Below are 72,089 nucleotides of genomic sequence, written 5' to 3'. Positions count from 1 at the left end.
TGCGAAGGCAAAACAATCTTACTTTTCAATTAGAATACGGAGCGCAGTCCAGTCCTCTGAATCGCGATTTTCGGCTCTTATTGGAGCCTCATCGGAAAGAACGTAGGCACTGTTCTCCATACCCTAACTGACTGGCGTCGAGAGTTTTTCCCACCCATTGCAACCGAAGTGAAGGTATTAGGTGACTAGCGTCATCTGGCAATTGAAAGATGAAGTTAGTTTTCAATCCTAATAGCAAAATTAATAATATTGAAAATATTAAAAATATTACTAAAAGATTTTTAAATTGAAAACTTATTGGTACATTTCCCTGGTGACACCTCCACGGCTTCTACAATTTGCAAGCCAAATGGATGCTGCAGCGAAGACAAAGGGAAGGAATTCTACACTATGCAATTCACATCTCCCGTCTGCAGCTCGGTAAAGTTCCAACGGAAAATGCACCTGGTTATTCTACGGAGTAATACGACTATAAAATAAAATAAAAATGTATACCATTTTTGTTCAGTTGCAATGCGAAGGTAAAACAATCTTACTTTTCAATTAGAATACGGAGCGCAGTCCAGTCCTCTGAATCGCGATTTTCGGCTCTTATTGGAGCCTCATCGGAAAGAACGTAGGCACTGTTCTCCATACCCTAACTGACTGGCGTCGAGAGTTTTTCCCACCCATTGCAACCGAAGTGAAGGTATTAGGTGACTAGCGTCATCTGGCAATTGAAAGATGAAGTTAGTTTTCAATCCTAATAGCAAAATTAATAATATTGAAAATATTAAAAATATTACTAAAAGATTTTTAAATTGAAAACTTATTGGTACATTTCCCTGGTGACACCTCCACGGCTTCTACAATTTGCAAGCCAAATAGATGCTGCAGCGAAGACAAAGGGAAGGAATTCTACACTATGCAATTCACATCTCCCGTCTGCAGCTCGGTAAAGTTCCAACGGAAAATGCACCTGGTTATTCTACGGAGTAATACGACTACAAAATAAAATAAAAATGTATACCATTTTTGTTCAGTTGCAATGCGAAGGTAAAACAATCTTACTTTTCAATTAGAATACGGAGCGCAGTCCAGTCCTCTGAATCGCGATTTTCGGCTCTTATTGGAGCCTCATCGGAAAGAACGTAGGCACTGTTCTCCATACTCTAACTGACTGGCGTCGAGAGTTTTTCCCACCCATTGCAACCGAAGTGAAGGTATTAGGTGACTAGCGTCATCTGGCAATTGAAAGATGAAGTTAGTTTTCAATCCTAATAGCAAAATTAATAATATTGAAAATATTAAAAATATTACTAAAAGATTTTTAAATTGAAAACTTATTGGTGCATTTCCCTGGTGACACCTCCAAGGCGTCTACAATTTGCAAGCCAAATGGATGCTGCAGTGAAGACAAAGGGAAGGAATTCTACACTATGCAATTCACATCCCCCGTCTGCAGCTCGGTAAAGTTCCAACGGAAAATGCAACTGGTTACTCTACGGAGTAATACGACTAAAAAATAAAAATGTATACCGTTTTAATTCAGTCAGTAAGGGTGTGGAGAACAGTGCCTACGTTCTTTCCGATGAGGCTCCAATAATAGCCGAAAATCGCGATTCAGAGGACTGGACTGCGCTCCGTATTCTAATTGAAAAGTAAGATTATTTTGCCTTCGCATTGAAACTGAATAAAAATGGTATACATTTTTATTTTAAATTTTGATCAATTTAAAATAGTGTACCGGTTTTTTTATTTCCCACTTAATAATATAAATACAGGACGTAACTGTTTAGATGTAACAATTTTGTTATTCAACAGTAAAACACTGAAAACTTTTGTTTTCAATACATACTTCCACAAAATTTATTATAAATTAGTGTCACTAGAGCTGTTTCGGCAGAGTGCCTTTCTTAAATGATGTATTTTTACTATGGGTCTGCATTTTAAAGTCTCTAACTGCATAGGTTGAAGAGTGGGGAGCTGTTTGTCTCAAGTTGGTCATTCAGAATTATACCTGTATTTTTTATTTCATTAATTTATATTCTTCCCAGATTTCTGGTCTCAAGCAATAATCATTCCTATTATTAAGCCTAACAAACCAAAAGACAACCCTACCTCTTACCGACCTATCTCTCTTACATGTTGCATGTGCAAGATCCTTGAAAAAATATTAAACCTCCGCCTCATTTGGTACTTAGAAAAGAAGAATAATTCAGTTGTTCTTTTGTTTGATATTATGAAACGTACATATTTAATAATACTTAATAAATTGCTGTTCCGGTATTCTCACCATAAAGCCATCTTCGTCTTATAGTCCAGGACGCATCTGTTTTGAGATTGACGTTGAGAGGCGACATATTTTTTTGCAGAAATTGCTTAAAAATAACTCAAATAATAATATTTAAGTTATTCTCCCACTCAAAATGGTCCGGAACATTGTTTAAACAATCAAAATGTCAAAATATGAAGGAGAAATTCGATTTTTTTTTGGTTTTTTGATTATAACCTTAAAAGTATTAATTTCTGAGAAAAGTTGTGCTAACATAAAAGTTGCGTAATTAAATTTCCTATAATATAGAATTGGTTAAAAATTTAAAAAATAGTCACCCTTGTTGCAAAAACAATAATTACGAAAAAAAACCGTAGAAAAACAAGTATTCGCATTTTACGTTGTTGAACCATTTATGCTACATTTTCTACCTTCATATTTTACCCAGAAAAACTTTACGATATACTAAAACAACACCCTCAATTTCATTAAGATCGGTTTAATAGATTTTGCAAAATAAATTTTGCAATCCAGCTTTCTCAAAAAAATTCATTTTTTTAAATGTTGCAGGGTTGAAAATAAAGCAGATAGCAAGTTTAATTTTTTTTGCTTATAAAAGTGTTAGTTCTGTCGCCAGGGGGGGGGTACAACGGCCTCTTTAATTCAGATGGACTTACCCAAGTTTTTTTATGTATTTTGACCCGTAGAACACGAATTTTTTGGGTAACAGTTGATCCGGATGTCGATAATATTGTTATAAACAAAGAACTTGAGGAATTACATAACAGCGATTTCTCGCAAAACAAAGCATTTTTTTGTATTTTTTGGGTGATTCTCAGCAAAAAATGATCTTACAAGTTTTTTCGTAGGATGCATAGTTTTAGAGATAAACGCGGTTAAACTTTCAAAACATCGAAGAAGTGCGATTTTTGAACCCGAATAACTTTTGATTAAAAAATAAAATAGCAATTATGTTACTGCATATAAAAGTTCAAGTCAAATTCTATCGGCTTTGATTATTTGCATTGCTAAAGATTAAGTTTTTATTTGTTAAACAAAGCCATAAACACATATTGTTTCCCGTGCCCAATGCATGCGTTTTAATGTACGTAATATATGTAGAAATTGTGTGTATGCGTGCCTACTCGTTCGATTTCAAATGGAAAATGCATTGAAAACATCATTCAATCACTATGTGTTTATAGTATGGTATAACTAGATCCAAACCCAGACATCCAAAGTGAAAGTTATCCTCCAACACCAAATTGTTCTACATGGTCCACATAATTTTCAGAAAAAAGTCACACCATTTTGAGCGTCGGGTTTGGGGGGAGAGGGGGGAGAAATCGGTAAATTCGTAGTTGTTTAAGTTTTTGTCAATATTTCTAAAACTATGCGGTTTAGCATGAACAATCTTTTGTACAAAAATGTTCTACATTAAATTTGAAACAAAAAAGGCCCTATGCATAATCCTTCTAAAATGAACGGTTCCAAAGTTACGGAGAAAGTATAGTATATTTGGTCCAAAAAAGGCCTAACCTAGAAATTAAAAGCAAAATTTTCCTTCAACACCAAATTGTTCTATATGGTCCACATACTGTTCAGTAAAAAGTTACACCACTTTGAGCGTCCGGTTTGGGGGGGGGGAGATGGATGAGAAATCGGTAAATTAGTAGTTTTTTTATGTTTTTCGTCAATATTTCTAAAAATATGCTTTAGCGTAGACAATGTTCTATACAAAAATGTTCTACATCACATTTAAAACAAAAAAAGTCCTATACATAATTGTTATAAAATCAATGATTCCAGAGTTACAGAGGGTGAAAATTGGAGGTTTTCGATACTTTTTATATTTTTTGGGCATTTTATAATATTTTTACTGATTGAAAGAAATTTTCTTTAACAGGAATTGCTATTTCAGTGGCTGGTGGTATGTTAGTGATAAGCCCTTGAAGAACCCAAAATTAACCTCATGGTGAGTTAACCTCACCACCCAAAATCATCATCAATTGCTCAAAAAATATAAAAGTACCGAAAACCTCTACATTTCACCCTCCGTAACTCTGGAACCGTTGATTTTATAACAATTATGAATAGGACCATTTTTGTTTTAAATTTTTATGTAGAACGTTTTTGTATAGAACATTATTTACGCTTAAACATAGTTTTAGAAATATTGACGAAAAACGTAAAGAAACTACTAATTTACCGACTTCTCCCACATCTCCCCCCAAACCGGACGCTCAAAATGGTGTAACTTTTTACTGAACAATATGTGGACCATATAGAACAATTTGGTGTTGAAGGAAAATTTTTACTTTGTATGTCTGGGTTAGGCCTTTTTTTGGACCAATTATACTATACTACCTCCGTCACTTTGGAACCGTTCATTTTAGAAGGGTTATGTATAGAACCTTTTTTATTTCAAATTTAATGTAGAACATTTTTGTATAGAAGGTTGTTCATGCTAAACCTCATAGTTTTAGAAATATTGACGTAAAACCTAAAAAACTACGAATTTACCGACTTCTCCCCCCTCCCCCCACAAACCCGACGCTCAAAAAGCTGTGACTTTTTTCTGAACATTATATGGACTATATAGAACAATTTGGCGTTGGAGGATAACTTTCACTTTGGATGTCTGGGTTATGTCATTTTTTAAATCAATTCTATCTACTATTATAGCTTTGTATAACAATAAAAAAAATTAATTTTTAGCAATGAAAGTAATCAAAACCGATAGAATTTGACTTGAACTTTCAAATGCGGTAAGCAGAATTGTTATTTTATTTTTCAATCAAAAGTTATTCGGGTTCAAAAATTGCAATTTTTCGATTTTTTGTAAGTTCAACCGCGTTTATGTCGAAAACTATGCATCCTACGAAAAAACTTGTAAAAACTTTTTTTGCTTAGAATGACCCAAAAATACAAAACAATGTTTTGTTTTGCGAAAAATCGGTGTGATGTGATTCCTCAAGTTGTTGGTTTATAACAATCTTATCGACATCCGGATCGACTGCTACCCAAAAAATTCGTGTTCTACGGGTCAAAATACATAAAAAACACTTGGGTAAGTTCATCTGAATTACGGAGGCCGTTGTACCCCCTCTGGCGACAGGACTATGTAATGTACCTTTCATTTGCAATTTGCAAAATTAAAATAGAATAATTACCACGGCGTTAGGAAATTTTTTAATAAACATTAATTTTTGGTGCTACTCGCAGGACAGCGGTGTTCACACAAGTTGATTTCCACCAAACTTTCTTCCAATCTTTATCTAATATTCTTACTGTATATTTTGTTGTATTTTAATATTTTAATTCCACAAAAATCAATCTAATTTTATTGTTGTTTGTGAAATATTGTTTAAACAATTGCATATGTTTAAAAATAATAAACTTTTATTCTCTAAGTTAAAATATATGAACAAAGAAAATTTTTGCTAAAAAAGTGTTATCTCAAAAGATAAAGTATGTGTTTTATTTTGCAATAAACAAATTTATTTATATCGAAATGTAATAAAAGTTATAATGTATCAATCATTATCAAAGGTCATTGGAATGCCCAATCAGAGCAAACTATCCGCTCTCCTGCGCGTAGCACCAATAATTAGTGTTTATTTAAAAAAATTCCTGACGCCGTGGTAGTTAATCAATTTTAGTCTTGCAAATTGTAAATGAAAGGTACAGCATACGTCTATAAGAAAAAAAAATTTTAACTTGCTATCTGCTTTATTTTCAGTCCTGTAACATTTTGTAAAAATGAATTTTTTGCGAAAGCTACATTGCAAAATTTATTTTGCAAAATCTATTGAACCGATCTTAATGGAATTTACAGTATTGTTTTACTGTATCATATAGTTTTCTGGGTGAAATATGAAGGTCCTAAGTGTAGCATAAATGGTTGAAAAACGTAAAATGCGAATACTTTTTTTTGTATGTTTTTTTCGCAATTATTGCTATTTTGCAACAAGAGTGACTATTTTTTAAATTTTTAACCAATTCTATATTGTAGGAAATTTAATTACGCAACTTTTATGTCTGTACAGCTTTTCTAGGAAATACTTTTAAAGTTATAATCAAAAAACGAAGAAAAATTTCGAATTTTTTTATTTTTTGACATTTTGATTATTTAAACAATGTTCCGCAGTAGAAAATACAGTTATGTGACGTTACAAGTGCAAATCGTCAAATAAAATACAAAACGTCAGACCGCGTATTTTAAATTTAAGAAATATTTTCCAAAAATTTAATATTTCTAAACTAGACATTACGCTTGCGAGGTGTGAACAGTTTCTGTTTTGCAACAGTTAAAGTTTGCCACTAGTTTAGGGTCTTAACCTAGCTAACAACCGCCGGTGTTGTTGCTTAAGTGTTTGCATATAGGTAAGTTGAGCATTTTTGCTTATATTTTTTTTTTCAAGCGGCTTTCTTTTATGCTATTTTGCTTGCTCTTTTTATTTCTTTTTGCTTTCTAGTTATTAATACTTCATTGACTGGTTTTTTCTTACAATGAGTGAGGAAAAGGGGGGCTCAGTCCCCCCTTATCCTGATACTTCTTCTCCGGCTAAAATTGCAATGACTAATAATTCCGAAAAAAATCAAAATCAGACTTCCGACAATAATTCTCAGGAAGAAAAAAAGGTTAATACATACTCCGAAAAAGATCATGGACCTTTTGTAGTATATCTTGAATCTACAAATATACCGAATATAAAAATTGGCACATTCAATACAATTAAAATAGCTCGAGATATATTCAACCTCAAACTTAATGACGTTAAAAAAATAGATAGTAAAGGGCTCAATAGAGTTTCAGTTGAATTTGCCAATTTTCACTCGGCTAACATGCTACTTAAGAACACTCAACTTCTAAATCAGGGATACAAGATATATATACCTTTTAACTTCGTAACCTGCAAAGGTATCGTCAGACAGATTGATACAGATATTGATGAAAAAGAACTTCTTCGGTGTTGCGATACAGGAAATGACATTGAAATTTTACATATAAAAAGATTAAATAGAAGAGTAATTAAAGATGGAGTAACTTCTTATGAACCCACAGGTACGACACTATTTACATTTCGAGGCGTTCTTATGCCCAAAACTGTGTTTTTTTATGGCATACCAAGACTAGTGGACACATATATTGCCCCAGTGACACAGTGCTATAACTGTCTTAGATTTGGCCACACAAAAACAAACTGTAAAGGGAAAGAAAGATGTTTTAATTGCGGGGAAAACAAACATGAAGACGTATGCATGACAAAATGTTTTTACTGCAAGGACTCTCACAAATCTATTGACAAGAGCTGCCCAGAATATACAAGACAAAAGAATATTAAAGAACTGATGGCGTATGAAAATTTGACATTTTTTGAGGCAAGTGAAGCTATTCCAAAATCATACATCTCAAATAATAAATTTATTTATAACCCGAGAGATTTTCCAAATTTTAAAAATAACAGCAGGCCATTAGAAAATACTCCAAGTACCAGTACAAATAATTCTAACACCATAGAACCATCGCAACGAAGAACAAACAATTTTAGATCATCTACAGTAAAACGTTCCTTTCAACAGGTGGTTCTGAATTCCGACAACAAACGGAGAGTCGTGCAAAAACGTCAAGATAAGCAACCAAATGAAAAGAGTATATATACACAGCAATTAAGACCAGAAAAGCCAACCTCTTCCCCCACTAGCTCATTTTCTCGTTCAGAACCTTTCAAATCAAGAACCTCAGCTAATTTATCACAAAACTCCAATCAAGCCTGGCAATCCAGTGCATCGCAAAACTTTCAAAATGTTGATACCTTTTCTTCAAATGACTTTTTAAACTCATGCCTAAATTTTATTAGTAATACATCATCAGAAAACTTAAATTTACTTAAAAACCATTTATTTTCCCGATTAAACGTAGAGTCCTATATGGACCAAGAGGATAAATCTGATTCTGATTTTAATTAATTAAACATATATCAAATCACATAATCATGAATTCAAAAAAGAAATTAAAAATTATTCAGTGGAATATTAGAAGTATTAAATCAAACAGGGAAAACATAACGAACTTAATTTTCAAAGAAGACCCTGACATAATTGCTATTAATGAAACTTGGCTTAAACAAGATTTTAATTTTTCTTTGAAGTATTATAATGTTGTCAGACAGGACAGAGATGACGGATATGGTGGAGTAGCTACTTGTATCAAGAAATCTATTATTTTTTCTACAATTCAGAAATACAACTCAGACCAAATCCAATACATAACAACAAAAATTGGTAACTTATACATAATAAACATTTACTCCAATACAAATAATGCCATAACTCTTCCTTTCTTGAGCTCAACAATAGAAAACATACCTACAGAAAACTTAATTATACTAGGTGATCTAAACTCTCACCATCCCCTATGGGATAAATGTCCTACCAATAAGGGAGGAAAAAATATTTATGATTTTATTTTTGATAAAGAATTAATTATCCTAAATGATGGGTCAGCAACATTGTTTCAACCTCCTAATAATAATCGTAGCGCTGTAGATCTAGCCATAGCAAGTAATAATATGGCTCTATGTTCTACTTGGGGTGTCATACAAGATTGTGGAAATAGCAACCATTTCCCCACCTTTGTCATAATAAACAACTGTGAGTTTAACAAAAATGATAGCATCTATACACAAACATACAAAATGAGAAATATTAAAAGAGCAGACTGGTATACATTCCACACTGGGATGATAACAGGAATGCTTGATTTACCGGTAAACTCTAATTACAATGAGTTTTTGGAGGTAGTTAATCAAGTAGCAGATAACTCAATTCCCTATAAAAACTGTAGAACACAGGGTAAACCTTCAAATCCGTGGTGGGATGAAGAATGTTCACTTTGGATTAAAAGCCGCAAACAGGCAATTCAAAACTTTAAACAATCTGTTTCCTTAGAGAACTATATAAACGCTAAACGTATAATCGCCCAAACTAAACGAAACCTCAGAATTAAAAAAAGAAATAAATTCATAAACTTCTGTGAATCATTAAATAAGGAATCTAACACTACCTATGTCTGGAATAAAGTTAAAAAATTCTCAAATAACAAAAATTACGGCCAGACATTTCATAACCCAGCAGATAACATTAAAACAGAAATTCTACAGAACATGTCTACAGTTTTTATTGATCCAAATTTTGAGCTTGACGATATAAACGAGCAAGTTTCCCCTTTTACAATCTGGGAACTTAACAATGCTGTAAATAATAAAAAAAATTCGGCACCAGGTATGGACGACATTCCTTACCTTATGATAAAACATCTACCACTACAAGCTAAACATTTTCTGTTGAATATCTACAATAATTGTCTAAATGGTGACAACCTTCCTGAAGATTGGAAAAACCATAATGTTATAAATATCTTAAAGCCACACAAAAATCCACTCTTGGCCAGTAGTTTCAGACCAATAGTTTTATCCTCTTGTGTGCTTAAAACATTAGAAATATTAATCAAGAATCGCCTAGATTGGTCCTTAGAACATAACTGTTCATTCACCAACCATCAGACAGGTTTTAGAAAAGGAAGAGGCACTGCTGACAACTTGACCCTCCTTCATTCCACAATTGTGGAAGCCTTTGAATCCTCCCAATCGGTTTTGGCCATCTTTCTTGATATCAAAGCAGCATATGATAATGTCAATATATACAAACTTTATAGTAAACTAAAACTTCGAAATATTCCATCTGCAATAAATAATATTGTGTTCAAAATTTTACAGAACAGACTTTTATATTCAAGATCTAATGATGGTGACTTTTTGGGACCTTTCATGGCAACTAAGGGGCTACCTCAAGGTTCTCCCTTAAGTACCATTTTGTTTAATATTTATATAGCAGAATTGTTTTGTATTAGCAATAATGAAGTTAAAATATGTGGATATGCAGACGACTTGGTTTTGTATATTAAGGGATATGATATCCAAAGCATGGTAAGTAAAATAAACAAAGAATTGGAAAACACATTACACTGGCTTGCAGAACATGACTTGTCCTTATCCAAAGACAAATGTGAAGCTGTATGGTTCACAAAGGGTAGGCGAAGAGATAATCTAACAGAAATCAAAATCAACAACACAGCCATTCCTCTAAAAAATGAAGTGAAATTTTTAGGCATAATTTTTCATAAGCATCTATCATGGGACTTACATGTTGACAATATTATACTCAAGGCAAAGAAAAATATTAACATCCTACGTGCAATATGTAGAGTCTGGTGGGGAGCTGACCCACGAACACTCCTAATGGTTTTTAATGCCTTGATCAGATCTCATCTCGATTATGGTTCCTTCCTATTCAACCCAATATCACAAAAATGCAACAACAAACTCAATGCAGTATTTTTTGAGGGACTTAAGATATGTTTGGGGTGCATGAAGTCTACACCAAATTTGGCAATATTGGCAGAGTCTGCCCAAATGGACCTAGAACATAGAAGATTATTGTTAGCCTCTAAATTTTTAAGTAAAATCATCATTATTGAGAATCATCCCATAATATTACTCCTAATTGAAATACGTAAAAGACTTATAAACAAACCTAATTTTTATACAAGGCATAATGTACCATACTTGGTTTCGGCATTAGAATATTTTTTTCCATATTTTAAAAAAATATACAAAAGCCCAAATTTTCCATGCTATGAATTAGACTATGATACACTAATGAATCCACTTCCAATTCTAAATTGTAATATCAAAAAATATGACCCGATGATTAAAGAAAAATTCTTTATGACTACTGAACAATATGGAAAAGACCATACCTTTATATATACTGATGCCTCAAAAAACAAAGAAAGGGTAGGTTTTGGGATATGCATCCCGAGTATTGAATATAATTTCTCCTCAAGACTTCCTGGAGCTCTAAGCATAAGCAAAGCAGAGAGTATAGCAATACATCAAGCGGTGGAAGTCGCAACTACAAAACATCTAAAGAAAGCTATAATATTTTCTGATTCGCTCAATGCAATAACCAATATTAAAACATGTAATATATCTACTTCAGCAGATATAAGGGCCCTAAAAACAAAGAAACTTATATCTTCAGCCAATGAGAATGGTACCAAAATTCTCCTTTCCTGGATACCTGGACACTCTAATATATTTGGTAACACCCAGGCTGATATACTGGCAAAAATAGGAAGAGACCTGAATGTACCCATGGAAGTACAACTGAATTCCCAGGATGCCCTATCAGTCATCAGAGGAAAAATTACAAAAGAGTACCAAGAAAAATGGAAATCTTTAGTCCAGAAGAAGACTTCGCAATACAAAACAATTCAAGACTTCTTTCCTACAAAACCTTGGTATTCAAATTTTCCATATAGAAATAGAAGACACACTACCACCATCATTAGAATGCGCACAGGCCATTGTTTAACAAAACAACATCTGTATAAAATGAATATAAAAGATAATCCTTTTTGTGAATGTGGTCGTCTCGAGGATCTAAACCACATCTTTTTTGAATGCCCGATTAATGTGATTCCTAATTTTGATATATACACAAAATTTATTTCCATGAACTTCAAAACACCGCTCTCTATATACAATATTCTAAGTTCCTTAACGGAAGAATCAGTCAATGTAATTATGCGTTTTCTTGCAATTAACCAAATAAGCTTATAAACTGCAATGCGTTTTCTAGCAATTAACAAAATAAGCTTACAAATTGCAAGGCTCAACTGTTTATATGTATCCGTGTTATATTATGTTGCTATTTGTCATTTAATTTATGTTTTAATTTTTAATCATACTTAACATGACCCAATTAATCTCATTTAATTATAATCATCACACCTCATCAAAAGCTTCCTTACAAGAACATAGTCAGCGATTTTGGTATGGCTTAGAACCAGACTACGTCAAGATCGCTAATAAATCGTGCTGGTAATCGCCTTGCAGCGAAACCAAAAACAAAAAAGAAGAAGAAGAAGAAGAACAATGTTCCGGACCTTTTTGAGGGGGAGGATAACTTAAATATTATTATTTGAGTTATTTTCAAGCAATTTCTGTAAAACAGTTTGAGTCACCTCTCAACGTCCAAATGTACTACTATTTTTACAAATGCGCCCTGGTATATTATATAATCACTATTAGGACGTAAGCAAAAATTATAAAAGTATAAAAACAAAAAAAAAAAGAAGAACATTTAACACCATGACAAGAACTAACCTGACTTTTGGGTGTGAAAATTGGATAATAGATAAGAAAACCAAAGATAACATAATTAAGAGCAAGATAGGTGGAATTCCTAAGTAGAAACTACTGGGCAGCAAGAAGATATTATACAACTTTTTTTAAGCATATTTTATTTAAAAATCAGAATATTATACATTCTATAAGTTAAAGTGTTCATTTGGGAGCTGGGCTTCTCATTGTCGTGAAGGAGTCCTAGGTTGTCTTCATGTAAGGTGGCCATAGCCTCTTTAACCTTTGGGCAATTTCGTGGTGTAACCTTCGGTGTTTCCACTTTATCATGGTATTGTCTTTAATGACATCTGTGATGAATGGAACCTTCAGATCTTCATGTAATGTTAAATTCGACACGAACCAAGGTGAATTTGTGATAATGCGTGCGTAGTAACATAAACAAAAAAGAAAACTTTCTATTAGTTTTTCCGGATCAGATCCTCAGAGTTCTGGTCTAAAACTTGTAATATATGGCAAGTTCACTGTTGCGACTGTAACAATATATTTTACAATACAGAACAAAACAAACACAACAGGCATACAACCACTACAAACAAATCAGAAACGAAACGAATACTTTAGTGAGGCAAATAAAACGGGAGCACTGGCAGAGTTTCTCAAAACAGATGGAACACGACTTCTACGGAATACAAAAAGAAGTATGGAGAATGATCAGAGGGCAAAGAAAGGAGATGAACGAATTAATAAAAGCGAAACACATTCAGAAGGACACATGGGCAGACTACTTCCGATCTCTATTTGCTACAGGCAACGATAATGAGCCACCAACACCTGAAGTTACGACAAACGAAGAAATAAACATCGAGGAGGGAGAGGTAAAGGAAGCATTAAGAAAATTAAAAAATAGAAAATCTCCAGGAGAGGACAGAATATCGAACGAACTCCTAAAGTACGGAGGACAAGATCTAACTAAACAACTATTAAAACTAATAAAAAAATAATAGAACAAAACCGAATACTAAAAGAATGGAGATCAAGCATCCTAATACCTCTCTTCAAAAAAGGAGACAAGTCAGACCCGGAGAAATACAAAGGGATTAACTTATTAAACACAACATTAAAATTAACAACAAAAGTGATAACAAACAAATTGAATGAAATTATAACATTAGCAGAAGAACAACAAGGTTTTAGGTCGGGAAGGTCATGCACTCACGCTATATTTATAATGAGGCAAGTTCAAGAGAAATCCTTGGAATACAACAAACCGGCATATTTATGTTTCGTGGACCTTAAGAAAGCATTTGACAGGGTCACATTAAAGGACGTTATCCACTTGTTATATTCGAGAGAGGTACCTCTGGGAATAATTAAAACGATAGAAAACATCTACCAGAACAACACAATAAAAGTAAAAGTGGAAGATGAACAGTGGCGGCTCGTGAGTAAAAATATCGGTGGGGCACTTTTATTTTGAGCGGCAAATACGAAATTATGAACACCGAAAAAATGTTGCTAGTTACAAACTTACCCATGTATTTAAGGATTCTAGTGAATAGTCTTTTTTTTTTCATCACTAGGTGAGGAATCTGCAAACAGACATCGCGTCGGAGGTAAACATTTCCGACAGTGCTGGGTTCCTGAGCTAAAACCTCATCAGTGTCACGTCGACCAGTTTGGCCCTAAGTCGGACCTCCCTGCCCTCCGTAACTTCGATGTAGCAGGGACCAGCTGAACCCCACCACTCTCATACTAGGGCATCAGGGTGGAATCGCTCGTTAGAGCATAACTTCTCCCCGATATCCTTCTTTTGCCCGATTCTCAGTCGCTCGCCATCACGCATCAGCTTCCATCTCTCGCACTCATCTGACTACCACGTCCTTTACCCCTATGCTGTCAACCACTCCTTCTTCCTACCTCTGCCTTCTCTTTTATCGACAGCACCTTTATCACATACCTAGTTGTGGATGTTATCCCACCATCGCTCATCCATCACAACATACCTGTTTTTGGTCACTATATCGTTATGTTCCTTAATTTATCTTCTAAAAGCCGAATCTAACTTTGATTGTATATTTATTGACCCTAATAATTGGTATTCAACACAATACTGGATGTGTTTGGAGTTTGGAGCTAACATTATGTTTTTTAATTTTCTCTGAGAGATGTTTAATATCATTTACACCACGGATTGTCCAAGACTCGTCCACTTGTGGTTAAAACAACAAACACTTAAAACAATAGAAGCGATTTGTCTCCTCACAATCGAATAACCAGTCTGCTAACAAATAATGTTTCTCATTGAATTTACGATTAAAAGTTCTATTACCACTTTGTCCTGCCTGAATTATCTCCAATTTTGGTCTAGGAGGTCCTATTGTTTTGTATTTAAAAAATTTTCGAACTCTAAAGTATTTTTGTCTTAATAAAGCATACACTATTAATATTTTTTGTTGCCATATCGAATTATTGGATATCGACATCGACAATAATGAAGTCAGTATTGAGAATCAGACCGAAAACTACGCTCGGGCTGTGTCCTAGGTGAAGTATATTGATGCGATACCGACTGCCAAGCCAAATCCCGTAACGTTGCCAGTTACTACCTGCATCTGAGGATATTTCTTATTTCGCACACGGCAAGTCATCATCTAGCGCCCGATATTTTTCTAACTTAACAGTGAGTCCGGTCGCTTGGAAAAGAGCCCTTCCTCGGGTGCGGGCATAATTAAAAACTACACTGTGTAGTAGTTTTTAATCAATGGTGCGGGTGAACGCTGTTAATTTATATTTCTAAACTTTTTGGAGCGTCGCGTCGCATCGACTTAATATTTTTACTAGATTTTTAAATAAAGAAAAATTCATTCAATATAAATTGTATGAGATATTTACTACATTAAATGAGCTAGTGGGAGGGCAGTGCCCCAAGCGCCTCCCTGCCACAGCCGCCCCTGAAGATGAACTAACTGACCCAATTGAAGCCGGCAATGGGATAAAACAGGGGGATTCCTTGAGTCCTTTATTGTTCAACCTGATCATGGACGAAATAATAAAAAAGTAAAAACTAAAAAAGGATACCAAATGGGAGAAAAACAACTTAAAATAATCTGCTATGCGGACGATGCAATACTAATCTCTCAAAGTGAAGATGATTTACAATGTATGCTGCACAAATTCAACATAATCGCCAGAAAATTTAACATGTTAATTTCCTCAAAAAAGACAAAATGCATGGTTATAACAGCAGATCCAATAAGATGTAAATTGGAGCTAGAAGGTCAGATAATAGAACAAGTGATGGAGTTTAAATATCTAGGCATCACACTATCTAGCTACGGAAGGCTCGAAACAGAAGTGGAAGATCAAGTGAATAGAGCAAACAGATCCGCAGGTTGCCTCAATGACACAATATGGAGAAATAAAAATATCGGAAAAGAAATGAAAAGCAGAATTTACAAAACAGTCATCAGACCAATGATGACATACGCGGCAGAAACCCGACCCGACACAGAGAGGACAAAAAGATTGCTCGAAACAGTGGAGATGAAAACCCTTCGAAAAATCGATGGTAAGACTCTATGCGACAGAGCTAGAAGTACCGATATACGACGGAGATGCAAAGTGGATAAAATTAATAACTGGGTAAGACACAGAAGAACAGAATGGAATGACCACATAAGCCGAATGACAACAAATAGGGTAGTCAGGACAGCGAGAGACGGTTCCCCAATAGGAAGACGGTCAGTGGGAAGATCACGAAAACGATGGAACGACAACTTACTAGAGGCACATTGAAAAAACAGACAGAGTCATGTCTATACAAAAAGAAGAAGATGAGAAGAAGACTGTTGCGATTAAGATTTACCGCTTACGATAATTGGCCTTTATTGCTGTTGTACTCTGACTGCATGAATTTTTTAGTTGACTTCTCAAGTATTAGCTCCAGCCCAGATCGAAAGGAAACTTCATTGAAACCATTTGTTTTGCTATGAAAGTAATGTAATCTGCAGATTAATAAAATAACGAATAGAGTTTGTAATTGCTACGTCGGAGTAGTTTTGGATTTTTAGGATGTAAAGGAGAAAATCGGAGAGGATTAGGTAGGTTTCATAACGGGAAAAGCATGATTAGATCAGATTTACACGGTCGAACAAATAACAAAAAAAAAATGGCCAAAACTCGATCCGTCCATCTGGCTTCTGTAGATCTTAAGAAGGCCGCATATGAAATGCCTCCCGAAATAGGATTTCTTACCTGTCGCTAAAATGGTCACATACGAATTGCCTCCCAAGGTTTAAATAAATTACATGGTTCTAATCTTTATGTGAAGGTGGGACGTTGCCGCATCTTCGTCCCTTTGTAAATTTTTGGCAAAATTGTTATTTTGTTATTTAATTTATTTTATTTTTAACCTTTATGTATTAAACATTATTGAAACTAGGCGGTATTTATAAATTTTAACTAACTTATACCTGTATAACTAGTTTTATAACCATTATAATATATATTTTATTATAACCATTATTTTTTATAATTAATAATTTTACAAAAAATACAAAAAAATATTAAGTATTTTATAGATTTATTAAAAATAACATAACAAAAAAACTTATTTGGAAAATAATAAAAAATGTGTATGGAAATATAAAATTACAAAATATTTTTCCGCAAATCGCCAGGAAATTTTGACATTTCTGTCAAAATTTCTTGAAGAAAAAGTCAGGACTTCCTTACTGTAAGGAAATGTCATTTCCTTACTGTAAGGAAATGATATTTCCGTACAGTTGTTAGTGTTCTACATAAATGATAGAAAACACATTGCTATTAAAACCTTGTAAATTACCTTAATCATTAAATTTTCTTTATCTGGAGCTTCCTGGATAAATTTTTCAATTTCTTCCTTCGTTAAAATCTTAGATTTCTTTGCCCTATAACCTTGAGCTTGCCGTTTCAATAAAGAACGAAGTTTTGAGTATGTAGATATATCTACATTGTGTTTAAGTGCAAGGGTTGACTTCAGCATTGAATAATTGGCCCATAATGTTGAAGATTTCATCTTTAAACAAAGGTCTAGGAAGTATGCCATTACAACATTTTCTGAGAAAGAACTCGTATTTTTACTCATGCGATAATCCATAAAACGGCTGTATGCATTTTCGTAATTTTCTCTTGATTTCTTTGGCAATAATTCTAATGAAGCAGTATTCACTGCCTCAACCAGCTCTGGAGGAGTCCCAGGAATGGAAATTTCATCATCACTTATCATTTTACTTTCGAGAACACCAGCAATTAAATTTATAAGCGTCAAGTTTGACAATTCAACCTCAATACGTTTCCATAGTAACCCAAGTAATTTTATTAGGAATTTCAAAGCACCATTTATTTGGGAATAAAATTATCGCGTTTTTTTTAAATCAATCAATATCTGTCGAATTTTAAACGATTTGCGGAAAAATAGTATGTTTACCTCGTAGGAAAAGCCACATTCCTGGACTCTGTGTTGCTAAGTCTCGGCTTGCGCCTCGACTTAGCAATCTTCACAGTCGTCCAGGAATGTTAAGCTTTTCCTACCCGGTAAACAATGTACTATTTCCTAAATTTATATGATTATTTCATTCATAGGAGATTCTGACCAATAGAAAGCTACAGAAATCTAAATTAAATCGATAATTTTTGATAACTTCCCGTCGTCAAGTATATTACGTCTACGTCAGATGCCCTTCGTTGCTACGAAAAAAATACATTCAGTGATATTAATGACAATTAATGTTTGAAAAATTATAAAAGTGATGACTTTCAACCGTCAAATTAATATTTATAACAACTGTTTATTTAATTGTCCTAATTTGTACTTACATAAATAAATTACAATAAAATTTTGGTTTTGAACAATTTTATTCATGAAATAATCGCAAGAAATTGCACTCGATCTCTAAAACTAATATAATTTTAGAGCTCTTGTGCAATTACTACTGATACTACTTTGACAAATTCTAATCTATATATTTTACATTCTCTTAATTCTAAAATTTTTTCATTTAGAAAATTTATTTTTGCTGTACTTTCCGCAACAATTTTTTTTTGTGTCGAAACAGAATTTATTTTAATGTAGGTATTTATTTGAAATTGTAAGATTACATTACAAATTATTAATGTTAGGATGAGGGCAGTAGAAAGAAGAATTATACTTGGAATGAAAACTTTCGCATGGGTTTGTGGTTCTTTGAAAGGATGAAGAGTGCTCAGCCCAAAGATGTGGAGAAAATGTCGGATTTTCAGATATGTAATTATCAACAGATAATCACAAAACTGGGTGGCTCCTTCATCGACTGGTTTCATTTCTGCCAAATCTATATAAAAAAAATCGCTACCATCTTTAGGATGTAAGAATGAAAGACCAAAAATATAAATAAGAAAATGCGTAATTTCGGTTGAGTCAACACCTTCTTTCTGGTATTCTGGAGCTAATCCCAGTGCTTGAACCTCTCTATACCATGCCTGACCCAAATGAAAACGACATCCATGAAGATCTGCTTCAGGAAATCCCATACGAATACCATTATGAATGGAAATTTCAAAGTCTGAAGTTAATACTTTAGGGGATACAGGACAATTAATTTTAAAACATTTTTCTATGATATATTTGAACATGACTTTTTATCTTGAAGTAAACAAAAGACAAGAGGAATATAATGTCCATTTTTCAAGCCATGTATACTAAACAATTGAGTGAAAAAACGAGGACAGTATTCAAAAGTTCCGTCAACATATCAATTGGAAACAGTCGAAAGAAAACGAAGATTTAAAAAATTAGTTAATATAACAATATGACTATCTTTGTCATTTTTAATTATAAAATTTTCATTTCTATTTGTAATAATAGAAGACGAATCGAGAGCTTTATGAAATTCAGATATATTTTTAGGAAGTTTAATTAAAGAATTTGTGGTTCTAGCCTAATATAAATTTTGTCTCGCCCTGTTGATATCATTGATAGTAAATGTCTCTATATTTGTCTTCTTAAATTCTTTACAGATGAGCTTCATTGGTTTTTCGCTGAGACCTTTCACGGCTGCTCTTTTTATTGAATTGCTTAAGGCTTTTCTATTGTAAACATCGGCAGACAACTTCTCGTGTTTATGATCTAATATTGATTCAATTATCGTATTTTCACATCCCTGTGTTTTCACAAAAATGGTTTTCAGGTTTTTTTAGTACATGTCCACCGTTTTACGGTATCTTTGGCCAACATTTAAAAAGATTAAGGTAAAAGTACATATTCATGGAGTCGCTAAGAAGAGATTAGAATCGCAAAATTATAAATATGGAAATGATTAGAATCGGAATTGGAATTACCCAGAAAAGCTGGATATTAGATTGTCGGGTAACAACTTTCTTTTCTAAAAAGAAATGTGTATGTCGTACTGTGAGGTATTTACGTGAAACAAATTTTATGTAGGTACACTGCAATAAGAATTAGAAAAATCAAAATAAATAGATACTACCTATTTAAATTATGATTTGGCAACATTCTGTCTTTATACAGAGATTAAATAGACAAAATATCAGCCTAAATGATTTAACGAAACGGAGGCATTTCGATTGTACCTGGGAGGCATTTCATGTATGAAAATATTTACTTGAAAAAGTGGGAGGCATTTCGATAACGCCGCTTAAGAAGGCTTATGATTCGATACCTAGAATCAAGCTATGGAATGCAATGGAAGAGATCGAAGTTCCACAAATATTAATAAAAGCAGTATACGGACTCTATAAGCACAACAAAGTAGCTAAAAAATGGGCAATAGTATATGCACTCTATTTAAGACGACAAAAGGAGTGCTAGAGTACTGCTCCATATCTCCTAAACTGGTTCAAAATATTGCCGGAAAAAACTCTGAAACCATGGAAAAGGAAATGCGAAGGAGCAGGCATACCAGTAAGAAACGAATACCTATGTAACCCAGTTTTTGCCTACGTCCAAATAGTGGACAAAACTGACCTTAGCTTTATAAAGAAAAAATTGGGATAGGAATATACAAAAAAGGAAATAAACCTAAAGAAAATTGAATACCAAATATCGGATGATATAGAAATAAAACAGCTAAACATGGACAAAGGTATGTAAACAAATCAAAGGAATCCACAAGCACAAGTATTTGGGATTCATAATAGCAAACAATGGAACAACTTGCGAAGATATAAAAAATAGACTAGGACAAACAAGGGGCTGCATACGAAAAACCAGGCATTGTGGGATAAGAACATCAGTATTAAAGCAAAATAAAAGAATTTATAACACAATGACAAGAAGTAACCTGATTTTTGGGTGTGAAAATGGGATGATAGATATGAAAACCAAAAACGAAATAAAAGAACAGAGATGGAATTCCTAAGCAGAAGCTGCAGAGCAACACGAAGCGATAGAATAAAAATAACAGAGATTAAGGAAATAGTCCAGAAACCGAAGCTTTTCACCTCCCAATTTTTACAGAATGAATCGATTTGCTTGAAAATTTGGGAATAAGTAGTGGATAGTTTAAGGATCAAAATCTATATGATACCGAAAGGCGCTTTTACCATGGGGGTGGTTGCCACCCCATCTCGGAGGGTGGAAGTTTTTTATTATATTTTGACCGCAAAAGTTGACAAAAATATTCGTTCTAAACAAAAAAAATTCTGTATATTTTTTTTATAAAATTAGTAGTTTTCGATTTATTCGCTATCGAAAATGTTAGTTTTATATCTAAAAAATCAATGTTATTCGATGGTATACTCATTTAGGATTTACTAAATTTTTGCCGTAGAAAAAATTTTTTCAACCCAGTTTCTTGGGAATTAAGTAACCTATAGTCCGTCCGCTATAATTTTTCCCATGTGGTACGATTCATTTTCAATCAAATTAAATCAAAACAGAAAGTGAAACGTACGCCGATGTGTGTAGTATATAGTATACAGTATACAAAATGTATAGAAAGGTGAGTCCGAGAATCTTTACCCGTGCTTCATCATTTAAAGAATACGAAATAAAAAAAAAATGAATAACCATTTTCAATTTCGTTGCAAAACGAAAACACAGCCGAACCATATTCTAGTCCAATCAGAGAGTGCTGCAAGCACCCCTACCGGTTTCGAAACTTATTAGTCTCTCATCAGGAGGCACATATGCTGCTCTCCCCGATCCAACCAAAACAAACCCCACCGTGCAGTCCCGGATTGCAACGAACGAAATGGCATAGATGCCCTAGCGGTAACTGCTAGCAAAAAGAGTAAGTTTTCACTCTAATGGCATATAAAACAACATAATGCTATTCTACACCCCACCAGAATGAAAACAATGGGATCCTTCTCTGGTTACACCTCCGAGGCTTCTACAATTTGCAAGCCATACGGATGCTGAGACTAAGGAAGATGAGGGAATTCTACCGCGCTGAGCAGATGGGACGTGAATTGTAAAATTGTAGAATTCCTTCATCTTCCTTAGTCTCAGCATCCATATGGCTTTCAAATTGTAGAAGCCTCGGAGGTGTAACCAGAGAAGTTTCCCATTTTTTTCATTCTGGTGGGGTGTAGGATAGCATTATGTTGTTTTATATGCCATTAGAGTGGAAACTTAGTCTTTTTGCTAGCAGTTGCCGCTAGGGCATCTATGCCATTTCGTTCGTTGCAATCCGGGACTGCACGCTGGGATTTGTTTTGGTTGGATCGGGGAGAGCAGCATATGTGCCTCCTGGTGAGAGACTAATAAGTTTCGAAACAGGTAGGGGTGCTTGCAGCACTCTCTGATTGGACTAGAATATGGTTCGGCTGTGTTTTCGTTTTGCAACGAAATTGAAAATGGTTATTCATTTTTGATTTACATTTACTCTGTGTGGAGTATGAAGGGAACCATTATCGTTGGAACTTTACCGCGCTGAGCAGATGGGACGTGAATTGTAAAATTGTAGAATTCCCTCATCTTCCTTAGTCTCAACATCCGTATGGTTTGCAAATTATAGAAGCCTCGGAGGTGTAACCAGAAAAGGTTCCCATTGTTTTCATTTTGGTGGGATGTAGAATAGCATTATGTTGTTTTATATGCCATTAGAGTGAAAACTTAGTCTTTTTAATACGAAATAAGTCGATGTTAAGTCGGAAATTAAAATTTACTAAACGCAACAGCAAATGACAGTAAGTGACTTGCTGTTGCGTTTAGTAAATTTCAATTTCCGGCTTATCATCGACTTATTTTGTATGCTTTAAATGATGACGCACGGGAAAGATTCGCGGACTCAACTGTACACATCGAAGTTCGTTTCAATTTATGTTTTGACTTAATTTGATTGAAAATGAATCGTACCGCATGGGAAAAGTTATAGCGAACGGACTATACAATTTCATATTTAAACATTTTTTCGTATCTCTAATGCTAATCTTTCTATTCTAAAGAGAATTGGACTTTTTACCAAATTACAAAAATTCGTTATTCGTTTTAAACTCCAGTTTTTTAAAAACTAATCATTTTAAGCCAGTCAAACTTCTAGAATCTATTAATAATACATAAATAAAGAAGAATGAATAAGGCCAATGACTAAAAACACCGCTAACTTACATTATTATGCTTCCAATTGGATTTCTCCTTTGATTTTCAAAAAAATATATTGATTTTTTAACCGTAACTTATTTTTATCTTAAAAAGTTTTGTAAAAAAATGTTGTAGGTTTTTGTAATATCTATAAGGCTATTAATAATAAATCCTTTTAAAATCCTCAGTCACATAAAGAGGTGACTTTGAAAGGGTTGGTAATGGTGGTTTTTGCATGTTATTACAATTTTTAATTGTCAATACCTCACTTAATTTTTGCCGTAGAAAAAATTTTTGCAGAACAGCTTCTTGGGAATACCCGTGTTGAGCTGCCCCCCCCCCCCACTTGCAAAAATTAAAAAACAAATAGCCCTGATTTATGAGCTATTTATGAGCTTTCATATTCCGCAAACTAAAAATTTTGAGCTCGTTCCACTGAGCAGGAATTTAATACCTTAGTGGGTACCTGACTCAGGCCCCCCCCACTACTTAAAAATAGGAATATTGAATCGGTTTTTGCGGCAGAATTACGAGCTATTTATGAGCTCTTGAAATTATATACTTTCGATTTTTGAGCTCATCCCCTTCACCCCCAAACAACCCTTTAATTGATTTAACTTAAGAGAAAGATGCTGAGAAAACTTAAAATATATCGTATTGCGGATATAATTCATATAGCTTATATACTCTAAGAATAAACTATTAAATCAAGAGCATTTCGATTATTGAGCTACAACCCCTTCGCAAGAAAACCACCCTATCTTCCCGGCTTAAGAGAAAGTTGTACTTAAAATGCATTAAACTAATTATTTGGCGACTACATATCATTTAATAATTTATAACCTTCCAAATTACGCGCATTTAGATCAGTAAATTGCAATTTATTTTGTATAGTGCAGTCACTGAAGGTAAAAATCAACGATTACCTTCAATTTCGGTGAACCTTCATCGATTTTCACGAAAATTGGTCAGTAGTTAGAGGATACGTCAAGAAACAAAGGTGACATGGTACCACCTTGCGCCTTTACCCTGAGGGTGGATACCGCCCCTTCTCGGGGGTGAAAATTATTTTATAAAAAATAAATGCACAAATCAATAAAAGAACAAATTAAAAGCAAAATTTATTATATAAAGTTAATAAAATAAGTCAATAATTTTTATGTTATTAAAGATCAAAGATTTTAATTATTTGTGAAAAAAATGCATGTTTTGAAGAGGTTTTTTTGTAAATCACTGAAAAACTTGTAAGTTTTTACAAAAAAGTTAATAGTAGTTTAAATCGTATAGCTTATATTCTAAGAATAAACTCTTAAATCACGCGTCTTTCGATTATAGAGCTACAAACCCTTCGCAAGAAAACGACCCCATATTCCCGGCTTTAGAGAGAGTTGTTCTTAAAATAATTTAAATTAATTATTTGGCGACTACATATCGTTTAATAATTTATGAGCTTGCAAAATATACGCATCTCAATTATTGAATTGCCATTTTCTTTCTATAGTGCAGTCACTGAAGGTAAAAATCAACTATTACCTGCTATTTCGGTAAATCGCCATTTATTTTCACGAATTGACAGTAAGAACTTGGGGTTTTAGCCTGGGGTATATGTCACCCCTTCTCGGGAGTGAAAATTACTTTATTAAAAATAACCCCACAAATTGTAAGCAAAATTTGTTATATAATATGATTAAAATAAATCAATACTTTTTGAGTTATTAAAGATCAAATATTTTAATTTTTGGAAAGAAAATGCATGCTTTAGAGCGATTTTTCATAAATGACTAAAAAACTGTAAGTTTTTATAAAAAAGTTTTCATCGCTAAAATTGAAGCTAATAAAAAATATAAATTGCTTACTTGAGAAACCCTTTAATGTTAATTTAAAGTAAGTTATTGGTAATTAAATGTACATTTTTTCCGCGACTGTTCAAATCTAAGGGTTCAAGCTTAAATAACGGGAAAGAGATGCATTTTATAACACTTAGGTACTAAATACTTGTCAAAGTACTTAGAAATACCTATGAAAAATAAGATCCAGAAAAAGTTGATAGTATCAAAATCCGCTCACCAATTTTCGTGAAAATGAATGGAGATTTACCGAAATCGAAGGTCATAGTTGATTTTTACCTTCAGTGACTGCACTATAGAAAGAAAATGGCAATTCAATAATTGAGATGCGTATATTTTGCGAGCTCATAAATTATTAAACAATATATAGTCGACAAATAATTAATTTAAATTATTTTAAGTACAACCCTCTCTTAAGCCGGGAATATGGGATGGTTTTCTTGCGAAGGGGTTCTAGTTCAATAATCGAAAGGCGCGTGATTTTAGAGTTTATTCTTAGAATATAAGCTATACGAATTAAACTACTATTAACTTTTTTGTAAAAACTTACAGTTTTTCAGTGATTTACAAAAAACCTCTTCAAAACATGCATTTTTTTCACAAATAATTAAAATCTTTGATCTTTAATAACTTAAAAAGTATTTACTTATTTTATTAACTTTATATAATAAATTTTGCTTTTAATTTGTTCTTTTATTGATTTGTGCAGTTATTTTTTATAAAATAATTTTCACCCCCGAGAAGGGGCGGTATCCACCCTCAGGGTGAAGGCGCAAGGTGGTACCATGTCACCTTTGTTTCTTGACGTATCCTCTAACCACTGACCAATTTTCGTGAAAATCGATGAAGGTTCACCGAAATTGAAGGTAATCGTTGATTTTTACCTTCAGTGACTGCACTATACAAAATAAATTGCAATTTACTGATCTAAATGCGCGTAATTTGGAAGGTTATAAATTATTAAATGATATGTAGTCGCCAAATAATTAGTTTAACGCATTTTAAGTACAACTTTCTCTTAAGCCGGGAAGATAGGGTGGTTTTCTGGCGAAGAGGTTGTAGCTCAATAATCGAAATGCTCTTGATTTAATAGTTTATTCTTAGAGTATATAAGCTATAGGAATTATATTCGCAATACGATATATTTTAAGTTTTCTCAGCATCTTGCTCTTAAGTTAAATCAATTAAAGGGTTGTTTGGGGGTGAAGGGGATGAGCTCAAAAATCGAAACTATATAATTTCAAGAGCTCATAAATAGCTCGTAATTCTGCCGCAAAAACCGATTCAATATTCCTATTTTTAAGTAGTGGGGGGGCTGACTCAGCCCCCCCCACTAGGGTATTAAATTCCTGCTCAGTGGAACGAGCTCAAGATTTTTAGTTTGCGAAATATGAGAGCTCATAAATAGCTCATAAATCAGGGCTATTTGTTTTTTAATTTTTGCAAGTGGGGGGGGGGCAGCTCAACACGGGTCTTGGGAATGAAATAGGCTACAATTTAATATTTAAATATTTATTCACATCAATGATACTAATCCTTCTATTCTGAAGAAAATGGCATTTTTTACCAAATACACAAACTCGTTATTCGATTTTAACTCAATTTTTTTAAAAACTAATCATTCTAAGCCTCTCAAACTTCTAGTAGACCCTACTAATAAGACATAACTAAAGAAGACCAAATCAGATGAATTACTAATTTTAATTAGGGTGGTGATTATTGTTTCCGATCAGTTTTTGCTGAAAAAAATAGGGACTGACATTATTATCATTATAATTCAGTTAATTTTTGGGCTGGACTCTTTTTTTATTTCTGGAGATAGACATTTTTAAATGCTTTAAATTAGTTTAAACAAGTTATTCTCGAAAAATGCAGTTTTCCCATCCCAGTTGACTTTGAAACTACAATATTTACCATTTGACCAAGAAGAGCTAACATATAATGAAGTATAGCTCGATTACTATTTAAAGAAAATAAAAAAAAAACGGTTTTGTTAATTTTTTCAAAAGGTACATTTCTGTTAAATAAAGTTGTTTTGATAAAACGAGAACTTTTTGAGTTATTAGCAGAAAACTGGTTAAAAACATTGATTTTTCGATATAAAACTAACATTTTTGAACGTTTTCTGCTTATAATGAATGTTTTTACCAACTTTTGCGGTCAAAATTTAATAACAAATTTCCACCACCGAGATAGGGTGTCAACCACCCCCATAGTAAAAGCATCTTTTGGCATCATATAGATTTTGATCCTTGGACTATCCACTACTTATTCTCCAATTTTCAAGCAAATCGATCCATTTTGTAAAAATTGCGAGGTTTTGTCCTATTTTAAGCTTCATTCTTTGGACTAAAAATGTGGCAATGAATTCATACAGTGCGGTGGAAGTGTTGCCCCCCCTGTTAACTTGTTTATTTTAAGAATATAAACAAAACGCTCAGATAGGTCGATTTTTAAACTAACCGTAGTATATTATAGCATCAACGTTTCGAACTTTACGCGATCCTTTTTCAGGTGACAAGTATAACTTTGATTTTTTAAAATGGTAAGGTACATCATGTGGCACCTCATTTAACAGCTTTTGAAATACTGTTTTCAAAAATGTATAATACTTTAATCCTTTTTGAGATCGTACGCGCAAAATTTCGGTCGTACTCTTTTTAAACGCATTAATTTTTTTCGAATTCTGAGGAAACTGACAATTATTTTTGAAAAATTTAAACGCAGAATGGAAGATTAGATAATTACCAAGGGCTGACAGTCCTTTAGAATAAACAAAAAGTTTCTTTTGAATGATATATTGTAAATTAAAAATCACACTAAATTTTCTCTTTTTTTTTCACCACTGTGACTTATTAAAATAAACGTTATAGTTCTCAGGGACTTTGGACCATCGACAATACTGAAATATTTCATTCTGCGTTTAAATTTTTCAAAAATATTTATTAGTTTTTTAAGGATTCGAAAAAATTTAGAAAGAATTCGACCAAAATTTTGCGCCTACGCTCTCAAACAGGAATAAAGTATTATACATTTTTGAAATCAGTATTTTAGGAGCTTTTAAATGAGGTATTACATGATGTACTTTCCCATTTAAAAAAATCAAAGTTATGGCTGTCACCTGAACAGGGATCGCGTAAAGTTCGAAACGTTGATGCTATAATATACTATGGTTAGTTTAAAAATCGACCTGTCCAAGCGTTTTGCTTATATTCTTAAAATAAACAAGTTAACAGGGGGGAGCATCACTTATTCCACCGCACTGTACAATAAACTATATAGAACAGAAAATATTAACGTGGTACGCATATGTCAAAAGAGCAAACAAAAAACTTTGGATAAACTAGATAACAGAGCGGAGCCTGGAGCCCAAAAAGAAGAAGAGTCCCCAAGATCTTTCAGAGATAAATTGGACGAAGCAATGGAAGGAATCAATGGACAGAAGCAATGGACAGAAGCAATCTACAGGAAGGTAACTGGCAAAACACAAAGAACTGAAGATAGCGGTTAAGTGAAACAATACAGTAAAAACGGTGAAAATCTATAAAATGTTATATTGTTATTCCCCATAAGGGTCTCCACTCCTACGAGGTAGAAGTATGCACAGTTTCTTATTACTCACCCTGTATGCCATTTTTATCTTTTGACTTTTAAGCTATAAAAAAAATTAACGCCTCATTAATGATCTATTAAAAGACTCATTTATCTCTGTTATCAAAATAGAACTCTTTTTACAAAAACTGAATAATAAACGAAAATTATATTTTTGGCCAGCCAATCTGAAATCCGTTGTCTCTAACAGCATCATAAACAAAAAGAAAACTTTCTTATTAGTTTTTCCGGATCAGATCCTCCAGACGTCCGGTCTAAAACTTGTAAGATATAACAAGTTCACTGCTGCGATTAAGATTTACCGCTTACGGTAATTGGCATTTATTGCTGTTGTACTCTGACTGCATGAATTTTTTAGTTGACTTCTCAAGTATACAAGAATCTACAGGTCGAGCAAGTCTCGTAAATTTCACGATTGCGAGCCACGCTTCACGCAACCGTGTTTGCGTACTTGTGTTTCGAGTTGCGTGGTCGCGCGCAATCGTACTTGAGACGCTGTGTCAGGTGAGGTGTTTGAAAATTTTGTAACTTGATTGCTTGATTCTGTGGTGTGAAGGTGGTTAAACTTTTGTTTTATTTTTTTTTGTTTTTGTTGTTGCGAATATATCGCAGAAAGTTTTTAGATGAAGTAATTTTATGATGAAGATAACACAGAAAATACAAGAGGGCAGCATACTTTGCAAAACAACTTGTTACAATTTGAAATCAGCATTTTGTTAAGTTGTTGTCTTGCAGGTAAAAAAAGTGACTTTTTAAAAAAATTATATCTTGGAAACTAAAAATTATTTTTATTTATAATTGAAACATGTAAAAGTATAGTACTCTCAAAAAAATTTCAGCCAAAAATATTCATTTTTGTAGAGTTGACTGCAATTTTTCGACAACAGCCCTTTTTTGCAGTGAGCAGCATAACAAGTCCAGTCTCATCTATCTGAAATCAAAGTTTCTTGTAGTTTATACCTCTGGCTAGTGAATGAACAAAGGATTTTTTATTAGATGAGGTCATTTTTGTTTTATAAAAAAAACTACTTTAAAAATGAGAAAAATTGGGGTCAAAAATGTGTTTAAACTTATGTAAAATCTTCAAATTTCATTTTTTTTAAATTCCTTCGTTCATATTCTAGCCAGAGGTATAAACTACAAGAAACTTTTTAATTTCAGATGAGACTGGACTTAGTTATGCTGCCAACGCAAAAAAACTTAAACTCTACAAAAATGAATATTTTTGGCTGAAACTTTTTTTGAGACTACCTTAAGTACTATACTTTTACATGTTTCAATTATAAATAAAAATAAATTTTAGTTTTCGAGATATAATTTTTTTAAAAAGTCACTTTTTTTACCCACAAGACCTATGTAACCCCTTAAAAAATGTTTGGAAGAATATGTTTGATGGCCAAGATGCATACATATATTTAGAAGCAAAGTTCCTGATTTCTGTAGTATAATACGTAATACCGAAGAGGAAGTAGCCCTAAGCGCCGGACTCCACTTGCGATTTGTAGTTGTGAAGATTGAACACATTCTTTCAAATAGAAGTCAATCCATGATTATTTAGTCACAAATGGATTGACTTGTATTTGAAACAATGTGTTCAATCTTCCTGATTACAAATCGCAAGTGGAGTGCGGCGGTAATAACACCAAAATATTCCATATAGGTCCATAGAAGGTACACAGACATTGAAAAATTCCTGGAATATCCCCGAAAACATGTTCCCTGAACATCCCAGGAAAATCCTGTGTCAGCATTTTAAACATTACCTGAATGTCTTATTGGAACATTCCATGAATGTCCACAAATGTTCTCTGGACATTCAAAATATATTTTGTAGACATTCCCTGGATATACCAGAAATACAGTGATGACCGCTCTAATAACCGGCAAAATAGCACAAAAAATGTATTAAGTAGTGAGATAAAAAGACATGAAACTAGTCGAGCTGGGAAATTTAGCGATATTAACTTATACATTTAGATTGTATTGATTGTGTACCACCTTCAGACGTATCAGACGAGTTTGGAAACTACCACTGTCACAGTGACAGTTTTAGTTGACATACTCCTCCGATATGTGTAAAGGTGGGATCAATATAACGTAAATTTAAAGGTTAATTTCGCTAAATTTCCCAGCTCGACTAGTTTCATTTCTTTTTATCTCACAACTAAATATGTTGCCCATATTTTGCCGGTTATTAGGGCACTCATCACTGTACATCCTTGCTGATGTGACAATACCTCCTATCTGTTTTTTCATGAGTTTTGTATGAGAGATGGAAAAACATGTTTTAAGGTCACCTCCTGTGTTCATATGTAAGTTTTGACTTGTTTTGTAGTTCATAGATAGTTTAATTTACTACAAAACAAGTCAAAAAATATCATATGAAAACAGGAGGTGACCCTAAGACAAGTTTTTAGTCTCTCTTACAAAACTCATGAAAAAACAGATAGGATGTATTATTACATCACTGACGATATGTGGCCATACCAAATAATACATCCTTGATAAATATAAACATTTTTATTGAACAAAATCTTTTCATACATTTTTTCAATGCAATTTACTGATATTCCTAAATATTTCAAAAAGATGTGTCATATTTGCTTTGTAAACCTTTCTTTTGCCTTTCGTAGCCACATATTCCGTTTCCTTCATGGTTTTTTGTAGACCACTTCTCTCAGCTGATTCTAAAAAAAATAAAATAAATGGTAATTTTTCTATCCTTTACAATTAACAATCAGAAGAAATACTATTTACAGATAATGATATGCATAATAATAATAGGTTTGTTCTAGCATCAGTTTGAAACCATCAGCGAATAGTGGACCAGCGTGAGTAGAGGGGATCGCACTGGTGACTGTATTATGTTCTTTTACTGACCAACTGTTTGCTGATGGTTTTTGACTAGTTTGACTGTTTGCTAGAACAAACTTAATAATAATGAATATTTTGTATTTTGACAATGACATCTGATGTGGAAGTCAAAACATTAATAAAATTATTTTTTCAAGTTAACTTTCACATGCGCGTCTTAAAATTGTACTTTTAATACTTATATCATAAATAACTATTAAAACTATCTTAAGAGGAAACAGTATCGATCAACAGGTAGCGAAAATGTGTTCCAAGATTGCGGCTGTAATTTTGAATATTTTTTCAAGATATTTGGCACACATATTCGTAATATAATAAAGAATGGCGGTACAGAGCCCAATTTGAAAAATATATTAATATGTGGAAATTACTTTGTAATTAAATACAATATAAAAAAACGAGCTTGTACCGCCATTAAGAAGAACAAAAAAATACACTTTTTTTAAATACAACTTTTTTATCCGATTTTGTGTTATTTTGGAACTACTAAAATTTTTTATTTCATTGGTAGTTCCAAAATTACACAAAATCTAGGCATTGGATAAAAAAGTTTATTTGAAGAAAGTGTATTTTTTTGTTCTTCTTAATGGCGGTACAGGCTCGTTTTTTAAATATCGTATAATTACAGAGTAATTTCCACATATTAATATATTTTTCAAATTGGGCTCTGTACCGCCATTCTTTATTATTTTACGAATACATGTGCCAAATGCCTCGAAAAAATATTCAAAATTACAATGACAATCTTGGAACACGTTTTGGCTACCTGTTTATCGCTACTGTATTACCTTAAAACATTGTAATTTGCTAAACCAGTATATTTTACTCTACTACTACTCTACTAGCTACCTCATTTTCCACTGTTTCTAAAGACTTGTTTACATGGGTAGAGTTTTGAGGAGAGTAGAGTAGTGGTAGTACTCTACCAAAAATGGCTTGATACCATTCACATGAGGAGAGTACAAGTATAGTACTGATGCTAGTATAGTGAAACCGATTTTTGTATTTTTAAACACTCTTGATTATAAGTGCACCTTAAATTCTTAATTTTTTGCTGAAGCTCGTTTACTCCAAAGCCCCCTTTGCCATTCTTTCGACGATTTCATCCTCCGCAGCTTGCTGCAAACTTTTATTTTTGTAGTATACACTACCTAAATTCCATAAACACTGGCATTCGCCGTATTATAGCTCTACAAGTTTTAAAGTTTCATCTTCGGTGAACTTCATTTTCACTATTTACACAAAACACAATTCCAGCCACAATGACAGCACCTCCATGTACTCTATTCTGCCATAATTGAGCGTGTTCCATGGGTAGAGTGTGCAGCTGAGTAGACATTTTGGCAGTAGTGGTGGTCATAGAGTAGTTACTTTGCCATAGGTTGCTAGTCACTCTACTTTAACTCCAACTATACACTCTACCAGCTATTCTACTGTGCTGAGCATTTTTACAGGTAGAGTTACTCTACTCTATCAAGTACTTGCATCATTACTCTACCCGTGTAAACAAGTCTTAAATCTACTGAATGAAAATCTACTTAATCTTAATCTACTCTTAATGAAAAATGTCTAAAATAATTTACCCACCTAGTATTATTGTAGAATTTAAGACAGTCCAGTGCCTTATAAATAATTTCAATATGAATATTTTTCCCTTTAATTCTCCTTTGATACCACTCCATTTTAGAGTTTGGGGAACTTATTTCATTGTGTTTATAGACCATATTTATTGAAGGAACCCAATCTGGAGATTGTTATTATCGATTAAGTCGGCTGGTTTTCCTATAAGATTAAAATGTTAACATCTTCAAAAATCATTACTGTTGCAATTGTAACTTACCAGATATAAAATGATTACAGCAGACAGGACAGGAAAATTTTCATTTCGCTAGTAAAACCTGTACATTGTATTGCATTTAACCATTGTTGTCTCTCAGATACCTTATTTAGTTCAGTTTAAAAGTGAACTTTATCTTGCATTTAACTATCACAATTACTTTGCATTTCACACTTCAAAACACAACACCAATGAAGCATATTATCTTTCTAAATTAATACTTCCAGAGAAAATGTTAAATTAATCTTTGTACAACACAAAATTACAAAGAAATACAACTAAAATTATCTAAAACTCATTAAGAACAGATAGAATAAGATTTATCTTTTACACCCAGTAGCCATATTGATTTAATTTTGAAAACGATTATATTTAAATTTGGTAAATATAACTCCGCACGACCACGCAACTCGAAACACAAGTACGCAAACACAGTTGCGTGAAGCGTGGCTCGCAATCGTGAAATTTACGAGACTTGCTCGACCTGTAGATTCTTGTCTCAAGTATTAGCTCTGGCTCAGATGGAAGGGAAGCCTCGTTGAAACCATTTGTTTTAATAAGAGAGTAATGTAATCTGGAGATTAATAAAATAACGAACAGACTTTGTAATTGCTACGTCTGAGTAGTTTTGGATTAAATTTGCTTTGTGGAGATGTTGTTTCGAAGTAGTTTGTTTTCTAACAAAACTTTTTGTGCGACAGGTGGACACAAAAATAATAATCGTGGAGAAGGGGAATTTCTAATTAGCTAACTTGGTAAATATGCATGAATTTTGATAATTGGGAGGCAAACTAAAAACTGCTCTCTGTCAAATCTCGGTAATAGGCCTGGATTCCGCGTCCAAAAAAAATGTTGATTAATGGCAAGCTGAAAATTTAAGAGCTTAACGGTGTCTAGTCGGACCAACTTTGATGTACGGGAACACTGTAACAGGGAAATTTTTATTTATGGATCAGTTTAAAAATTTGGAACGTCAAATTACAAAAACGTCCCATGTATTTTGTCGGACAGAACATTCAATTGATTTGTTACCCTTTCATTAAACTCTCATTCAAAATCCAAAATGCTATTACTAACCAACATGATTCCTGTCATTTGACATGTTCTTCGTGTTCTACTCATTAAATTGCCCAGTTAATGATAAACACCAGACTGATTTTTGCATGAGAGTTTAATAAAATGGTAACAAAACAATTTTAAGTTCCGTCCGACAAAATACATGGAACGTTTTCATAGTCTGATGTTCCAAATTTTTAACCTGTTCCACAATTAAAAGATCCCCTGTTCCAGTGTTCCCATACATCAAAGTTTGTCCGACTTGACACCGTTAAGCTATTAACAAATTTTCACCTTGCTATTAATCAACTTTTTTTGGTGCGCGGAATCCAGGTCTATAATGAATTATAATAAAGGCTCGGCATAAAGATTGTTGTTCCTCCAATGCTCGAAATTTAAAATATGCAATTTTATAAAATGGACTAAAGGCACTACAAATAAAATCAATGGCAACGGACATACCACACTGAATATACTGGTTCTCGTCTGATCACCGAAGTCAAGCAGTATCGGGTGCGGTTAATACTTAGCTGGGTGACCGTTAGGGAACACCGCATGTTTTTTGCCTTCTTTTTACTCACCGGAAAGACCGCAGACGTTCGGATACAATAATAAGCATCTATTTGCAAAGACAATGAAGTCGACTTTACCAAGTAACAAGACATTTACTCAAAACACCATTTGTGTTAGTCGACGAGTGGGTGTTTTGTTATCCACTCTGATTTGAAATTCTCCGTAAAAACACTTGTGATATGATTGTCTATGTTTGATAATTATTATCAACTGCAGACTATTTTTCGCTAGCGGTTGAGTCTTTGTCAGCAAAAGCTTGCGAATAACTTGCTGAAAATTTGTGAATAAAGTTTTGTGAATAAAGAGAACACTCTCAAAAATATTAAAAATTATAAGGTTTCAGAAGACCGTGGAGTCGCAATTGATGCCAGAAACCGGTCCTCTTTTGATGTGAAGAAATCAAACTCGTTTTGACCTATATCTGCATGATGAATACATTCTAAATAAACAAAAAAAACGGAATATATTCTCTTTTATAACACTAAAACTATAGACCAATTGACTTACTTCCAACAATACAAACTTTTTGTTCGGATACTGATAAACAGATTGCAGAAAACAGTCAACATCTTTTTACTGTTTTATAAAGCTATATTCTTTCGGTAAAATATATTTTCCGATCATATTTTAACCCCTTTCATTGACTTCAATATAACTGTATTGCCTTCAACAGAATAAAAACCGAATTGATGCTTTGAAGTTGTTTCTAAACAATTTTGAGAAAAACGGTATTTCTGATGTAATTCTGAATTTAGATTAAAAATTATTCTCCACGTTTGGGGTGACTTTATTACACAAAACACAGCAAAACAAGTAAAAGCGTGCCGGTCAAACATCATTCATATTTATTTTCCGTATATAGATTTTTAGTTCCAATAATTCTTTTCGTATTCTGACCTCCTTCTTTCCTTATTAACCCGGCAGTGGTCGCTATATGAGATTTTCTCTCACGGTTTCAGAAAATTCACACAACTTTTTTTCTGGAAAATTCTACGCGCTGAGGTTCCTTCTAGTCTCCTATCTATTCTTTCTCGACGATCTATACTGCGTTCCACGGTCACCTTTCAGTACAGACTCCTATGAAGAACAGGGTTGCCAAGAGATATTATTATTTATATTAAATAAATTTTAAAGTATTTTTATACCTCACTTGGTCTATTAAATTTGTCATTATGTATGAAAAATCTTGTAAGCTGTCAAAGCAAAAGGCGTTTAGCTCGGTGGTAGCGCGTTCGACCGGAGATCGAGAGGTCCCTGGTTCGAATCCGTGTGTTATCTAACATTTTTTATATTTTTAATATTGTTTTAATAAAAATGTTTGGAAAGTAGTAAGTAAAAAATTAGTTTAATATTTAAATACAAATAACCTGTTGAAAGTATATTTATTTCGTTGAAATCATATATTAGAAATATAACTTCTTACGTGCGTACAAAGTACACGTGTTAAAAAGTACATTTTTAAGGCACTCATGTGAATTGCACATGCAAAAACTTTCACATGCGTGCCTTAAAATTGTACTTTTAACACTTACATATATATATATATATATATATATATATATATATATATATATATATATATATATTTATATATATATATACGCTCCGAGCTTCGCTGGTATCGCCACCTACCTACAGGATTACTAGTATAACTTTTACCGGAAATTTTCTGGACAGAAAAAAGTGTTGCCTATACTCTGGGAGTTTCGCTGGTATGGCTGCTATCTCCATCTAACGGTTGACTATTGTTCCTATTTCGGCCGGAATTTTAAAGAGGACAATAGAGAAGCAAATAATAGTTGTTTCAAAATTATTATTTAATTCTTATCGTGTAATATTTACAACTTAAAGAAGTAATTGGATTGTAATCGATAATTAATAGCAGTAAGTACAGAATTTATTATTCATTGTGATTATTTTTCAGATTTTGATTATCGTTTTGACGTTTATGTTGACAACTAATATTAGAAAAAATTTATTCTGCAAAAAAGTATAATAATTGATTATAATTATATGATATACTTCTTAAATATTAACTTATGAATGACAGTTAACGGCATCATACGTTTGCTATGATTGGTCGTTATCTTCACGCATTCAAATTTTGTTTTAGGATTGGATTGTATAATTTCGAGAGTGTGCTAACTGATCCTTTAGCTTAAATTTTTCTACCGTTTTAAAATTAAAATTGTGTTGACTTACTTTTTTCTAATTCCATCAATCCATTTTTGTCGTTGAATCACCTTATGCTTAGCGACAGGAAAGTTGTAGAATACACAGTTACTATTGTAACCAGTATTTCGGCACTCTTTAATACAACAATTTTCGTGAGACATTTAAAAGCTATAATATGCAACACTTAATGCAGAACGTCAAAAAGCAAATTTCCAGTTAAGGTTTACAAACTTGTCACTACTGGCGCTCGCGAATTTTAATTATCCCCTCTACATACGAGCTCACAGCGTATATATCATAAATAACTATTAAATATAGTATTAATCACAGGCTAATTATAGTTAATATTCAAATGATATATCTTTAATATTGTATAAATATCTTTCATAGTACATATCTATAAATTATTTAAAAATAATAAATCCCACAGATTTTCAAATCAAGATGTTTTGGACTTCTGGAATATTCTATTTAGACGGACTTTAAGTTCGTCTGCTTAAAACCGGCAACACTGAGCTGGAAGGTTCCATAAGTTTTATATTGGGATATGCTGCCCACACTGCAAAGTGACTGCGGAAGGCAGAATAGTAGACTCGTCCTCTCAGATAGTGACTCAGTTGACGTAGTATCACCAGATTGCTGAGTCAATGCGCGTCATGTGAGAGATCCTCTCATCGAGCGACCATCGGCGTCACCAACTGGGTATAAAAATTAATTTTATTTTCTCACTTAAAACCTCAAGTATTGTAAAAAAAAATTAATTATTGTCATCAACCAATTTGTCCAGATGATTTTTTTGTTATACTTGTGTGAATTGTGAAGATACGGAGATTGACTAATATTGGTTTAATTCCGTTTTTTTTTATATTTTATCATTATTTTTATCTATATTATGTTATATTATTATATTCTTATTATTAGTTAATGAAAAAAGTTAAAAACCGTTTTAAAAATTTTATTTTGTAAAAAAGGCAAAATTTGGATATGTGAGAGGAAATCCAACGCGCGACCACTCGCGTAATTATCTACCTAGCGACCAATGCCGGGTTAAAGAAGAAAACCTGCTGCATTATTTCTGCTTACACAGTAAGCTAGTGGAAACTGGAACTTGCTTTAAAAATGTTTAAAAAAGTTTGATATAAAATTGTTTTAACGTATTTTGTGGGAAAAGGGATATAAGGAATGAAATAAAAGCTAGAACTTCTACAATAAAGATGGTGCAGAAATCTAAGGTACGATGGAGTTCCATATATCTACTATTTGCCACTAAGAATGCAATCTCAAACAAGTTCTTAAGGGGCTATCCTAGTGTAAAAGTACGAAATTTATATACTTTTTTGGGAATTTCTAAAATAAAAAGTACTGTATCAATTGTTTTGAAAATTTGCATGAGCATTTATTATAAAAAGAAGTATAAGTAAAACAATTTTTATAAAAAATATTGAAAATTAAACAATTTGTGCGCCATCTACAGGCACCGTGAAAATAAAAACATAGCTTCCCTGCTGCAGTGGTTGGGACTAATAGAGATCCTGAAACATAAAATTTCAAAGTGATTATTGAAATATAAGGTATTTCCTATACCATCAACTAAGATTTTTGAAAAATATTAAAATTTGGAAAAATGACGAAGTGTTGAAATTTTTATTTTTAAATTAGCTAAAACATTTTTAGTCTCAAAAACCGCCAAATTGACATTTTTTTACCGATCAAAAAACCCCTAGTTGATGGTATAGAAAATAACTTATATTTCAATAATAACTTTGAAATTTTATGTTTCAGGATCTCTATTAGTACCAATCACTGCAGCAGTGGGGCCATGTTTTTATTTTCACGGTGCCAGTAGATAGCGCATAAATCGTTTAATTTTCAAACTTTTTTTATGAAAATTGTTTTGCATGTACCCCATTTAATAGTAAATGCTTATGCGAATTTTCAAGACAATTGGTACAGTACTTTTTATTTTAGAAATTCCCAAAAAAGTATAAGAATTTCGTACTTTTACAATAGGATAGCCCCTTAAGGACGTTAATTACTGAATATGTGGAGCCTTACGAGATAAAAATAAAGACCTAAGTGACTAGAAGAGACATCAGTAAATAAAAGAACGAGAATTATAAGATCTATAACAGAAAGACCAAGCGCTTCCCACTGTTGAGCAAAACAATTGGAAATGGTAAAAGAGAAATATTTTAACTTAGAATCAAAAATGAAAATAAAATCGCAGATATAACAGGCATATACAATGGAAATTTTCTACAAAATATTATATCAAAGTCAAGTCATTAAAGAGCTCATCAGATCAGTCAATACGAAAGATGGAGAATGCATATAGATTTTCACTTCGGAAAAAATCAAACAAGATATAACTTTTGGTAATTTCATTCAGAAATGTTTAGTAAACAACATATCAAAAAGTTCTACTCGAGAAGTTGGTGCTTCATTTTTTATTAAATAAATGAACTACGAAGTTTGATGTTTTTTTAAATAACCCCGAAAATATAAACTTTAGAACAAAACTAACTTGACCATTGAAAAATTCAGATAATTTTACAAAAAAATCTTATATAAAGAATTTTCTAAAACTAAATCTGTATCTTCTATAAGTTTTTATTTATAATGCTAAAGTCACCCTTCTCACAAACATTGGCGCACTGTAAACTAGCGTACGGCGAATTGCACAGTTGAGTTATTTTAATGTAATTCTTTAACTAACGGATCAAATGAAATTTTACACATTGAACCTAAAAGCAGAATAATTAATCTATCTTATGGTTATAATAGATATAAATAAAATATATGGGCATAAGTACGGTGGAAGCGGAAATTGAGCCTTACATTAATTTTGTTTAAAAATCATTTAAAAATGTATAACTAATACAATTTTTTTATAAAACCCTCAATTTTGCACAACTTACCTATCAAGCATCGTACTAAATGATGTTTTTTTCAAAAAAAATTTCAAAAATTTAATTCAAATGATATGACGTCTTAAAAAATGTAATTTTTGAAATCTTAGTAGCTTTATAGAATTACCACCAATTTAAGACGGTATTACTCAAGTTTGAACAGATCTATTACAGTTTTATAAGTGCTTTTTTAAAGCTTAGGATGTATTCTTTAAAATGCACTAATTTATTTTACTTTAGAAATGAAATAGACTATTTCTTTTTGATAAAATTAAGAAAAATACCAAAAATGTAATACAAAAACCGAAAATTACCAGCTAAAAAATGTTAATATAAAGTGATCAAAACTTTTTTCCGGAAAAACTACTTAAAATACATTTAATAATAAACTTCAACAATAATAAATAATGTTCAGCAAAAAATTTTTTTAGCTCTTATACAGTATGTCTGCGTAACTAGGAACCTATTGATAACTTTTTATTATCAGTTTAACGAAAAAAAGTTATTCCATATAAAATACTCTGCATCGTATATAATCTAAGATGCAATCATCAAATATCAAATTTAATGAATTTTATACGAGGTATGTAAAAAAATATGAATTTCACTCAAGAGTAAAGTATCGTTAAATTTCACAATATCGAAAATTGTTATTAAGAAAAGTTGTTTGAAATTAAAAAAATTGTTTTAGTGTTCAATAACATCCTTCTAATTAAAATATTGTGAATAATAAAGGCACTTAACTCTTAAGAAAAATTAATATTTTTTACATACCTCGTATAAAATTAAAAAAGTTTAATATCTGATGATTTTATCTTAGATTTTAGGCCAGGGAGAGCATTTTATGAAGAATAACATTTTTTCGTAAAAGTGATAATAAAATAATTATCATAATTATAATAAAATGTTGATGAGTATCCGTAATTTGAGAAAAAATTGACAAAAATTTTCGATAAGAATAATATAATTATATTTTTAAACATAGTTTTTAATTTCAAACAACTTTTCATAATAGCATTTTTTGATATCCTGAAATATAAAGGTACTTTACTCTTTAACGGAATTCATATTTTTGACACAACTCGTATAAAATTGATAAAATTTGATATCTGATAGTTGAGTATTAGATTTTTAACTATCCGGAGCATTTTATGTAGAATAACTTTTTTTCGTAAAATTGATAATAAAAAAGTTTTCCATGTGGTTCCTAGCTACGCAGACATACTGTATAAAAGCTTCTGTATAAGAATTTTGAAATTGCAATGCCATATTCGGATTCAGTATAATCAAAAAAAAAAATAGAAACATATTTGATCAAAGTAAAATGATGAATTTAATGATATTTTTAAAATTATTAATACAAGAGAGTTGTTATTGTTTAAACAACTAATAAACAATTTGCGGCCAAATCCGTGAGTAGAACTTTTTACTTTAACATGTATATAAACTAGCAAAAGAAGTTTTAGAAAAATATAAGCTTGTTTGAATTTTTCCGAAACAATGCATATTTTCGTTCTAACTGCACTCCCCTTATAGAATTGGATCACATAATATACCAAATATGCAAATATGCTAAGGGAGTAAATTCAATATACTCTCCCAAATGTTCAAAATAATAAAGGTTTCAGACCGTGGAGTAGTAATTGAAACCATAAACCGGTCCACTTCTGATCTGAAGAATTCAGACTAGGAATGGCGGTTGTTGACAAAATACCGATTTTGGGTTATACCGGTTTTTTTCACCTACGGTTTAACCTGGCGGTTATAACCGGTCAAAAAACCGGTTATTCCAAAAACCGGTTTTCGGTTTTTTAGTCAATAGCCAATACCCAATAGGTTACGTTTATATTGAGCTTTAGTTTGCGATACTCCATTCTAATCGATGTCAATCCATATCAGTATAGAAATCAGTCATCAAAGTTGTCAAATCGGTTTCGGTCAGTTTAAAATTTCTCATTCGTGCGTGTGGAAGTAAAAATTTTCCCATTATTTTTTTTTTCAATTCATTACTTTTTCCATTTATCCGGTTTTTCACCGGTTATTACTTTAAAATGAAAAACCGGTTATAACCGGGACAAAAAAAAACAACCGGTAAAACTGATTGTAGTAAAAAACCGGTTTTAGGTTATAACCGGTAGGTTTTTCCAATCCCTAATTCAGACTCTGTTCAACCCATTCCAAATAAATGAAAAATTTGGCTACATCAAATTCTCTTTTATAAAAACCACATAAATTATTATAGGCTATGAAAACTATAGGCCAATTGGCTTACTGAGCCAACAATTCAAACTCTTTGTTCGGATACTGGTAAACAGATTGCAGAAAGCAGTAAACATCTTTTTAGTGTTTTATAGAGCTATATTCTTTGGGTAAAATATATTTTCTGATCAAATTTCAACCCCTTTCATTGACTTCAATATAACTTTATTGTCTTCAATAGAATATAAACAGTATTGATGCTTTGAAGTTGTTTCTAAACAATTTTGAGCAAAATGATATTTCTGATATTATTCTGACTTTAGATTAAAAATTATTCTCTACTTTGGGGTGACTTTCGTAACAGAAAACACAGGAAAACAAGCAAAATCGTGCCTGTTAAACATCATTCATATTTATTTTCCGTGTATAGATTTTTATTTCCAATAATTCTTTTCGTATTCTGACCTCCTCCTTTCCTTCTTAAAGAAGAAAACCTGCTGCATTACTTCTGCTTACACAGTAAGCCAGTGGAAACTGGAAGTTGCTTTAAAAATGTATACACTCCAAGCGGAAATACCGCAAGAGTCGATTTACTTACAAAGCGGAAAATGGATGGCGAAGAGTATCGCATAAAATTTCATGATTGGGTTAAATTGTGGATACACCTCTACAGGGACGTTTCCAAAATTGTTCTAATAACATTTTGAGAAAAATGGTTTTTTAATTGAATGAAGTAAAAGAAATAAAAGTAGTAGCAAATTAGTATTTGTTATTACTCTGGGCTAATTAGCAAAATACAAGGAAAAGTTATTTACCAGCAATTTTATTGTTGGAATCAAATCTTACGATTCTATATATTAATAATATAGGTATTCAAAGTCCGCAGATAGTGTGCTACTTTTCTTTATAAATAATGGCGCCCGAAAATCGTGATTTTTTAAATTTTGCTTTATAACTCCAAAGATTTTAACTGGATACCAAAAACATCCAAATAAAAATTCACCGTAATTAAATTCTTCATAGAGAAATGTTTTTCCCGATTTACTTCGACGAAAATTTTCATCGGAAAATTTGGGTTTTTCCAACAAAATCTTTAATTTTAAACTAAAATTTTAGGTAAGTAACTATTTATCAATAATTAAATAACTTGGTGACGTAAAGCTTTTTTGGTATAGATTATATTTCCAGAAGCCAATGGAAAATGAATGAACAGTTTAGCAACAATTAAATTGTTAATTAAAATTTTACGGTCTCTATAATAACCATAATAATAATGATGTATATAACTACAGCCCGGAGGATTCGACATGCAAAATGGCCAGAACATCGAGGCCATGGGTGAAAACGATATGTATAAATATCTTGAAGTAAAGCAAGCACGGAAAATTGACCATAAACAAATGAAAACAGAGATAACTACTGAGTTTATACAAAGGGTAAAACAGCTGCTTCGCTTACACCTTAACAGTAGAAATTTGTTTAAGGCTCTAAACACCTACGCATGTTCCGCGCTTAGCTACTCATTTGGCATTGTTAAGTGGACAAAAACGGACACAGAAAATCTTCAGCGAAAAGTAAGAACGCACCTCACAAAGGCACAAAAACACCACCCCAAAAGTGCAGTAGAAAGAACGACATTACCACGGAATTTAGGAGGAAGAGGACTTATGGATATAAGTGAGCAATTAGACAAACAAATTGCTAACTTAGGAACTTATTTTCAGATGCAGGCTGAGACATCTACTCTACATCGCGCTATCTGCGCAGTAGATGACACAACACCGATTAAACTGACGGAACCAGAAATGCGCATAAACCACCTCACTAAAGAAAAAATGCGCACCTGGATGGGTAAACCTCTGCACGGGCGACATCCCAATGAGTTCAGCCAAGACTATGTCGACAAGACAGCGTCGAACTATTGGTTGACATCAGAAAAGATGTTCCCTGAAACGGAGGGTTCATTACTGGCCATTCAGGATCAGGTAATACCAACCAGAAATTTCCTGAAATATATTGTCAAAGACCCTCAGGTTCAAAACGATAGATGCCGATATATCTATAGATGTCAAGCCCAAAAAACTATCCAACATATTACAAGGGGCTGCCAGGCATTTGCTGCAACTGAATACAAGGAACGGCATGACTCAGTTGGAAAGATCATTCATCAAGAGATAGCTATCAAACTGGGACTTCTCCAAACGGACCATCTCCCATATTATCAATACGTCCCTGAGAGTATGCTTAAGGATGGCAACTACAAGCTATACTGGGACCACACTGTGCTCACAGACCAAACAGTGGCACATAATAAACCAGATCTTGTACTAGTTAATAAATTAACAAGACAAACAACACTAATTGATGTGGCGATACCTAACAACAATAATCTACGTAGTAAATTTACTGAAAAGATCGCCAAGTACAGAGATGTGGAATTTTAACTATTTATAATGGAAAATAAGCCACAATATTATTAAAAAATGATTTTTATTAACGTTTCGATGTCCAAATCGGGTGCCGTTTTCAAAATACAGTATTTTGTATTTTGACAACGGCACCCGATTTGGGCGTCGAAACGTTAATAAAAATCATTTTAAAATAATATTGTGGTTTATTTCCCATTATAAATAGTTAAAATTGTAAAAATGCCACAAGAAAATAGCTTCAGAACAACATTAGAGATCTAGAAATTCAAATACGGAGACAATGGAGAATGCAAAGTACCCAGACAATACCGATTAGTATGTCTACTACTGGAGTCATTCCGAAGACCCTCCTCGAAAGCATAAAAAAGCTGAGTCTGAAGTGTACGAAAATTTTTGGGAGATACACCTGCATACCAAGTCACCTAGGGCTCGATAACATGGAAAGAGTCCCACCAGAGCTCAATCCTTTTGATAACGTAGGTATCTGGGATGAGTCAATTTTCCCCTTAGAGGGAGTGTGAGCCGTATGGCTAAATCTGGGATAATGATGTATAAGAATATCTATGATTTTTGTATAAAAAGACACTATATCTATCTAATGTACTTTACACAGAATTGAAATTGAACTACTATTTAAGCGTCGTCAGGAATATTTTAAAATTATAAACAATTTTTTGGCTTATAAACAAATAGAATATCTTGCGAAATATTAAATTAAATTAAATTATGAAAAAGGTAATGGAAAGAACGCGGTATGACGCTTCTTAAAAAAAAACATTTAATTGCGATGAATGGTTCCGGTCAAAGTTGACTGGCATGTACGGCGAAGATAGAAACAATTGGATGTCAGTTTTTGAACCATCACCTTTTTATTTCAGTCCTCTTTCTCCACACAAATTTTCATAACTTTAAATGTTTCATAACATATATAAAAACTATCTGTATTACCAGGGAAAAATACCGAAAATACCAAAATTTCAATCAAAAATCAGGTTGGAGAAAATGGAATCTCAAAGTTCAAAATCGGTATACGTTAAAAAAATTCATTTTCTCGGCTTCCCAAGAAGCAATTATCTTAATTTTTTTTTGTACCCAAGTAACTCGAGTAAAACCATCTAATTAATGCATTATGAAAAGTCAAAAAGTTGTTTTTGTTTTGTGGTAATAAATTAATTTATTTATTATAAATTTTCTTTTAATTTGTATCGTATACCGATAGAACATTGAGATTCCATTTTCTCCAACCTAATTTTTGATTGAAATTTTTTATTTTTGGCATTTTTCACTCGTAATATCGATAGCTTTTATTATTATAATGTATGTTATAAGTCTTCTCAAGATATAAAAATTTGTGTGGAGAAAGAGAACCGAAATAAAAAGGTGGCGGTTCAAAAATGATCATCCTATTGTTTATATCTTCGCCGTACATGCCGGTCAACTTTGACAGACTGTGTCTCATGAACCAGTTATCGCAATTAAACGTTATTTCTTTAATAAAAGCAACATGTCGCGTTCTTTACAATACAGTTTTCATAGTTTAATTTAATTTAACATTTACCGAGATATTATATTTGTTATAAGCCAAAACATTGTTTATAAATTTAAATTATTCCTGAAGCCGAATAAATAGTCCAATTTCAATTATGTAAAGTACATTAGATTTAGATAGGTTTTGTACCGTTTTATACAAAAATCATAATTATTATTCTTTTACAATATTAATATTATGGTTATTATAGTGACCGTAAATTTTTAGTTAACAATTTAATTGTTGCTATACTGTTGACTCAATTTCTATTGGCTTCTGTAAATATAATCTATACCAGAACCTCGTTTTTATCACCAAGTTATTTAATTATTGATAAATAATTACTTACCTAAAACTTTTGTTGAAAATTAAAGATTTTTTTGGAAAAATCCGCATTTTTCTAGGAAATTTTCGTCGAATTAAATCAGGAAAAACATGTATCTATGCACAAGTCTTGGATTAAGATGGTTAATTGAGTTTCTTGGTAGAGTTTCACCATGTTCCCGGAGGTTATATCTTTTAACATCGGCGTTTAGCCTGTTCAATATTACTACAACATAATGTAGATTGAATTATAATTTCAACCATTGTTTGGTTCTGGGGCTATTTAGCAAGTATTTGAATTCACTGATGATGGACTGATAGGTCCCAAAACGTTCTGAATTGGACAAATTTTTTAATCCATGGGATTTTTAAAATTATTAATATATACACCGTTTTTTAGGCCTCAACGCCCTTCCGGTAGGGATCTATGGAGGAGTGTCACCGAGCCACAAGCCCTTATCCCTTGCCGTACCGCTCCTCCATAGGCCGATCAGACACCAGCTTATTTCAGACCAAGTCGTAGATTCTTTTTTAGAATTTTAGACTACGACGTCAGCCTTTTTATTTTTCTATTCACCGGGCTGGGGCTCGAACCTCGATCGCCTCGACCGCATATCCACTATAGATTTCGCCTCTTTGCTTTAATAACGTGACAAGTCCAAAAACTCAATATTTTTTTTATTTGATAATAATTAAAACCGCCGTGTCAAACTTTATTTTCTCCAAAAAAGCGGTATCTATTCAGTGAGTAATAGCAAATGTATGAGGAAAAGAAACAGCGGAACGGTGCTACATTGCGATATCACGTTATCTCTTTCTTCCGAGTGCTTTGCTTCAAAAACGAGACAAGACAGTTGTCATTCCGCACGCGAAGCCTAGTTTTTCGACAAAAAAGTGATATCACGACGTTATTACATTGTGATTGCAAAGGTATGTATTCATTCAATAATATTTTTTTATTCTATAGTGTGATATGTTTATTTTATAACAGTGTTGTTGAAAAATGTCCATGGAGTGTAAATTGGTATATACCTTCGTGTCACACTGTTGCTGAAAATATATAAACTTTGCTTTGTGTTATCTAAGGATACCACGTTGTATATGATAAAAGTTTTCCCAGTCAAAAAACAAGTTCAAATTACATTCTGATGTTTCGTTCTTCCAGACAAAAACAATATTTTTATGGGGAATATTTTTGAATATTACATTGTTCATACTAAAATAAATAACTAGTATGTACTTATCTTTTTCAGATGAAATCGTGATCTAAGAGGATCCTTGAACTTGCAATGGCAACCGAGAAATCGAACATTCCCGTTCTAATGACTAGGACAGGTATGTAAGTTTTAGTTATCTACGAAGTATTTAGGCACCCATTAGACCGATAACTTGTGTAAAATTTAAATATCTGTGTTAGGTAGGGTATGCCTAACAAGTTTACGTATATGGCTGTTATTACTATTATTTTTTTGTTTTATTCTTATCTCCTATTATAATATAATATTATTAAATTTGACGTACCGTTTTTTAGATAATGGCACAACATAAAACATACAGACTGGAACTTCAAACATACAGGACTCATTGTTAAGAGAAGGAAAAGTTGACTTAACATTTCCGAATCATAGTCGTTGTGATTCGACTAGCTGTAGTTCGTCTAGTGACTCGTCAACCAGCTCATCAAGCTCTTTCAGTGAAGGTAATTTTATGTATTCAATTAATGTTCATTTCAATGTAATCAAAAGCATTTCATTTTTTTTACCTAATTCTGGTAATATTCTAACCATAATTTTCTTTACAGATAGCGACGACTCCGTAAAAGACCCAGACTATGAAGATGCAGAACTAAGACATCGTAATCGAAGAAATGCTTCATGTTCTGAAGAATAAGATTTACCTATTAGCACAAGAAATCAAGACAATTTTTTATGTGAAAATGTGAATCAGCTACCTAGGGAAGATCATGAAATAATACTTAATAACTTTATTCCAATACAAAGTAAACCGTCTGATAAGGAAAATATAAGCGCCCCTCAACAGAAGTTAACAAATCCACATTTTAGTCAAAATAAAATAGGAAAGAAAAGACGAAGACAAGAAGAAAATTGGCAAAAAGTGTAGTAAAGAAACTGAGAAATTGTGGAAAATCTTATCAAACACTAAAGGCAAAGAAATCCATTCCAGAATGTACATTGAAACCACCTTGCAGAAAAAGTTGTGCTTTCAAATGTCGGTCAAATATCACAGAGGAGCGACGTTTGCAATTATTTAAAGAATACTGGGATTTAGGAAACATCGAAAACAGTGGTCATTTATCGCAGAGTGTGGCAGTAGTCGTCCCAAAATATCGTTACGTTAAAATGGATGCCGATGGGAACGTTGCACCTTCTCGTGACAATAATAACGCTTTCTTTTTAATTGTTGCTGGTGTAAAGGCTAGAGTGTGTAAACTATTTTTTAAAAATACTTTAGCAATTAATAACCGGCCTATTGAGACGGCCTTAAAGAAGAAAAATAGAGCCAGCAGCATTTCAGCAATGAAAGATAATTGCGGATGTCATGAAATTCTCTCACATATAGAGAAAGAAAATGATAAAAAAGACAATACAATTCTTGTCGCAGTGTATAAAGCAGTGTTCCAATGCCCCAAAAAGGAGATATCGGTCTGCTACTATAAATCGACATTGAATATTTTTAATTCAACCATATACAACATTCAGAATAACTGTGTTGAAAGCTATGTTTGGGATGAGTCAAACGCCCATAGAGTTGTGAATGAAATCGGTACATGTGTTTTACAAATACCTTAAGAAATTTTCAGAAACAGTCAACAATTTGGACGTTGTGTTCTATTCTGATAATTGTGCAGGCCAGCAAAAAAATAAATTTATGACCTGTATGTATCTATACACAGTAAAAACAATTGAAAATCTTAACTCAGTAACGCATAAATATTTGATAAAAGGGCACACCCAAAACGAGAGAGATCCTGCTCATTCTCAAATTGAGAGAGAAATTAAACGTCAATTAAGATGCAGCCCTATGTAACGGCTCTAATTAACTTTTCTTTACTGAAAGATGAACATAATGAGACAGTAAAACTAGCAGGTTTAAAGGTGAATCAACTTAAAAAAAGCGAACCGATGCTATATTTTTTAAAAATTCATACGCTGACAAACAATTTAAGAAAGCAGAAAGCAATAGTTATTAATAAAAAGAAAAAGAGCAAGAATTTGAAATTGAGAGATGCATACAGCGCAAAACTAGGTATGCCGGATAATAAAAAACGGATCTCCTGGATTTGATCCCAATCTGATCTTAAAATTATTAATAAATATACCAATTACATAGAAGTGGTTTTTACTTCATGTTAGAGTTTTTAACTATATGGTATACAACCAACCTAGGGAACTACACTTTTTAGTTAATAATAATATTGGTCAACGCTCTTCTTTTTTCCATTCCTACATAAAAAAATCGATAGAAGTAAGATCAAAGCTTTCAAAATGTTCAGTGTACAGAAGAATAATTATATGCGTGTCTTTGACATGACACAGAACCAACCTGGAACCTGAAACCTGTCAATTCTGGAACGGCTTTATATAAAAGATATGCTATTGGAAAAGTAAACCGATCATACCTAAATTACTTTGGCCTCATAGCCAGAATAACGGGGACTATGGACCTATTAGAAAACCGATACGAAGATCTCCAAATGGCAGACCAAATTAAGATTCTGTGAGAAAAGTCCTACATGAAGCCGTCATTTTGGCGTGGTGTAACGGAACGTTACTTAATGAAAATATTTTAATTAAAAATCAATAATTTAATATTTATAAAATGCTACTTTTCCATCTTGCAACACCGCCAACACTGGACATTAGTTCCACGAGTAGCCGCTGTCGCAAGTATCAAGAAGAACTGTCAAATTTTTAAAAAGTTTCACTGTTAGCTGAACCTCCAAATAAATAAGTTCCAAGTGGTCGGTGGCTTTTTGAACAAAAAAAGGAATCACCTTTTAGTTATTTTTTTTTATACGGAAGCTATCGTAATTAAGTTGAAGGAGGAGAAAGTTTTGTTTTGTTGAAGGAGAAAAGTATTAATTTGGTAAAAATTTGGGATGATTGCTATCGGGTAAGTTGTATTATTACTTCATCCATATAGGAAGCCATATTGATGACCGGAAAATTTATAATTTCCATAAATTCTTTTCATTTCTTCTTGTCTTTATTATATATTTCGACTAACTATCTATAGATACAATTTTTAATATCATTCCTAGCTCTAAATCCACATCTTCTTCTTCAGGTGCCGTCCTCGTTCCGAAGTTTGGCTATCATCAAGGCTATGCGTATTTTTGATACCGTAGATCTAAATAATTGGCAGCTGCTGCACTTGTACCAATCTCTTAAATTCTTCAACCATGAATGTTTTCTTCTGCCAATGGATCTTTTACCTATTATTTTTCCCTGAATAATTAATTGTAGTAGCTGGTACTTTTGTCCCCTCATTATATGTCCCAAGTATTGCAGTTTGCGCTTTTTAATAGTAAGCGCAAGTTCTTTTTCTTTCTGCATCCTTCGCAACACTTCCATGTTTGTCACTCTCTCTGTCCACGATATTCTCAGTATCCTGCGGTACATCCACATCTCGAATGCTTCTATTTTCCTTGTATCGATCTTTTTCAGTGTCCAAGCTTCCATTCCATAGAAAAGAACTGACAGCACGTAACATCTCATGAGGCGAATTTTAAGATTTAAACTTAGCTCTCTTCCGCATAAAACTGTTTTCATTTTGGTAAAAGTAGCTCTAGCTTTTTCTATTCTGATCTTGATTTCTTCAGAGTTGTCGTTGTTTTCATTAATAACAGTTCCCAGGTAATTATATTTTCTAACACGCTCAATTCTTTGATCATGTACGGTTATGTCAGAAAAATTTTGTGGAGATTTCGACACCATCATTATTTTTGTTTTTTTGATGTTAAGTGATAAACCGAACTTTTCGCTGCACTCTACTATTCTGTTTATCAGTGTTTGGAGATCTTCCGGGGTGTCTGCTATTAATACTGTGTCATCAGCGTATCTCAAATTGTTTATTAAAGTGCCATTTATTTTATTTTTTTTTTTTTTTTTTTATTTTTTTATTTTTTATTTAATCCACATGTTTCTATATAAAATTCCATAAAGTTATTCAAGGTCAAGTGGAACCTATGTTTTTGGTACAGAAAAAAAACAACACTTCTTTTAATGGATCCTGACCAGTTTTTATTGGAAGTTTAACTTCCAACTTATTTCCTAATTCCATAAGATTGATTACCCAAATTAACAATGGGTTTGTATCTTTTAGCCACTTGGAACCACTTAAATGTTCATCCCACTAACATCAGGGATGAAATGAAATAAAAAACTTTAGCAGCAGTCACGGGGTAGCCTAGGAGCTGGAATCGTCTTTTGAGTTGGTTTTTGGACTACCATTATTTTGTTTGGAACTTTGGAAAAGACTTTACGTTGGTTGGTGTTGGACAGTGATTAAGTATTTTTTTTTATTATTATTCTCAAGAACATTAATTTTTTCTAAATAATTGGAACATTAAATATCTATTAAAAATATCAAATTAAATAAGTTTACATTATACTCCACTAAGTTAGTCATAATTTTTCAAACAAAAAACAAAACCAATAATTTAAATGTTTTCAATTTTTAATAATAAATATACCTCCTCTTCTAGGCTTCAAATTTGCATTTTTCTAATAAATTAATTTCTTTTGTTTCTTTTCTCACGTGTAAAGGTAATTGAGCTCAACTATCCGGAGAAAATTTGGTTATTTTTTTTTATATATTATAATTAATGAACCTTGGCTTTTGTCCCCCTCAGGGTAATTGACCATTTAACTTGTTTTTTTATTATTGTAACCGCACATGAAGTTAGAGTTTTACCTCGAGTAGTGTGTCGGTTCATTTTTGTACCATAAATTGGATTTGACATTTCAAACCAATTTTTAGGGGTGGACTTTGTTCCTCTTTTGTTTAAACTACTCTGTAGACTGTAAATTGTACATACTTTATTAGTAAAATATTTTTTATTAATTTTAGGGTATACCTTGTTGGTACATATACGAATTTTTTGTACATATAAGTAAAAGCTAAATACACTATTGATTGGGTTGTATAATATTTCTTTTATTACCTAGTGGTTGTCATATGTTTCTAGGTTTACTAATTTTATTGTCATAGCAACTAACTAGTACGAGTGCAGCAGTATAGGATACCTGGTAGAGCCATAGTCTACGCTCTACTGGCGCCCACGATTTATTGTTATTTTTCTATATTTTCTAGTCTTTGTTCATCTTGATATTCCCTTTATATCCATCATCTATATTCTGTAGATTTACTGTCTTTGACGGCGCGAAAATTGGCCGAACTATCCTTGAGTATCAAGGGCTCATTCTCTTCTATACCCTGCTAGCTTAACTACAGTCAGTTTCATCCATCTACTTCTGTTTCTGTCAATAGTTTACCATCTGACTTTTCATTTCACATTCCCATACAAGTACTACTTGTACGCTAAGGTAGTATTTGCTACATTTGCTTCCCAACGTAGAAGCCCCTTCATTCCAATACATTTGCTTCCCCTTCTTTGCCTACTTCTGTTGGAGTTTAGATATTTCTCCCAACGGTTACTCAAACAGAAGTACCCCACATTTTTTGTTACAGTGACGTATCCCAACGTGGTGCCATCTTAGGTCAAAGACAGTATTTTCTTTAGGTCATATTTTCTCTTTTATCTAAGTTTCTGTATTATTTTCTGTTGGTATACCCTCGCATCTTGTTGTTGATTTATTTTATCCCTAATTTTGTTATTACTATTTTTCAGGTACTCTTATATTGCTGTATTGTTAGATAAATATTTAAATACCCTATTTTTTGCTTATAGTTGTACAGCTGGCAGTCTATATTGGAGTTTATAATTTATTAGGAGTTTATATAATATATATTTAACCTAACAATAAATAACTAAAACATATATTATTCTATACATTTGAATACATTCAGACAATATTGGTATATTTTTAGGATCAACTAATTGTTGACCAAATATATAGGTACATATTTTTTTTTCAGAGCTATTTTTGAACATAACTGAAAATTATTTTCATTACTCACATTTACATTGATAACCTGATTATAATTGTTGGTGAGATTTGTTGATTCTGTTGGTGTGTTGCTAATATTTTCTTCATAGATACCCTTACAAACTTAAATATACTTTGCTGGTCACATTTTTGATTTTGATTGTTTCATTGTTTGTTTTTCCTCTCATCATGTGTGCTTTTAAAGCAGATCACCTCTTAGTGAAAGAAGTGGATTATGAGTTGAGGATAAGGGAGGTCGAAGTTGAAGAATCTGCCAAGGTCGAGGCGAAACGTAAACTATTGCGAGGTGCTCTTCAACAAGAACAAGGGAATAGAAGTTTCCGACAAATTTCTACTGCAGCTATTCCTTTTCCTGAACAACAACAAGGGATAAACGAGACAATTGAGGATCTTGCTAAAAAGATATCTGAGTTTAGAGGGACTGTACATGATAGCATGTATTCTAGGTACATCTCACGTCTTGCCCATATCTCTGGTCGTGTTCATTTACTAACTTGTGCTGATGAGGAACAACAAACTTACAAGCGCTCTATGTCTGTTAGGATTCTCGGGTTAGAAGGCGAACTTGATTCTCGAGTAAGTCCTGTAGCCACCTCCACTCCTATTTCTTCTGTTCAAGCCGCTAACCCTTTGTTACACCCCAAACCTATTCATATACATAAGTGGGGAATTTCATTTTCTGGTCAAGGTCACTACGATCAAGTAATTACATTTTTGGAAAGGGTGGAGTGTCTCCGTATTTCAAGAGGTGTGAGTGAGGATGATCTTTTTGCAGCTTCTGCTGAATTATTTACAGGTCCTGCATTTACTTGGTATATGAATAATCGTAATAGTTTTTCCACTTGGTCTGAGTTAGCTCAGAAATTAAAATCTGATTTTCTCCCTTATTCTTTTCAAGATGACCTCTTAGACGAAATAAAGAACCATAAACAGAAACCAAATGAACCTGCGACTATGTTTATTAACACAATTTTGGGCATGTGTAGTCGACTTGAGACTTCTCTAACAGACTCTGCCAAAATTAAAATCATTCTCAAATGTCTGTTACCTTCTTACCATAAGCAATTAGCTTTGATGGACATTTAAAGTATCACAGACCTCACTGAAAAGTGCAAACGTTTGGAGGAAACGTTATCTTGGTCTTCTCCACCTTCTTCCTCATCTCGACAATCACCTATTTCTTCCTCTCAGCCAAGTTCTTTTAGGCCCCGTTCATGGCAAAATAAGGGTCCTGAACGGAATGTTTCGGCATTGAATTCTGTTGTCTGCTGGAATTGTCATCTTCCGGGTCACACGTTTTTTGGGTGTGAGATCCCTCAAAATCGTATTTTCTGCCACGGTTGTGGTCGAGAAAATACCCTCAAACGGAACTGTTTCAAATGTTCGGGAAACGGAACGTTGGAGGTCCGTCCCCTGAGCGTTTCTCCTTCCACTTCCCTATCAGGGAACCAAACCCCAGCATCAACAGAATCTGCAAGTCCAAGCACGTCAAGCAACACAAACCCATCTCCCAGTCGGAAAGGGAAAGGGGTGTCATCAAAAAGATCAGCACGCACCACAGATCAAAATCAATCAAAACAGTAAGCTCTAATTGTGATATATTAAGTCCACATGGTTCAAGTGATCATAGATGGTCATCCATAAATACTCCTTTAGTTGATAGTGTTGAACATAATGGTAAGTGTAGTAGTGAAGTAGTTCCCTTGTCTATACCCGTTTCTAGTTTTGTTAGTAATGATAATATGTCTGTGTTGTTACCCCATAATTTTGATAACCAAGCAGATCCTTTAGGTTTTGATATAAATTCTTTATTAGTCAGAAAACACAATGATAACCGACCGTATCTTGGAAATTGAGATATTAGGACAATCATGCTTAGCTCTATTAGATAGTGGCTCAAATATTTCTTTAATAGGTTCTTATTCATTAAAGTTACTAGAAAATACTGATATTACTATTATGCCTATTTCTTTTTTGCAAGTGTCTACTGCAGATGGTACAGTTCAGTCAATTACAGGTAAATTTGAAACAGACATCTTAGTTGCTAATATTCGGAAAACAATTACATTTTATATCATACCTTCTGTTCGAAACTCCATAATTCTTGGCATGGATTTCTTAAATACATTTAACAGCACATTGAACTGTTCTGACTTTTCCGTTTCTATAACATCATTCAATTTGTCAACCCTCAGTGCTATTCGTGAGTTTTCTAGTTTGTCTGTCAGGGAACAAAAACAACTAGAGAATATCATTTCTAAATTTTCATCGATTTCTTCTAAAGATAAATTAGGCCGTACTCATCTAATGTCTCATACTATTGAAGTGAATACTTCAACCCCTTTTCGACAATATCAGTATCCCATACCTCAAGCATGGCAGGCAGATTTAGAAAAGGAGGTTGATTCGATGCTCTCCTTAAATATTATCGAACCGTCCAAGTCTTGTTATTGCAGTCCGCTTTGGCTCATAAAAAAGAAGGATGGATCCTTTAGAGTTTGTTTCGATGGTCGGAAATTAAATAGTATCACTGCTAATAGGGACGCTTATCCTATCCCCAGAATAGATGTTATCTTAAGCAAACTTCAGAATGCTAAATACATCTCTTCCATTGATCTATCTAAGGCCTTCTTACAAATTCCTTTGAGTGAAGAGAGTAAGAAGTATACCGCTTTTGCTGTCAGTGGGAAAGGGCTATTTCAATTTGTTACCATGCCTTTCGGTCTTGTTTCTGCTCCCCAGACAATGTGTCGTTTAATGGACTTGGTTATCGGTCCACAACTTGAGCCATATGTCTTCTATTATCTAGATGATATTTTAGTTGTTACTCCTGATTTTGATTTACATATTGAAATATTAGGCAAGCTATTTTCACGCCTTAAAGAGGCTAATCTTACGGTGAATTTAGATAAATGTAATTTTTGTCGTCCTAATTTAAAATTCCTAGGATACGTTGTTGATAGTCAAGGTCTGAGGACAAATCCGGATAAAGTATCTGCTATTAAAGACTTCCCCATACCTAAAACCACCACCCAGTTACGTAGGATCTTGGGAATGTGTGGATACTATCGCCGGTTTGTGCCTTCTTACTCTACTTTGTTGTCACCTCTTACTGACCTTCTTAAGAATAGGAAAAAGGGCCAGACTATTACCTGGACTCCTGAGGCTGATGGTGCTTTCCATCGCATTAAAGAAGCCCTTACCAGTGCTCCAGTCATGACCTCTCCTGATTTCAAGGAACATTTTTACCTCATGACTGATTGTTCGAATACAGCTTCAGGTGGTGTACTCTTTCAGATGAAAGACGGTTCAGAACACCCCATAGCTTACACAAGCAAGAAGCTGAACAAGGCTCAGAAAAATTACTCCACTACTGAACGTGAACTGCTTGCCATCATTCATGGCTTGGAGGCATTCCGTTATTATTTGGAAGGTCGTAAGTGCACACTTATAACTGATCATAGTTCGTTGTTGTGGTTGCATTCTATGCGTAATCCATCCCAACGATTATCTCGTTGGATTTGTAAGTTATCAGCGTTTGACTATAATATCGTACATCGCAAGGCTAATGGTGTTGTAGTAGCTGATGCATTGTCTCGAACGTTTGATGTCAACCTTCTTGACATATCCACCTTAGTTCCGGATACATGGTATCAGAATATGTTGGAGAAAGTTACCCAAGAACCTGGTCAGTACCCTGATTTCAAAGTAGAGAATAATGTCCTATATAAACATGTTATCAGTCCTATAGAGTCACTGTCGAATATGTCTGACTGGAAAATAGTAGTTCCAACAGCTAATAGGGAAGAAGTCTTGAGAAATTTTCATGATGATGTGACATCAGGTCACTTCGGGTTTTATAAAACTTTTTGTAAAATAGCTGAGTTATATTACTGGCCTGGTCTGCGCAATTCGGTCAAGAAATACATCTCTAGATGTAGAGTTTGTGCAACCTGCAAGCCAAGTAACCTACCTCAAGCTGGACTCATGGGTTCCTTCAGGAACATTAATTTTCCTTGGCAAATGATATCATTAGATCTTATTGGACCATATCCACGTAGCTATAAGGGTAATACATGTTGTTTGGTAGTTGTGGATTATTTCACTAAGTTTCCCTTAGTTTTTCCTCTTCGTCAGGCCACAACTCCAGCCATTTTAAAATATTTAGAAGAACAAGTTTTCTTACTATTTGGGGTTCCTCAAATAGTATCATGTGATAATGGACCACAATTTGTGTCCAAAGCTTTTAAAGATCTCTTGAGTAAATACAAGGTCCAAAAGATTTTTTATAATGCTGCCTACCACCCGCAGGCAAACCATACTGAGCGTGTTAATCGCAGTATCGTAACTGCACTAAGGTCTTATACTTATATGGATCATAGAGCTTGGGATCAATATATTCATTCAGTCGCTCAGGCCATTCGTACTTCTGTTCATGAAGTCACCCAATGTTCTCCAGCCTATCTTAATTTTGGAAGAAATGTTCCATTGTCTGGTGACTATTTTGGATTAATTTCTGAGAATCGTACTACTCTTCCTCAGATTTCGGAGAATCTCCATCGTCTGGAAGATCTCCAACAGTTACCCCCCATTTTTGCTGACATTAGGAAAAGGTTAAAAACTTCTTACCTCAGGAATCAGAGTCAGTATAATTTAAGGAAACGAGATTTGCGATTCTTTGTTGGTGATCGGGTCTTAAAGCGTAATTTTGTAAAATCCAGTAAGGGTGATGTCATTTCTGCAAAGTTTTGTCAGAAATATATCCCGTGCACGGTCGTGAGGGTATTATCTCCCTTAGTGTATGAATTAAAGGACAATTCGACGAACAAACGAATTGGTCAGTTTCACATAAAGGATTTACTGCCTGATAATACCATGGACGAGGTTGGTTCTTCCTCTTCAGATGAAAATTAGCTAAACAGAGTTGTTTAAGCTAATATCTTCCTCTGTTGTCTTTAGCTCGATTTTTACTGCGGTTTGTTATTTTAATCTAATGTTGTTTTGTCACCAGATAGGTTTTAGTTACATGGATTAATTTTTATCTTTTGGCAGTTTTTGGAGACTTCAATTTATTAGGTAATTATTGGATATGTAGTACCATATGTGTGAGTTCATCATTTTTTTGTAATATAAATTGTGCATTTTAATTACTATCAGTTAATAAGCTTACTAGGTACTAGTCCTGTCATCAGCAATATAAAATAAATAGGGACTCAGACTTATTTCTTTTTGTTCTTTTTGATATACATCCACTACTTTTGATAGGAAGGATGATTTATATGTTTATATAATATATCTGGCAGTGTAGACTCATACAACTACTCATATTTATCTGAAAGGGGACTACGTTGTACACTACTATATCTTGACTTGTGTGTTACCTTTTGATATTTGATTATCTGATATTTGTTTTATATCCTGTTATTGGATTTGCCATATTGGAAAGATGTTACAGTTTAATTTGCTATTGGTTTACCTTATCTATGTTGTCACGGATGTCCTAAATACTTCACAATAATTTATACCCTTATTAATATACAGTATGAACCTGGAATTAGTTGTAATTTAGATTTAGGTATGGATTCTTGTGTCTTCCATATTATTTACTCTAAGAATTAGTCTGTGTGTACTAGGATTTAGTGAATACGTGGGTTCGAAGTTGTTGTTCGGTACGTGGCCAGTGCTGTTCGATTAAATTTCGTAATCTATGTCTTTCATGGCAGAGTACACAGATGTTTATTCGTCATAACCAAGTTCAATCATGAAATGATTGATCCTTTTTTGTTGGATAATGACAACCATTTTTAGTGTAATTATCTAATTATTCCAGTTACCTTGTTACAGGTTGATAGGGAAGTTTATTTAGTTTATATTATGTCTCTTATTCATAGAGTTTGTGCTTTGACTATCCCTATACCTAGCAAGTTCATTTGATTCCATATTTAGGGTATTTAGACAGATGAGTTGTTATTGTCATTATATTGTTACTTCTTTCCTTAGGCAAAAGTTGTTGTTTAGATTCAGGTATATTTCCTAGATAATCCTACATATGTGAGAACATATCATAAATCTACAGTTTTATTTAAAATTGTTTGCTTGTTCTCGACATTTTTCTGTTACCCAGATAGTGGTATCACAGAACAGAATATTAGTTCACCACTTTATTTTTACTTATTATTGTGTCTGGTTATTGGCATACATCTGCTGTAGCAACATGCTATAACTAGCGAATACCAGCACGAATCAATTTTATTTAGTCACCGAATTCCTTTAGTCGATATACTTTAGGTATTTATCTTATTATCGGTTTAATTGATTACATCTCTGTTGGTTAGTATGGATAAGTGTGACATACATTACCTCACACTTTGTTCATTTTTTTTTGTTTATTAGATTTGGTTCATGGATGCTATGGTAACTCGATATAAGGATGGAATCGATCTATGGCTGTCCTTTTGTTCGAAACCATAAATTCTATATCTATATCCAATAGATTAGTTTGGTATAAGGTTTAGGTAGACCTAAGTTATTTATTTTATATAGTGTTAATGAGAATTGGTCCATAAATCTTCCTGATCGTTCTTCTCTGGATATGCTTTTATGAATCTGGTGTCCATTGTTAGTCCGATTTTGGATAGCGTCCGATTGCTCTTATTTTGTGTTAATTATTTCCTTGTTATATTAGTATTATTTGGTATTAGTGAGAATTGTTCCAAAAATCTTCCTGGTTGCTCTTCTCTGGATATGCTGTTATAAATCTGGTGTCCATTGTGAGTTCAATTTTGGATTAAGTGTTCAATTCTTCATTTCCTTTAGTCAATCATTACTATGATTTTATTTTAGTATAGCTACTAGTTCCTTATTGTGCGAATTGGATCACATTTTGCCTGGTTGTTCGTCCTTGGATATGCCATCATAAATTTGATGTCCATGGATATTTCAATTTTGGACCTAGTGCCCAATTCGACACTTATTTGTCACTATAAATTTATTACTATAATCGAGTCAATGTTTTGGTTTCTTCACTAATGGTTTATACAGACATTTAATATGACTTTGAGTCATCTTATGGAATCTGAAGAAGTCCATACTTTTTCTTGATAAAATTGTCTTAATCTTGTTAATCAATGTGTAATGAAGAAATAGACCACTATGGTTAGTGATATATTAAGTTTAGAAAAAAAAAATTTTGTACCTAAAATTTTTTTTTTCATCAAGTTGGAGGGGAATGTAACGGAACGTTACTTAATGAAAATATTTTAATTAAAAATCAATAATTTAATATTTATAAAATGCTACTTTTCCATCTTGCAACACCGCCAACACTGGACATTAGTTCCACGAGTAGCCGCTGTCGCAAGTATCAAGAAGAACTGTCAAATTTTTAAAAAGTTTCACTGTTAGCTGAACCTCCAAATAAATAAGTTCCAAGTGGTCGGTGGCTTTTTGAACAAAAAAAGGAATCACCTTTTAGTTATTTTTTTTTATACGGAAGCTATCGTAATTAAGTTGAAGGAGGAGAAAGTTTTGTTTTGTTGAAGGAGAAAAGTATTAATTTGGTAAAAATTTGGGATGATTGCTATCGGGTAAGTTGTATTATTACTTCATCCATATAGGAAGCCATATTGATGACCGGAAAATTTATAATTTCCATAAATTCTTTTCATTTCTTCTTGTCTTTATTATATATTTCGACTAACTATCTATAGATACAATTTTTAATATCATTCCTAGCTCTAAATCCACATGTTTCTATATAAAATTCCATAAAGTTATTCAAGGTCAAGTGGAACCTATGTTTTTGGTACAGAAAAAAAAACAACACTTCTTTTAATGGATCCTGACCAGTTTTTATTGGAAGTTTAACTTCCAACTTATTTCCTAATTCCATAAGATTGATTACCCAAATTAACAATGGGTTTGTATCTTTTAGCCACTTGGAACCACTTAAATGTTCATCCCACTAACATCAGGGATGAAATGAAATAAAAAACTTTAGCAGCAGTCACGGGGTAGCCTAGGAGCTGGAATCGTCTTTTGAGTTGGTTTTTGGACTACCATTATTTTGTTTGGAACTTTGGAAAAGACTTTACGTTGGTTGGTGTTGGACAGTGATTAAGTATTTTTTTTTATTATTATTCTCAAGAACATTAATTTTTTCTAAATAATTGGAACATTAAATATCTATTAAAAATATCAAATTAAATAAGTTTACATTATACTCCACTAAGTTAGTCATAATTTTTCAAACAAAAAACAAAACAAATAATTTAAATGTTTTCAATTTTTAATAATAAATATACCTCCTCTTCTAGGCTTCAAATTTGCATTTTTCTAATAAATTAATTTCTTTTGTTTCTTTTCTCACGTGTAAAGGTAATTGAGCTCAACTATCCGGAGAAAATTTGGTTATTTTTTTTTATATATTATAATTAATGAACCTTGGCTTTTGTCCCCCTCAGGGTAATTGACCATTTAACTTGTTTTTTTATTATTGTAACCGCACATGAAGTTAGAGTTTTACCTCGAGTAGTGTGTCGGTTCATTTTTGTACCATAAATTGGATTTGACATTTCAAACCAATTTTTAGGGGTGGACTTTGTTCCTCTTTTGTTTAAACTACTCTGTAGACTGTAAATTGTACATACTTTATTAGTAAAATATTTTTTATTAATTTTAGGGTATACCTTGTTGGTACATATACGAATTTTTTGTACATATAAGTAAAAGCTAAATACACTGTTGATTGGGTTGTATAATATTTCTTTTATTACCTAGTGGTTGTCATACGTTTCTAGGTTTACTAATTTTATTGTCATAGCAACTAACTAGTACGAGTGCAGCAGTATAGGATACCTGGTAGAGCCATAGTCTACGCTCTACTGGCGCCCACGATTTATTGTTATTTTTCTATATTTTCTAGTCTTTGTTCATCTTGATATTCCCTTTATATCCATCATCTATATTCTGTAGATTTACTGTCTTTGACGGCGCGAAAATTGGCCGAACTATCCTTGAGTATCAAGGGCTCATTCTCTTCTATACCCTGCTAGCTTAACTACAGTCAGTTTCATCCATCTACTTCTGTTTCTGTCAATAGTTTACCATCTGACTTTTCATTTCACATTCCCATACAAGTACTACTTGTACGCTAAGGTAGTATTTGCTACATTTGCTTCCCAACGTAGAAGCCCCTTCATTCCAATACATTTGCTTCCCCTTCTTTGCCTACTTCTGTTGGAGTTTAGATATTTCTCCCAACGGTTACTCAAACAGAAGTACCCCACATTTTTTGTTACAGTGGGGGTTCAAGGAATGAATAAATACCTTTAGACTGTATTCCTCATCTTTTATGCCCAGTTAATAAATTCTATGTCTGTTATTATACAGGGTGTTTCATTGGGAAAGTAACATACGTTAACTGTAGAAAGAGGACACTTAGGCGGTCTCAAAAATACCTTACTTAATGGGTCGTACTCCATTAATAACAGAAATACTGGGTGTTTTATCCATTTTGCCATTTTTTTATTTGGTTCATAACTTTTTAACCACACCGTATATTTATTTTATATTTGGCATGCAAATATCCTTTAAGGTGTACAATAAATTGATTTATTAACAAATGTAAAAAATCCAGGCCCGGATTAAAAAATATTAGAAAAATGTTCCGACCCAAAAACAACACCCTGTACATTAAATTTTTTTAAAATGGATTTTTTAGTTGAAAAGGGGATAAAAACTTAATTTAGTGGTATACTCTGAATTTTCGGCAAAATGATTTTTCTGGTCAAATTTTGAATTTGAATTCGGAAATTATGTGAATTGCTAGAGCTCTAAGTAGAAAAAAAAATTAAATACCACTTACAACTTGTTAACCGTACTGTATATTTATTTTATATTTAACACGCGAACATTCGTTTAGGTGTCCAATCAATTATTTTATTTACAATTATAAAAAATCCAGGTCTGGATTAAAAAATATTGTAAAAATGTTTCGACCCCAAAAAATACTCTGCATATTAACTTTTTTTAAAATGGATTTTTTAGTTGAAAAGAGGATGAAAAACTAAATTTAGTGGTATACGTTGAATTTTCGGCAAAATGATTTTTTTGGTCAAATTTTGAATTTGAATTCTGAAATTATGTATTTGAATTGCGAGAGCTCTAAGTAGAAAAAAAATTAAATACAACTTACAACTTGTTAACCGCACTGTATATTTATTTTATATTTAACACGCGAATATTCTTTTAGGGGTCCAATCAATTATTTTATTTACAATTATAAAAAAAAGTCCAGGTCTGGATTAAAAAATATTGTAAAAATGTTCCGACCCAAAAAAACACCCTGTATATTAAACTTTTTTGAAATGGATTTTGCATTTAAAAAGAGGATGAAAAACTAAATTTAGTGGTATACTTTGAATTTTCGGCAAAATGATTTTTCTGATAAAATTTTGAATTTGAATTCTGAAATTATGTCAATTGCGAGAGCTCTAAGTAGAAAAAATTTAAAAAATGCGACTTAATTTTAATTAATACCATTATTTAATCTAAATTGGTAAAACGTTAAAACATTTCAGTGTTTTTTTATTATCTGTGACAAATAGTTTATGGCGAATATTCATCTTTAAATAATGAATAAATAATAAAGAGTCAATAAAGAATACATCACTTTAATCAACAAAGTATCTAAAAATTATAACAAAACGGAGAAAATGTGCAGCATAACTATTCAAAACTAAACTACTTATTCAAAATTACCACCATAAAAAATTATTGTGATGTGTCAAAATGTTAATATTTTACCAATTTATATTAAATAATGGTATTAATTAAAATTAAATCATCTTTTATTTTTTTTTACTTTCAGCTTCGCAATTCACATAATTTCAGAATTCAAATTCAAAATTTTACCAGAAAAATTATTCTGCCGAAAATTCAAAGTATACCATTAAATTTAGTTTTTCAGCCTCTTTTCAAATGCAATATCCATTTTAAAAAAATTTAATATACAGGGTGTTTTTTTGGGTCGGGACATTTATACAATATTTTTTAATCCGGACCTGGATTTTTTTTATTTGTAAATAAGTTAATTGATTGGACACCTAAAAGAATATTCGCGTGTTAAATATAAAACAAATATACAGTGCGGTTGACAAGTTGTAAGCTGTATTTCAATTTTTTTCTACTTAGAGCTCTCGAAATTCACATAATTTCAGAATTTAAATTCAAAATTTGACCAGAAAAATCATTTTGCCGAAAATTCAAAGTATACCACTAAATTTGGTTTTTCATCCTCTTTTCAACTGAAAAATCCATTTTAAAAAAAATTAATGTACAGGGTGTTGTTTTTGGGTTGCAATATTTTTCCAATTTTTTTTAATCCGGACCTGGATTTTTTACAATTGTAAATAATATAATTTATTGTACACCTTAAGCGATATTTGCGTGCCAAAGATAAAATAAATATACAGTGTGGTTAAAAAGTTATGAACCAATTAAAAAATGGCAAAATAGATAAAACACTCAGTATCTTTGTTATTAATGGAGTAAGACCCATTAAGTATGGTATTTTTGAGACCGTCTGAGTGTCCTCTTTCTGCAGTTAACGTATGTTACTTTCCCAATGAAACACCCTGTATGATTAAAATTAGATCTTGCACATTGCACATTTAGATATATTAATAGCTATTTGTATAACAAGGAAGGAAAGTGCTACTTTTCCTCCCGAGAATGAAGTTTACTGCCCGACGCGTAGCGGAGGGCAGTAATCATTCAAGGGAGGAAAAGGCACTTTACTCCCATGTTATACATATGGTTTTTCAACCTTCCTCAAATAACAAGTCATTTTTTCATTTTTACTTAATTTATTTATGTAACTAACCAACAAAATTTATTAGAACTAAAACTAACAAGTAGGTACAATATAACTGTCAACTGTCAAATATAAGTCAAATTATTAATGTAAACAATGTTAAATCAGAGTAACAATTTACTGTTTTTTACCATTCTGCAAAATACAGAGTGTTTTTAAATAAACGTCAAAATGTATAGATACTTACGTAATATAAAATAGATATTGTACAGGGCGTCAATAAGTTATATTTCATCAATGAAATACCATGACGTCACTTTTACTTTTCCTCCCTAGGGAGGAAAAGTACAACTTTGCTCCCTACAATCAGGTCCGGAAAGGTACTTTCGGTAGAGGTAGGTGGAAAAATTATAACTCCACCTAACTGTTCTTGTCATATAAAGACGTGTTGGCAGATCGAAATCATATTATTATATTCTTTGAATATATAGGGTGAGGCAGATAAAGGGCCTATTAGAAATATCACGAGAACTAAAGGCAACTGAATCATGAAAATTGGAATAAAGGCGTTTTAAAGACTGATCTATTTAATGAAAATATTTATCTATTTGGTACTTCCGGTTATACCGGAAGTTGCTTATATCTTTGTTTTTTTTTAATGGGACACCCTGTATATTTCCACATTTTTGGATTCTCCTTGAGTTCTTCTTTCTTAAAAAATATGAGGTTTTGTAGTATTATACAGGGTAGCTTAAAATATAACTACGTTTTTTTATTAATTTCGTAGCAACATTCGTACCCTGTAGAATTATAGTAGTTGGACATAATACACTCTATTTAGGTTTGAAGATTTTCAATATAGTCTTCTATTGTCAAGAATTATTAGCATAGCTAAATTTTTAATTTTGGTATACAGGGTTGGTCGAAACTCGGAATGAGTATTTTTTGAGTTTTATTAAATGAAACACCCTGTATTTTAGTATTGTAATGAAATGCTATTTTATGGTACTTTTTAATTTCTTAAGTATTCCCTATACCTAACCGCTTTAATTTGTGCTTAATTGTTAATCACACCAACAATCTTTACTGCGTATATATTTTGATAGCTCAATCAATATTAGCAATTTTAAGTATCAGTCTAGATTAATATGTATTTATTTGCGAAATATGATTTGTGATTGAACATTTTCACGGCCAAGTTAGGTATAGAGAATGCTTAAGAAATTAAAAAGTACCATAAAATAACATTTCATTGCAATACTAAAATACAGGGTGTTCCATTTAAGAAAACTCAGAAAATACTCATTCCGAGTTTCGACCAACCCTGTATACTAAAATTAAAAATTTAGCTATACTAATAATTCTTGACAATAGTAGACTATATTAAAAATCATTCAAACCTAAATAGAGTTTATTACGTACAACTACTACAATTCTACAAGGTACGAATGTTGCTACGAAATTACTAAGAAAACGTAATTATATTTTAAACTACCCTGTATAATATAAGAAAATCTCATGTTTTAAGAAAGAAGAAATCGAGGAGAATCAAAAAATGAGAAAATATACAGGGTGTCCCATTTAAAAAAACGAGGTTATAAGCAACTTCCGGTATAACTGGAAGTAGAAAATAGATAAAAATATTTTCATTAAATAGATCAGTCTTCAAAACCCCTTATTATTCCAATTTTCATGATTCAGTTGCTTTTAGTGCTCGAGATATTTTTAATAGGCCCTTCATCTGCCTCACCCTGTATATAAGCAATTAAGTTCCTTTATACCCCCACTCATGCAAATAAAGTTTTTTTAACCAATTAATATTTCATTCATTATCGCCTCTTTTGGTATAAATGTTTATGATGCATTTCTTCATCATCATTCAGCGTATACATAATTGTCCACTGTTGAACGTAAACCATAGTTCACCCCACAAATTCCTGTCCTTAGCCGCTTGCATATAATTTTAGCATATCCGCTTCAAGTCATCTGTTGACCTGGTTGGTGTTCATCCTCTGTTTAAAAAAGTGTCCTGTTTGGGTCTCTCCAGAATAGCTTTCCATAAGCTGCCCAAGTCAATCCTATTCTACGTATTAGTTCATTGGTCTTGTTATCTCTACGTAAACGATATTTCGTGCCCCAGATATTTTTATGCTGATGCTTGTTCTATACTTCTTCCAGCTACGTTGACGTTCTTAATCAGAACGAGGTTAGTCCCCACTTGTGTTTTTGAGTGGCTGATCTTTAAACCCACTTTTGTAGAGCAGAGGTTCGCAAGGTGGGTGACGCGGCACCCTGGGGTGCCTCAAGCATTTGCCAAGGGTGACGTGGAACATTTAAGAAAAGTCGAACAACTGGCCGTTGCGCGACTGTCCAATCGAAACCTGTTGACTTTGTACTTGTGTATTCTCGATGGCGACCGAGAAACAAACAGCCGAATTCGACCGACACGACTGCTCCTGCATTCATTCTACATTCTACCTACAGTTTAATTCTTGCAGCCGATAAGTGAGTTTTGTAAAAATTAGAGTTAGATTTCAAAGTGGAAGTTTTGGATATAACTGGAGAAGAAAAGTGACGACGTAAGTAATTATATTCATTGGAATTAATATGTATAAGTAATATTATGTACTTTTGTTGCTATTTTTGTCATAAAATATGTCTTGCACTATTACGGTTGTAAAATACCTTTCATTGTTGGCAATTTTTTGCTCTCTTTTATTTGGGACATTTTTTTCATTCCAGAATAATGGAAAATTGGCTGAAATCTGGGTCTTTGAAAAGGAAATGCAGTGAAGTCACTGAATCATATGAATCAACTGATTCAGTGAAAACTAGCAGAGATGAAAAACATGCAAATGTCCACGAGATCCATTCGAGTCCAGCTCATCCACGTTGTTCTCCCTCCATTCGTGGAAAGGAGGTTCCTTGCCAAAAAGAAATTCGGGGAAAAATAAGAAGGTATGATCATAGCTCTCCCGTGAAAAGGAAAAACCTAGTAACTGAGTTTTGATAACTTTTCAGGAAACGAAAAGAAAGAAAAGTATATCGCCGTTTAATAGAATTATATTATTTTTTGTTTTTTTTTTCGTTCAGTGGATTTCAAGTGTATGTCCCTGTAACTGTAACTTAGTTTTTTCCAAATATTTGCAGTTTTTTTAATTCTATGTCACTTACTATTTTTGAAATGCAAAGAAATATTGATTTTGCTGCGGAAAAAGCTAGTATGCTTACTTAGTTCCTAATTCATACTATTTTTGCCAAGGAAAAAACTAGTAGGTACTATATTACACTTGCTAATATGATACTTTATGATTGCTTTAAAACTATGTAAAATCAAGTAGTTAGGTACATTTTGGTTTTTAAAAATAAAAAGTAGGTAAAGTTATAATTTTTACATATATTTTATTAGAAAAATTACAAAAAGTTTTTGAATTCAACATTTAATTACATAAAACAAACAAAAATAATAAAAACTAAACTCGATTATTTAGTAAATCATTTGATGTTTCAGAAACAGGTAGTTTCTCCCAAAAGAATCTTTTTTGGCTTAGCATTGCAGGAAGAAGCTCTGTAATTATTTTTTGTTTTTTTTGAACATTTACACCCCTATCTTCAGTTTTGCTCTCAGGCATTTCCAGATTAAATTTAGGTTTTAAAAAGTCAAAATTAATAAATTCGTTTTCAGTATGACTTTTCTTATAAAACATTTGTCTTGACCCTTTTCTAAATTGTACTACTTTAATCACGTTAAGTTTTGGGAAATTTTCATCTTTTTTTGTTCTTTGTTTTACACCGTCTTTAAAGCGATAAAAATCATCATGTTTCATTAGTAAGGTTTTATTTTTTCTAGAGGCTTTTAATATTAGCTCATTTAAGTCGTTCATTTCATAAATGTTGGATCTCTTTTTCCATAGCTTGCCAATGTTTCCGTGGACACTGTCGGCTCTCATAAAAGAGTGCCCAGCTTCAAAGTATTTTAAAGTAATACTGTTTGGACCCCAGTTAGAATTGACAATTACCACAAATGACGTAAATAATTTCCAGTTTTTATTTTGGGCACTGCAGTTGTCACACCAAAATTCGTAGTGCTCTACGTTAACTGAGGATCTTTGAATAAGCCCGCAATATGCTGATGCCACATCTTCCGCCGAGCGACCACTTATAGCTTCATGCCACAAAACGCAAATATTTTCTTCATCTTTTGTTAACGAAGCAAAAGTTTCATTGAACACAACTAATTTACTAACAAAGACAGATTTTTTTAAAGATAACTTTGGAAGTAGTAACACTTTTTGCATATCCGCGCAATAAACTTTAAATGAGTCTGGATAGTCGTGCTGTCTGTCATTATCATACGCTTTTCTGGCAGCAATATATGCCATATGGTGATCATTAAACGTATTACATTGATCACAAGTCTCTGGAATTGTACATATTTTTTTGTGCTCTTTTTGATGTACGCAAATGTCACACTCATCTTGATTTGGTTGATCAAATCCAATGTTAAGTGAATTAAATTCAGTTCTATATCTGTCATAAGATATTTTTTCATGAGTTTCACAAAAATGTTTCCACATATCAGTAATAGATAGCTCTTGAGATAAATATCTTCTATTGGGAGCATGTTGCAATTTATAGTGTGATATTTGCGGATTATAAGATTCAATATGGTGTCTTATTAGAATGGGATCCTTCTTGTTAGATGGAACAGACGAGCCTCGTTTATCCTTAACCAGTTCTAACCCCATAGATTGTTTATATCTGTTTTTGAAGTCCGTTATCATACCATCAGTTTTCATTCCATGTGTATGTAAATACATTTGCTTACACACATTCATTTCAATACCATCATCCTTGAGCAACGAGTATGTAAGGACGTGTTGACGTTTATTTTCACTATCTACTTTTCTTCTCTTAATACCCCCAATCTTTATACTGGCATTAAAATATTGACTTCTCTCGCCAAAACTCATTTTCCAAAATGACTGGCAAATATTTTGTCTTCTTTCTTCTGATAAAAATTCTCTACATTTTTTTTTACAATTACATGGTTCTAATAACTGATATTTTTCTAGATGCCTCTCAATTTGCTCTTTCGCTGTTCTTGCTCTTTTTTTTCTGTTTTTCTCGTATCCTTCATCGGTTTTATCACTGATTTGTGCTTCTATAAAAAACGTAGATATTAGTTAATTCATGTGAAACACAAAATACAAAGCATTTTTACCTGGCAGAGTTTCCTGGTTTATATCTTTCAATTGTTTATCTACTAAACCTTCATTTTCCATAACAGTGCCAACTACACTTTTTTCATTTTCAGTTTGAAAAAATTTTGCTATTCTCCTTTTTTTCTTTGTCTCATAACTTATTTCTTCAGATTCTTGTGGGTCATAACTAGGGTCTAAATCTGAGTCATCGTCAACTGTGTCATCTAAAAAGTATAAGTTTGGTCTAATTGTTTATAATAATTAATATTTTATTTAGTAACCTTTATTATGCTGACAAACGTCTATAACATCAACCGATTTTTCTTTGTGACATTCATTATTAACATCCGTATCATTTTGACTACCATCCTTTGTTCCATCAATTAATGGTAGCGGTTTTAATTCGGTATAAACTTTTGTGTTTTCTTCCTTCCTAATATCTCTTACTAAACATATTGGTTGAATATCATAAAAATGGTTTTCATTAGTAGAGGGGTTATCATTATCACTAAAAATAAAAAAATAAAAATCAAAAATGCTAGCGACAAACGTCCATATTATTATTATCATTGTAATAATACTCCAAACCAAAAGCTTTTGAGTTCGAAGGCTCTTCTGAATAAACTGTTATGCTTAGTTTATTTGATTTTTGTTTATAAATTACTCTAAAAATAATGATAATACACATATTTTAACTTCTGAAGTTTAGAATTAAAAATTGCTACATTTGCTATAAATACACAATGTGTTTAAGAAATACTTTTTAGTATACGAATATGAGCAAGATAATTAAAATAATTTCCACGAAACATAGTCAATAGAAAAATGTTTTGGTAATTGAATATCCACTGCACACAAATATAACGATTTTTGTTACATAAGTAATGGTAACCTAAATATTTATTAACAATCAGCTGACATGCGAATTTTCTAAATATCAACTAAATTAATTTGTTGTAACCTATCACCTTTTACAGTAATAAATAAGTCGGTTCATATTATTTTTTGTTTCAAGAAATGTTGATTTATTCAGAATATGTTAATTTTATAATCAGAAGTCCGTATAAATAAATCTAGAAACCTACTTTTGATTTTGTAAGCCGTCCATCATCAGGTTATCAACCAAATAATCGTCTTTCACAGTATCTTGTATCGATTTCAAACAATCTTGACCAAAGGACGCAAGTTCACTATACCTATAACAAAAAGAATGCATTCGTTACAGCATTTCTTTTGAATTATCTACCATTTTACTGATTGTTTGTTTTTTGAAAATCAAACAAACAAAATTGTACTTTGTTTGTAATGTAAAAACTAATACTCACCGCTTTTCAAGATCACCCACTTCCTGAACACAAACTACTTTATTTTCCTTAGCCAAAGCCATTATAATGTTTTTTCTTTTAGACATAGTTTTCAAAACTTTATATAATTAGATTAAAACAAATTCACCACCAGACGAGTATATTATGTAGGTATACACAGTTGAGACTGGCTCGACAGACTGAATAATTTAACGAA

General features: G+C 32.6%; 1 long non-coding RNA gene and 1 pseudogene across 1 annotated transcript; one reads left to right on the top strand and one right to left on the bottom strand.

Moving 5' to 3' along the window:
• Positions 1 to 30,996: 30,996 nt before the first annotated feature.
• On the bottom strand, positions 30,997 to 33,625 carry LOC126879544 (uncharacterized). The gene is made up of 3 exons (XR_007696110.1): positions 33,206 to 33,625; positions 32,953 to 33,147; positions 30,997 to 31,178 (listed from the first exon to the last, which is right to left on the bottom strand). It is a non-coding gene; the product is annotated as an uncharacterized LOC126879544 (long non-coding RNA).
• Positions 33,626 to 34,706: 1,081 nt separating this feature from the next.
• Positions 34,707 to 34,826, top strand: LOC114331220 (5S ribosomal RNA; annotated as a pseudogene).
• Positions 34,827 to 72,089: the final 37,263 nt, after the last annotated feature.

The sequence above is a fragment of the Diabrotica virgifera genome, chromosome 2 (genome assembly GCF_917563875.1).
Source record: "Diabrotica virgifera virgifera chromosome 2, PGI_DIABVI_V3a".
Lineage (NCBI taxonomy): Eukaryota > Metazoa > Arthropoda > Insecta > Coleoptera > Chrysomelidae > Diabrotica > Diabrotica virgifera.
Note: the sequence above shows the minus strand (reverse complement) of the source record. Positions and strands in the feature narration are given on the sequence as shown.